At 42.5% G+C, this 72089-nt stretch overlaps 2 protein-coding genes across 3 annotated transcripts in view; both read left to right on the top strand.

Annotated features, from left to right (window-relative positions):
• LOC106582062 (adhesion G protein-coupled receptor E1) overlaps positions 1–23896 on the top strand; it is a 36969-nt gene extending 13073 nt beyond the window's left edge. Inside the window, exons 5-18 of the mRNA XM_045709933.1 lie at positions 1666–1797; positions 13204–13247; positions 14235–14345; positions 14762–14915; positions 15049–15168; positions 15391–15623; positions 16663–16848; positions 17299–17493; positions 18729–18850; positions 19724–19819; positions 20062–20220; positions 21630–21801; positions 21894–21995; positions 22137–23896. Coding sequence (XP_045565889.1) covers positions 1666–1797; positions 13204–13247; positions 14235–14345; positions 14762–14915; positions 15049–15168; positions 15391–15623; positions 16663–16848; positions 17299–17493; positions 18729–18850; positions 19724–19819; positions 20062–20220; positions 21630–21801; positions 21894–21995; positions 22137–22178 — 1868 coding nt within the window. The 3' untranslated portion in view covers positions 22179–23896. The remainder of the gene's footprint in view (positions 1–1665; positions 1798–13203; positions 13248–14234; positions 14346–14761; positions 14916–15048; positions 15169–15390; positions 15624–16662; positions 16849–17298; positions 17494–18728; positions 18851–19723; positions 19820–20061; positions 20221–21629; positions 21802–21893; positions 21996–22136) is intronic.
• A 12114-nt stretch (positions 23897–36010) lies between these two features.
• LOC106592307 (adhesion G protein-coupled receptor E5) lies at positions 36011–70188 on the top strand. 2 transcript variants are annotated; one of them, XM_045709938.1, is made up of 17 exons: positions 36011–36362; positions 50372–50605; positions 50912–51046; positions 51574–51705; positions 54161–54204; positions 54828–54938; positions 55119–55272; positions 55360–55479; positions 55723–55949; positions 57092–57277; positions 57739–57933; positions 59390–59511; positions 60231–60326; positions 61336–61494; positions 68776–68947; positions 69042–69143; positions 69261–70188. In XM_045709938.1, exons 1-17 carry the CDS (start codon positions 36332–36334, stop codon positions 69300–69302), a joined length of 2262 nt encoding a protein of 753 aa, XP_045565894.1. In that variant the 5' UTR covers positions 36011–36331; the 3' UTR covers positions 69303–70188. The 2 variants fall into 2 exon arrangements, with proteins under 2 accessions (XP_045565894.1, XP_045565892.1); XM_045709936.1 differs by lacking the exon at positions 36011–36362 and adding an exon at positions 42899–43208.
• Positions 70189–72089: the final 1901 nt, after the last annotated feature.

Raw genomic sequence — 72089 nt, 5'->3', positions numbered from 1 at the left:
TCCCGGTCGGAATATTATCGCTTTTTTAACAAGAAAAATGTCATAAAAATTGATTTTAAACAGCGGTTGACATGCTTCGAAGTACGGTAATGGAATATTTAGAATTTTTTTGTCACGAAATGCGTCGTGCTCGTCACCCTTCTTTACCCTTTCGGATAGTGTCTTGAACGCACGAACAAAACGCCGCTGTTTGGATATAACTATGGATTATTTGGGACCAAACCAACATTTGTTATTGAAGTAGAAGTCCTGGGAGTGCATTCTGACGAAGAACACCAAAGGTAATCAAACTTTTCTAATAGTAAATCGGAGTTTGGTGAAGGCTAAACTTGCTGGGTGTCTAAATAGCTAGCCCTGTGATGCCGGGCTATCTACTTAGAATATTGCAAAATGTGCTTTCACCGAAAAGCTATTTTAAAATCGGACATATCGAGTGCACAAAGGAGTTCTGTATCTATAATTCTTAAAATAATTGTTATGCTTTTTGTGAACGTTTATCGTGAGTGATTTAGTAAATTTTTAGTAAATTCACCGGAAGTTTGCTATTTCTGAACGTCACATGCTAATGTAAAAAGCTGGTTTTTGATATAAATATGAACTTGATTGAACAAAACATGCATGTATTGTATAACATAATGTCCTAGGGTTGTCATCTGATGAAGATCATCAAAGGTTAGTGCTGCATTTAGCTGTGGTTTGGGTTTTTGTGACATTATATGCTAGCTTGAAAAATGGGTGTCTGATTATTTCTGGCTGGGTACTCTGCTGACATAATCTAATGTTTTGCTTTCGTTGTAAAGCCTTTTTGAAATCGGACAGTGTGGTTAGATTAACGAGAGTCTTGTCTTTAAAATGGTGTAAAGTAGTCATATGTTTGAGAAATTGAAGTAATAGCATTTCTAAGGTATTTGAATAACGCGCCACAGGATTCCACTGGCTGTTAAGTAGGTGGGACGATTTCGTCCCGCCGACCCTAGAGAGGTTAACCTGATTGAAATGCGACCCCCACACTGACTTGCATGCAGCAGAACTGAGACTGTCTGAATGGCTTACTCCCTCTAGATAATCTCGCTCTCTCTCTTTCTCTTTCTCTCACTTTCTTTTCTCTCCCTCTATTTCTCTCTCATTCTGTCTCTTTCCATAATTTTCCTCCTAATTTTCCTCTTCCTCCTCATCATCAGCTATCTGAGCAGCTAAACGATCGCTGCAGCTGTACACAGCCCATCTGTAAATAGCCCATCCAATCTCCCTACCTCATCCCCATATTGTTTTTATTTACTTTTCTACTCTTTTGCACACCAGTATTTCTACTTCCACATCATCTGCACATCTATCACTCCAGTATTAATTTGCTAAATTGTAATTACTTTGCTACTATGGCCTATTTATTGCCATACCTCCTCACTCCATTTGCACGCACTGTATATAGACTTTTCTATTGTGTTATTGACTGTACGTTTGTTTATTCCACGTGTAACTCTGTGTTGTTGTCTGTGTCACACTGCTTTGCTTTATATTGGCCAGGTCGTGGTTGTAAATTAGAACTTGTTCTCAACTGGCCTACCTGATAAAAAAAAGGTGAAATAAATAAAAAATAATAATACAAAAATCATCATTATCCCTTCCCCCTACACTCATGTCTCTTTTTATCTCTCTCTCCCTCAGACATAGATGAGTGTAATGAGACCACTGGTATCTGTGGAGTGGGCGGGGACTGCCAGAACCAGAAAGGAAGCTACAGTTGCCTCTGTCACCCTGGATACAGTAACTACGACAACAAACAGGTTCAGTGCTCAGGTGATTGCAGAATCTGGTACTATGACGCATTGCTTCCCACGACACGATACAATACAATACGATAAATTTGTCTCTTAGAAGAGGCCTGACCTGGATTGGAAATATAACTAGGCTCCTATTTTAACAGTCCTAAATTACAGCTATATCTAACATAACATAACATACACTACATGACAAAAAGTATGTGGACACCTTCTCGTCGAACATCTCTTTCCAAATTCATGGGCATTAATATGCGGTTGGTCCCCCCCTTTGCTGCTATAACAGCCTCCTCCTCTTCTGGGAAAGCTTTTCACTAGATGTTGGAACATTGCTGTGGAGACTTGCTACCATTCAGCCACAAGAGCATTAGTGAGGTTGGGCACTGATGTTGGGCGATTAGGCCTGGCTCACAGTCAGCATTCCAATTTATCCCAAAGGTGTATGATAGGGTTGAGGTCGGGGCTCTGTGCAGGCCAGTCAAGATCTTCCACAGCGATTTCGACAAAACATTTCTGTATGGACCTCGCTTTGCTGTAACAGGAAATGGCCTTCCTCAGACGGTTGCCACAAAGTTGGAAGCACAGAATTGTCTAGAATGTAATTATATGCTGTAGCTTTCAGCTTTCCCTTCACTGGAACTAAGGGACCTAGCCCGAACCATGAAAAACAGCCCCAGATCATTATTCCTCCTCAACCAAACTTTACACTTGGCACTATGCATTCTGGCATGTAGCGGTCATCTGCCAAACACAGATTAGTCCGTCGGACTGCCAGATGGTGAAGCATGATCCATCACTCCAGAGAACGCGCTTCCACTGCTCCAATGGCGGTGAGCTTTACACCACACCAGCCGATGCTTGGTATTGCGCATGGTGATCTTAGGCTTGTGTGCGGCTGCTCGTCCATGGAAACCCATTTCATGAAGTTCCGACGAACAGTTCTTGTGCTGACGTTGCTTCAAGAGCCCGTTTTTAACTCAGTAATGAGTCCTACAACTGAGGACAGACAAATTTTACGCATTATGCACTTCAGCACTCGACGGTCCCATTCTGTGAGTTTGTGTGGCCTACCACTTCGCAGCTTAATTGTTGTTGCTTCTAGATGTTTCCCCTTCACAATAGCAGCACTTACAGTTGACCAGGGCAGCACTCGAATGGCAGACATTTTACGAACTGACTTGGTGGAAAGGTGGCATCCTATAACGGTTCCACGTTGAATGTCAATGAGCTCTTCAGTAAGACCATTCTACTGACAATATTTGGCTATGGAGAATGCATGGCTGTGTGTAATTTGAAGGGGTGTCCACATACTTTTGTATACAGTGGGGGAAATAAGTATTTGATCCCCTGCTGATTTTGTACGTTTGCCCACTTACAAAGAAATGATCAGTCTATAATTTTAATAGTAGGTTTATTTGAACAGTGAGAGACAGAATACAACAAAAAAATCCAGAAAAACCCATGTCAAAAATGTTATAAACTGATTTGCATTTTAATGAGGGAAATAAGTATTTGACCCCTCTGCAAAACATGACTTAGTACTTGGTGGCAAAACACTTGTTGGCAATCACAGAGGTCAGACGTTTCTTGTAGTTGGCCACCAGGTTGGCACACATCTCAGGAGGGATTTTGTCCCACTCCTCTTTGCAGATCTTCTCCAACTCATTAAGGTTTCAAGGCTGACGTTTGGCAACTCGAAACTTCAGCTCCCTCCACAGATTATCTATGGGATTAAGGTCTGGAGACTGGCTAGGCCACTCCAGGACCTTAATGTGCTTCTTCTTGAGCCACTCCTTTGTTGCCTTGGCCGTGTGTTTTGGGTCATTGTCATGCTGGAATACCCATCCATGACCCATTTGCAATGCCCTGGCTGAGGGAAGGAGGTTTTCACCCAAGATTTGACGGTACATGGCCCCGCCCGTCGTCCCTTTGATGCGGTGAAGTTGTCCTGTTCCCTTAGCAGAAAAACACACACAAAGCATAATGTTTCCACCTCCATGTTTGACGGTGGAGATGGTGTTCTTGGGGTCATAGGCAGCATTCCTCCTCCTCCAAACACGGCGAGTTGAGTTGATGTCAAAGAGCTACATTTTGGTCTCATCTGACCACAACACTTTCGCCAGTTGTCCTCTGAGTCATTCAGATGTTCATTGGCAGACTTCAGACGGGCCTGTATATGTATTCTTGAGCAGGGGGACCTTGCGGGCGCTGCAGGATTTCAGTCCTTCACGGCGTAGTGTGTTACCAATTGTTTTCTTGGTGACTATGGTCCCAGCTGCCTTGAGATCATTGACAAGATCCTCCCGTGTAGTTCTGGGCTGATTCCTCACCGTTCTCATGATCATTGCAACTCCACGAGGTGAGATCTTGCATGGAGCCCCAGGCCGAGGGATATTGACAGTTCTTTTGTGTTTCTTCCATTTGCGAATAATCGCACCAAATGTTGTCACCTTTTCACCAAGCTGCTTGGCGATGGTCTTGTAGCTCATTCCAGCCTTGTGTAGGTCTACAATCTTGTCCCTGACATCCTTGGAGAGCTCTTTGGTCTTGGCCATGGTGGAGAGTTTGGTATCTGATTGATTGATTGCTTCTGTGGACAGGTGTCTTTTTTACAGGTAACAAGCTGCAGTTAGGAGCACTCCCTTTAAGAGTGTGCTCCTAATCTCAGCTCGTTACCTGTATAAAAGACACCTGGGAGCCAGAAATCTTTCTGATTGAGAGGGGGTCAAATATTTATTTCCCTCATTAAAATGCAAATCAATTTATAACATTTTTGACATGCGTTTTTCTGGATATTTTTGTTGTTATCCTGTTGGGGATAGGGGGCAGTATTTGCACGGCCGGATAAAAAACGTACACGATTTAATCTGGTTACTACTCCTGCCCAGTAACTAGAATATGCATATAATTGTTTGATTTGGATAGAAAACACCCTAACGTTTCTAAATCTGTTTGAATGGTGTCTGTGAGTATAACAGAACTCATTTGGCAGGCCAAAACCTGAGAAGATTCCAAACAGGAAGCGCTCTCTCTGACCATTTCATGGCCTTCTTGATCATCTCTAACCAAAACAGGGGATCTCTGGCATGACGTGACATTTTCTAACGCTCCCATAGGCTCTCAGAAGGCGCCAGAACGATGAATGGTGGCTTTGCAGGCCATGGCTGAAAAACATTAGCGCATTTGGATAATGGTCGATCTGAGGACAATGAGAGTGGAGGCGTGTGCACGAGCCGACACCATGTTTACTTTCTCTTTTACGAGAAAAATAGGATAAAAATGGATTTTAAACAGCGTTTGACATGCTTCGAAGTACGGTAATGGAATATTTTGAATTTTTTAGTCACGAAACGCGTCGGGCGCATCACCCTTCTTTACCCTTCGGATAGTGTCTTGAACGCACGAACAAAACGTTGCTATTTGGATATAACTATGTTATTTGGAACCAAACAGACATTTGTTATTGAAGTAGAAGTCCTGGGAGTGCATTCTGACGAAGAACAGCAAAGGTAATCAAACTTTTCTAATAGTAAATCGGAGTTTGGTGAGTACCACACTTGGTGGGTGTCAAAATAGCTAGCCTGTGATGGCCAGGCTATCTACTCAGAATATTGCAAAATGTGCTTTCACCGAAAAGCTATTTTAAAATCGGACATAGCGAGTGCATAAAGGAGTTCTGTATCTATAATTCTTAAAATAATTGTTATGTTTTTTGTGAACGTTTATCGTGAGTAATTTAGTAAATTCACCGGAAGTGTTCGGTGGGAATGCTAGTCACATGCTAGTCACATGCTAATGTAAAAAGCTGGTTTTTGATATAAATATGAACTTGATTGAACAAAACATGCATGTATTGTATAACATAATGTCCTAAGATTGTCATCTGATGAAGATCATCAAAGGTTAGTGCTGCATTTAGCTGTGGTTTGGGTTTATGTGACATTATATGCTAGCTTGAAAAATGGGTGTCTGATTATTTCTGGCTGGGTACTCTGCTGACATAATCTAATGTTTTGCTTTCGTTGTAAAGCCTTTTTGAAATCGGACAGTGTGGTTAGATTAACGAGAGTCTTGTCTTTAAAATGGTGTAAAATAGTCATATGTTTGAGAAATTGAAGTAATAGCATTTCTAAGGTATTTGAATATCGCGCCACGGGATTACACTGGCTGTTGAGTAGGTGGGACGCAAGCATCCCACTGACCCAGAGAGGTTATTCTGTCTCTCACTGTTCAAATAAACCTACCATTAAAATTATAGACTGATCCTTTCTTTGTCAGTGGGCAAATGTACAAAATCAGCAGGGGATCAAATACTTTTTTCCCCCACTGTATATAGTGTAGCGTAACATAACATAACATAATATAACCTCTCTGGGCTAGGCGGGACGAATTCGTCCCACCTACGCAACAGCCAGTTGAATCCCGTGGCGCGATTTTCAAATACCTTAGAAATACTATTACTTCAATTTCTCAAAGATATGACTATTTTACAGCATTTTAAAGACACGACTCTCGTTAATCTAACCACACTGTCCGATTTCAAAAGGCTTTACAACGAAAGCAAAACATTAGATTATGTCAGCAGAGTACCCAGCCAGAAATAATCAGACACCCATTTTTCAAGCTAGCATATAATGTCACAAAAACCCAAACCACAGCTAAATGCAGCACTAACCTTTGATGATCTTCATCAGATGAGAACCCTAGGACATTATGTTATACAATACATGCATGTTTTGTTCAATCAAGTTCATATTTATATCAAAAACCAGCTTTTTACATTAGCATGTGACGTTCAGAACTAGCATACCCCCCGCAAACTTCCGGGGAATTTACTAACAATTTACTAAATTACTCACGATAAACGTTCACAAAAAGCATAACAATTATTTTAAGAATTATAGATACAGAACTCCTCTATGCACTCGATATGTCCGATTTTAAAATAGCTTTTTGGTGAAAGCACATTTTGTAATATTCTAAGTACATAGCCCAGCCATCACGGGCTAGCTATTTAGACACCCAGCAAGTTTAGCCTTCACCATAATCAGATTTACTATTACAAAAGTTTGATTACCTTTTGTTGTCTTCGTCAGAATGCACTCCCAGGACTGCTACTTCAATAAAAAATGTTGGTTTGGTCCAAAATAATCCATCGTTATATCCGAATAGCGGCGTTTTGTTTGTGCGTTCCAGACACTATCCGAAATGGTAAATCAGGGTCGCGAGCATGGCGCAATTCGTGACAAAAAAAATCTAAATATTCCATTACCGTACTTCGAAGCATGTCAACCGCTGTTTAAAATCCATTTTTATGCCATTTTTCTCGTAAAAAAGCGATAATATTCCGACCGGGAATCTCCTTTTAGGTAAACAGAGGAAAGAAAACAAGGCTTTCGGTAGACGCGGGCACGAGCCTGAGTCTCACAGTACTGTAACCAGCCACTACCCAAACGCGCTACTTTGTTTCAGCCAGAGCCTGCAAAGCCACGATTCAGCTTTTTGCCACCTTCTGAGAGCCCATGTGAGCCGTAGGAAGTGTCACGTTATAGCAGAGATCCTTTGTAATGGATAGAGATAATCAAGAAGGGGAAGAAATGGTCAGACAGGGTACTTCCTGTACAGAATCTTCTCAGGTTTTGACCTGCCATTTGAGTTCTGTTATACTCACAGACACCATTCAAACAGTTTTAGAAACTTTGGAGTGTTTTCTATCCAAAGCCAATAATTATATGCATATTCTAGTTACTGGGCAGGAGTAGTACCCAGATTAAATCGGGTACGTTTTTTATCCAGCCGTGTCAATACTGCCCCCTAGCCCTAACAGGATAACATAATATAACATATTATAACATAACATAATACAACATATTGCAACATAACATAATATAACATAACATAATTTAACATAATATAACATAACATAATATAACATAACATATTATAACGTAACATAATATAACATAACATAATATAACATAACAAAACATAATATAACATAATATAACGTATTATAACATAACATAATACAACATATTGGAACAAAACATAATATAACGTAATATAACATAACATAGCATAATATAACATAATATAACATAACATAATATAACATACCATAACATACATAGTATAACATAATATAACATAACAAAACATAATATAACTTAACATAATATAACATAATATAACATATTATAACATAACATAATTTAACATAATATAATATAACATAATATAACATAATTTAACATACCATAATATAACATAATATAACAAAACATAATATAATATACCATTTTATAACATATATGACATAACATAATATAACATAACATAATGTAACATACCATAATATAACATAATATGACAACATAATATAACAAAACAAAACATAATATAACATAACAGTAAATAATATAACATATTATAACATAACATAATATAAAATAATATAACATAATATAACATAAAATAATATAAAATAATATAACATAATATAACATAACAAAACATAATATAACAGAATATAACATAACATAGTATAACATAACATAACATACCATTATATAACATAATGTAACATAAGATAATATAACGTAACATAATTTAACATAATATAGCATAATATAGCATAATATAACATAACATGATATAACATAATATAACATAACATAATATAACATACTATAACATATTATAACATACTATAATACAACATATTGCAACATAACATAATTTAACATAATATAACATAACATAATATAACATAACATATTATAACATAATATAACATAACAAAACATAATATAACGTATTATAACATAACATAATACAACATATTGGAACAAAACATAATATAACGTAATATAACATAACATAGCATAATATAACATAATATAACATAACATAATATAACATATCATAACATACATATTATAATATAACATAACAAAACATAATATAACATAACATAATATAACATAATATAACATAACATAATATAATTTAACATACCATAATATAACATAATATAACAAAACATAATATAACATACCATTTTATAACATATGACATAACATAACATAATGTAACATAACATAACATAATATAACATACCATAATATAGCATAATATGACATAACATAACATAATATAACATAACATAATATAACATAACATTAAATAATATAACATATTATAACATAACATAATGTAACATAATATAACATATTATAACATAATATAACATAAAATAATATAATATAACATAATATAAGATAACATTATATAACATAATATAACATAACATTATATAATATAAAATAACATAACATAATGCAGTGCTTCTCAATTATTTTTCTGTTTCGCCCCCCCTAGGAAGAAGTAAACATTTCGCGCCCCCCAACTCTCCGCCGGGACTGTAAATAGTATAATTTGTCTATAAAATTGTTAGAAGTACACCTCTGCAGAACATTGTATCCTTATTAACATTAAAGAAAACAAAATAATAAAAAAGAAAGAAATATAGATCAACTTACAACAAAGAATAACTTTATTAACATTGTTTTCTATTCTGTAACAGAAAAGACTTAAAGTGCATCAATTTGCCTGAAATAAAAAAAAAATTCTAACCTTATTAAAACTGTAAAAAATGTTTGACCATTTGATACTGAAAAATAAAATTAAATATAATCAATAAATAATAATAAATTCAAATTGATCAGCAACATTAACTCAGGAGCACAATATATGAAACACTTTGACCTATAAAACAAAAATGAATATAACAATTTCCGATGATTTGCTTTTTTCAAAATGAGGAAGTCAGGATTAATGGCTACAATGAGCACGTTTTGCAGAGCACAGCTTTTCGAAGCGGGGTTTGAAGCATGATACTGCAACTCTCAGCTCCTGCTCAATGTTTAGCTGGGACCTGTACTTGGTCTTCAGTGTAGCAACAGCAGAGAAGCCAGTCTCACAAAGATAAGATGTTGCAAAAGGAAGAAGAATGCCCATGGCCCTCTGCCCTAAGAGTGGATACTGCCTCTCTACACTCAGCCAGAATTCACTCAGTGTCTGTGATGTGAACCTCAGTCTGAATGTGGAGTCAGACGTCATATCAATGAACTGGTCCTCCTCTGCAGAGCTGAAACCAGTTGGAGCTGTTGCATTGAAAGGATCTCTCACCCAGTCATATTTGGAACTGTTTTCAGGGAAGTACATTTTAAAGAATCCCATCAGTGATGAAATATGCTCCTTAATATATGGAATCACTGAGGTGGCATCATAGTCAGTAGTGTCAACAAATTCATGCAGGTTCTCCAATGAATCAGTATTTCCTTCATCAAGTCGCCTGCCCCACATTGCAAGCTTTTGAGTGAAAGAGCTGATCTTGTCTTTGACCTGAGGGAGGTGTTTATCTTTCCCTTGAAGCCATAGATTTAGTTCATTTAGCTTTCCAAATATGTCACTCAGGTAGGCCAGTTTTGCCTGCGAGGCCAGTTTTTCTGCGAGGTAGTACTCCGAAAGCTCCTGCTCCGAAAACATTCTTATCTGCTCTCTGAGCTCAAAAACTCGGGACAAGACTTTTCCTCGTGACAGCCACCTTGCTTCACTGTGAAACAGCACAGCTTGATGTTCAGCTCCCATCTCCTCACAGATAGCAGAGAAGACTCTTGTTTTTAGTGGTCTGGTCTTTATAAAATTGACTACACCTACAATGTCAGTCATAACCTCACTTAATTCAGAGGAAAGGTGCCTTGATGCCAGTGCTTCTCTGTGTATAACACAGTGTGTCCACTCAGCATTAGGTGAGGCCTTCTTGATGAATGCCCGAAGTCCTTTTCTCATCCCTGCCATGGTCTGTGCACCATCACTGCAAACACCAATGCAGTTCTCCCACTTTAGCCCATTCTCAGTCAGGAAGCAGTCCAGCATTTTGAATAGCTCTTCAGCTGTGGCTCTGTCTCTGACATATTTACAAAAAAGTAAATCCTCACACAGGGAGTTTGTCATGTCAAAACGTACATAAGCGATAAACAAACAGTCTTTGTTGCTGTCAGTTGCTTCATCGAACTGTAAGGCAAAATGTTTGTCTTTGAGTTTATCTACCAGCTGTTCTTTAAGATCGTTAGCAATGTCATTTATACGTCTGGCGACAGTGTCATTGGACAGAGGGATAGTTTTTATTTTTGCAGCACTTGCGTCATCCAGCATGACAGAGACCATGTCTAATGCTGCAGGCAGTATCAGCTCCTCTGCTATGGAGTGTTTTTTTTTGCAGTGAGCAATTTGGTACGCCACCTTATATGATGCTAACAGTGCTCGCTGGTTTACTGAAGTAGAATTCACAAAGCGGGACGATTGTTGGCAATATTCGGCACGTTTTCGCTGAAAAAACTCAAGCGGCTTATCAGCGTGGTAGGGGTGTAATGTCTTTAAGTGACGCCTTAATTTATTTGGCTTCATGCTGTCCACTGCCAACATTTTTAAACACAGTAAACATACCGGTCTTTCCTCGTCTCCCACCGTAGTCACAGTGAAGCCAAGCGCTACATACGCTTCGTCATATTTCCTCGTCTTAGCTTTCGGGAGACTTACGTTTGTCTCATTATCTCCGTCTCTCTCCGCCTTTCTTTTCATCCCTGTTAAATATTTTTCCATGGTGTCTCTTAAGGGTTTGTTATCTGCACTTCATATCTCCTGCTCTGTGTTGTGTGCTCTTGTTCGGTGCAAAAGAAACACTCCCTGCGGCAAAAAAACCCTACTCCCTGCGGCAAAAAAAACCCTACTCCCTGCGGCAAAAAAACCCTACTCCCTGCGGCAAAAAAACCCTACTCCCTGCGGCAAAAAAACCCTACTCCCTGCGGCAAAAAAACCCTACTCCCTGTGGCAAAAAAACCCTACTCCCTGTGGCAAAAAAACCCTACTCCCTGTGGCAAAAAAACCCTACTCCCTGTGGCAAAAAAACCCTACTCCCTGCGGCAAAAAACCCTACTCCCTGTGGCAAAAAACCCTACTCCCTGCTGCCAAAAAACCCTACTCCCTGCTGCAAAAAAACCCTACTCCCTGCGGCAAAAAAACCCTAGTCCCTTCTGCAAAAAAACCCTAGTCCCTTCTGCAAAAAAACCCTACTCCCTGCTGCAAAAAACCCTACTCCCCGGGGTCACACGCTCCCCCCCTGGCATCGCTCCGAGCCCCCCCAGGGGGACGAGCCCCACTATTTGAGAAGGACTGACATAATGTAATATAACAAAACATAACATAATATAACATAATCTAACATAACATAACAATATAATATAATATAATGTAACATAATATGATCAAACATAATATAACATAATATAACATAATATAATATAACATAATATAGCATAATCTTACATAAATTAACATAATCTAACATAATATAACATTATCTAGCATAATATAAAATAATCTAACATAATCTAACATAATATAACATAATCTAACATAATACAACATAACATAATGTAACATATGCTTATCTAGCAGACGCTTTGATTCAAAAAATGATTTACAACAGTGAGTGGATACTTTTTGTTATGGCTGGCTGCATATTACAGTAAGGTCTGTCCTTCTGTTGCTGTAGGTAGTGTTATTACAGAGACTCTATGTTCCACTGGTAGCTTCCTCTTCCTTGCATTGCTTCCCAAATGACACCCTATTCCCTATACTACATTAGACCAGGGCCCATAGTGCACTGTATAATAGGGTGTCAACTGGGATGCTTGCTATGATGGTTACCATGGCAACATTTCAGCACTGATGTGCTGTGGGTTTCTGGGTGTTTTAATCTCCACCTCAACTTCCTCTCTGTCTCATGTCTTCATTTGTATCTTAGTTAGTTGGTATCTGATGATAAACATGGTTACCCATGGCAACAACTTGGATCTACTATGAGCATGATAAGGATGTGACAGTTTTCATTTGTATGTGTTGTGTTTTTGTGTGTATTGTGGTGTGTTGTACTTGTATTTATTAAGGATCCTCATTAGTTCCAGCCAAGGCAGCAGCTACTCTTCCTGGGGTCCAGCAACATTAAAGCAGTTTAAAAACTTTACAAAACATTCCCAATAGATTTCACATATCACTAAGTGGTGTGTTGTGTTGTTGTGTGTGGTGTAGTGGTGTGTAGTAGTGTGTTGTGTTGTTGTGCAGGTGTGATGGTGGTGTGTTGTGTTGTGTTGTTTTGTGTTGTTGTGCAGGTGGGATTGTGTTGTGTTGTTTTGTGTTGTTGTGCAGGTGGGATTGTGTTGTGCAGGTGTGATTGTGTTGTGTTGTGTTGTGTTGTGCTGTGTAGTGTCGATCCAGGTGTGATGGTTGTGTTTTGTAAAATGTACATGTTGTGTTGTGTCGATCCAAATGTGATCCAAATATTGTTTTGTGTTTCCTTCAGTACTGACCTGTGACCAATTTAAAGTGAATGAGACTCCTGGACAGGTGAGTTTTACAGTACCTGGACCTGATGAGTCCTTATACAGCAGCTGAACCCATTGACATAGAATCCGTTCTACTCATAGGCCCGTTCTACTCATTCTAGTTCTTTAACTGAAACATGTTTGAATGGGGAGGCCTGTTCTACTCATTCTAGATCTGTAGCTGAACCATGTTTGAATAGGGAGGCCTGTTCTACTCATTCTAGATCTGTAGCTGAACCATGTTTGAATAGGGAGGCCTGTTCTACTCATTCTAGATCTGTAGCTGAACCATGTTTGAATAGGGAGGCCTGTTCTACTCATTCTAGTTCTGTAGCTGAACCATGTTTGAATAGGGAGGCCTGTTCTACTCATTCTAGATCTGTAGCTGAACCATGTTTGCTTTGAATGACATAGATTATTTATTGACGGGTAAATATTAATTTCTTGCCACATACTTATTCTCTCTCTCTCATTCTCTCTTTCTCTCTCTCTCTCTCTCTCAGTAAAATATCCAGAACATTTACAGAATATGGCAGTGAGCAGTCAGTAAAATATCCAGAACATTTATAGAATATGGCAGTAAGCAGTCAGTAAAATAACCAGAACATTTATAGAATATGGCAGTAAGCAGTCAGTAAAATAACCAGAACATTTATAGAATATGGCAGTGAGCAGTCAGTAAAATAACCAGAACATTTATAGAATATGGCAGTGAGCAGTCAGTAAAATAACCAGTAGATGTGAAGGTATATTATCCAATAGGTCTATGATTTCCAAATACTGCAACTCACTATTGCATTGTTTTACATTCTTGATCTTTCATTCTCTCTCTCTCTCTCTCTCTCTCTCTCTCTGTCTCTCTCTCTCTCTGTCTCTGTCTCTCTAAGACCACTTTAGAAACAAGTGTTTTGATTAATACGTTTAAGTGATATCTTCTGGGACAACAATGTAAGTCTTGCTATAAATGTTTTTACCCATATGAAGTCAATGAACTTCTCCTCTCTCTCAGACTGTCCCAGGTTTAGCTGGTCTCCTGTCCCTAATGAGGAACAGCTGTCTGGTGTTGAGTAACGCTGGGGACGCAGCCGGAGGGAGACTGACTGGAGAGGTGTTACTGGAGGTAACCCCCCCCCCCCCACACACACACACACATACAAACACACATGCAAGGACTCACACAAGCATGCACACATACACATGCACACACATACACACACACGAATGCAAGGACTCACACAAGGCACAATCATGCACACATACACAAACACAAACACATACACACACACACGCAAGGACTCACACAAGCATGCACACTCACACATGGCACAATCATGCACACACACACACACACACATGCAAGGACTCACACAAGTATGCATACTCACACATGGCACAATCATGCACACATACAAACACACACACACACACACACACACACACACACACACACACACACACACACACACACACACACACACACACACACACACACGGTTCACTCACTTCGTCTTTCCTGTTTCTACTTCCTGTGCATAGAATGTCTTCACGGAGATGGACGGCTTCTTGTCTCAAGGTATCCTAAGCAACAGCCGGGAGGTGAGTGAGTTGCTAGGCACCGTGGAAGACGCCATGAGGTTCATCGCGCCGCAGCTCAGAGACAACCACACCACCATGGAGAGAAACCGCACAGGTAACACACACACACACACACACACACACACACACACACACACTCACACACACACACACACACACGCACACTCCTGAACACAATCACACACCCACACATCTTCCTTCGCCTTAATCCTTGTCCTTGTACACAGCGACTAAGCTTGCAGTGAGGAGGGGACAGACTCCGCCCACTGGGCCAATCAGCCTGGCCAATGACAACGCTCGGCTGGACACCAGCTGGGAGACAGCCACCGGCAACGGGACGTACCCAGGTAGGCTACTCTTCATCATCATCATCATCACCACCACCACCACCATCATCATCATCTCTATAACTAAGTACTATATATTTTAGTACCAGTAACTTCAAAAAAAATCCAATCCTGGATTCCGGATTTCCTGCTTATTCCAGGAATCTTCCAACCTGAAAAACCTGGGAATTTTGGGAAAGTTACAAGAAATTCTAGTAACTTGTTTAATTTTGTGCTTCCCAGGTTTCGCTCTGGCTGGGTTGGTGTCTTACAAGACAGTGGAGAAATCTGTCAACAACTCCTTCCAGTACCTCACTGACACAGACACTGACACAGACACAGACACAGACACAGCAACATCCACAGCATCAAAGCCTAGCTACCAGATCAGTTCCAAGGTGGTAACAGCTTTCGTTAGTAACCCAGCAACAGACCACCTCACCCAGCCTGTCATCCTCACCTTCAAACATCTCCAGGTATCATTTAATAATATTATAATAGCTGACGTTAATATATGATGTATGTAAATATTATAGTATATTATAATCGTACATCTACAGTCAGGACTTGTTTCATGTACATTTTCAATCACAAGCTAAATTATACAGTGCTGTGAAAAAGTATTGGCCCGCTTTTTAATTTGGTCTACTTTTGCGTATTTTTGATACTGAATGTTATCAGATCTTCAACCAAAACAAAATCTTAGATATCACTCAATTCCCTGTGTGAAAAAGTAATTGCCCCTTACTCTTTTCAAGTCCTGCCACATCATCTCAATTGGGATTAGGACTGGATATTGACTAGGCCATTCCAAAACTTCAAATTTGTTGCTTTTTAGCCATTTTCATGTAGACTTAATTGTGTGTTTTGAATCATTGTCTTGCTGCACTTCAGCTTCAGCTCACAGACAGATGGCCTGACATTCTCCTGTAGAATTATCTGATACAGAGCAGAATTCATGGTTCCTTCTATTAAGGCAAGTCGTCCAGGTCCTGAAGCAGCAAAGCATCCCCAAACCATCACACTACCACCACCATGCTGACCGTTGGTATGAGGTTCTTACTGTGGAACACAGTGTTTGGTTCCTCTCAAAGGACCACACAACATGCCGTCGCGTGACTCCAAGTTTACTTTGATATGATGGTTATTATATCAATATTTGTGTATAAAAGCGTTTCCACGTAATTAGTTTGGTCAACAGTTGGAAAGTTTACCAACGAATGTTCTGTTTCCATCAGGCCTGTCATGACATTTTATATCCCACATGTACTTTACTCGCCTAAAAAGGTTGGATGGAAACCTGATCACAGACAATGTCCTAACAGATAAAAATGTTGTTTTGCTCTTGCTGCCTCCTGAAATCAAGAAACAGTAAGAGGGACTTAGCCAATGTTTCATCCTCCTGTCTCTCTCTCTCCTCTTTCTCTCTCTCTCCCTCTTTCTCTCTCTCTTGCTCTCTCTCTCTGTCTCTGTCTCCATCGCTGTCTCTCTCTCTCTCTCGCTTTCCCACCCCAGGTGAGGGCGGAGTCATCAGAAATGAACTATACCTGTGTGTTCTGGTCAGAGGGGCGTGTCCATGAAGAGGGAGGGGCGTGGTCAAGGAGTGGCTGTACCAAAGTCACGTCTAACGCTACACACACCGTGTGTTCCTGTACCCACCTTAGCAGCTTCGCTGTTCTCATGGCCCTCTACCCTGTAAAGGTACACACACACACACACACACACACACACACACACACACACACACACACACACACACATAATGAGTTAAAGGCTGTGTTGTTGCAAGTTGACACATGTTATCCAACTGAGGCTTTATTGCCATGGATAGATAATAAATACAAGTGAAATAAACAATACACAATATACAGTAAACATTACACAAAAGTTTAAAATGTCATATTATGTCTAAATACAGTGTTATAACGATGTGCAAATAGTAAAGTACAAAAGGGAAACTAAATAAACAAATAATGTTCTTTACTGGTTGCCCTTTTCTTGTGGCAACAGGTCTTGCTGCTGTGATGGCATACTGTGGTAATAGATATGGGTGAAATTATCAACATTTGATTTGTTCCCTCCCTCCCTCCTCCCTCCCTCCCTCCCTCCCTCCCTCCCTCCCTCCCTCCCTCCCTCCCTCCCTCCCTCCAGCACACCTTTGAGCTGCGTCTGTTGACGTGGCTGGGTCTGTCGGTGTCTGTGGTGTGTCTGTTGCTGTGCATCCTGACCTTCTGGATGTGTCGGTCCATCCAGGGCACACGCACCACCATCCACCTCCACCTCTGTGTCTGCCTCTTCATCGCTGACCTCGTCTTCCTCAGCGGTATCTCACACACACAGAGCAAGGTGGGTGTAGGGATGTGGGGACTGTGTGTGTGTGTGGGAGATGTATGTGTGTGTCTTCCACACAAGCACCTCACACACACAGTGGGTAACGGACAAAGAACAAGGTGGGTAACGGACAAAGATCAAGGTGGGTAAACGGACAAAGAACAAGGTGGGTAAACGGACAAAGAACAATGTGGGTAACGGACAAAGAGCAAGGTGGGTAACGAACAAAGAACAATGTGGGTAACGGACAAAGAGCAAGGTGGGTAACGAACAAAGAACAAGGTGGGTAACGGACAAAGATCAAGGTGGGTAACAGACAAAGAACAAGGTGGGTAACGGACAAAGAACAAGGTGAGTAACGGACAAAGATCAATGTGGGTAACGGACAAAGATCAATGTGGGTAACGGACAAAGAGCAAGGTGGGTAACGAACAAAGAACAATGTGGGTAACGGACAAAGAGCAAGGTGGGTAACGGACAAAGAACAAGGTGGGTAAACGGACAAAGAACAAGGTGGTTAACTGACAAAGAACAAGGTGGTTAACTGACAAAGAGCAAGGTGGGTAACGAACAAAGAACAAGGTGGGTAACGGACAAAGAACAAGGTGGGTAACGGACAAAGAACAAGGTGGGTAACGGACAAAGAACAAGGTGGGTAACGAACAAAGAACAAGGTGGTTAATGGACAAAGAGCAAGGTGAACAAACACATTTAAAGGATGAGTTCAGTGTTTTCGAACTTAATAATGTTAAATGGTTCCTCACCCTGAAAGTCTATGTGCCAGGAGAATCTGGAATCCATGGTTCAGTTTTCTTTACAGCCACTACAAATGTAGCCAGTGTTAACTTTAGCCATCACTCCTCCCATCTCCTCCTCTCCTCCCTCTTGCCCCTCTCCTCCTCTCCTCCTTCCCTCTCTCTTGCTCCTCTCCTCCCCCATCCCCCTCTCCTCTCCCCTCCCCCTCTCCATATCTCCTCTCCCCTCCCCCTCTCCATATCTCCTCTCCCCTTGCCCCTCTCCTCCTCCTCCTCTTCTTCTCCTCTCCCCACTACTCCTCTCCTCCTCCCGTCCTTCTTGCCCCTATCCTCCCCCTCTCCTCTCTTTCTCTCCCCTCTCCTCTCCTCTCCTCTCCTCTCCTCTCCTCTCCTCTCCTCTCCTCTCCTCTCCTCTCCTCTCCTCTCCTCTCCTCTCCTCTCCTCTCCTCTCCTCTCCTCTCCTCTCCTCTCCTCTCCTCTCCTCTCCTCTCTCAGGGAGGATGTAGGGTTGTAGCAGGTCTCCTCCACCTGTTCTTCCTAGGATCCTTCAGTTGGATGTTGTTAGAGGGGGTTCAGCTCTACCGCATGGTGGTCCTGGTCTTCAACACTACCATAAGGTTTTGGATATATTTACTCTATGGTTATAAATTATTATGTCTTAGTATATATTTAGAGTATATTTTTGTGTATATTTTCATTACACATTCATCTTATATTCAGATATTTATATTTATAAATACAGCATAATGTATATTTTATTTTGAATGTGTTTTATATTCCTTATCTATTATATATTCTATTTTATTATATATATTTCTTACAACATTGTTTATTTTGCTATTTTATGCATTCTGTCTATGTGATATATTATTATTATTATTGCTGTTATTATTACAAATAATATTGTTATTATTGTTATTATTATTATTATTATTGTAAACGTATTTTATGAATCTCTGTGATTCATCTTCTTACTGTAGACCTCTGTACCTGTATTTTATGAAGCTCTGTGATTCATCTTCTTACTGTAGATCTCTGTACCTGTATTTTATGAAGCTCTGTGATTCTTCTTCTTACTGTAGACCTCTGTACCTGTATTTTATGAAGCTCTGTGATTCATCTTCTTACTGTAGACCTCTGTACCTGTATTTTATGAAGCTCTGTGATTCATCTTCTTACTGTAGACCTCTGTACCTGTATTTTATGAAGCTCTGTGATTCATCTTCTTACTGTAGACCTCTGTACCTGTATTTTATGAAGCTCTGTGATTCATCTTCTTACTGTAGACCTCTGTACCTGTATTTTATGAAGCTCTGTGATTCATCTTCTTACTGTAGACCTCTGTACCTGTATTTTATGAAGCTCTGTGATTCATCTTCTTACTGTAGACCTCTGTACCTGTATTTTATGAATCTCTGTGATTCTTCTTCTTACTGTAGACCTCTATACCTGTATTTTATAAATCTCTGTGATTCATTTTCTTACTGTAGACCTCTGTACCTGTATGCTGTGGGATATGGACTGCCACTGGCTATAGTCATCATCTCTGCTATCACCTACCCAGATGGATACGGTACCACACAACAGTGAGTGTGTGTCTGAGTCTCTAACTCGTGTGTGTGTGTGTGTGTGTGTGTGAATAAAATAAAACGTAACACAATAAAATAACAATAACGGGCTATATACAGGGGGTACAAGGACCAAGCCAATGTACGGACGTACAGGTTAGTCGAATTAATAAATGTAGGTGGGGGGGGGGTCAACGTAAATAGTCCTAGATATAACATGTACTTAACCTAATGTTATCCTCTCTGTGTGTCTCTGTCAGCTGTTGGTTGTCTCTGGAGAGAGGATTCATCTGGAGTTTCTTCGGCCCAGTGTGCACCATCATCATTCTCAACGTTTTCTTCTTCATCATCACTGTCTGGAGGCTGGCCCAGAAGTTCTCTAGTCTCAACACTAACCTCTCCAACCTACACAAGATCAAGTAAGGAGAGAGCGAGAGAGCGAGAGAGAGAGCGAGAGAGCGAGAGAGAGCGAGAGAGCGAGAGAGCGAGAGAGCGAGAGAGCGAGAGAGAGAGAGAGAGACCTATACACTAGGATTCAGGAAGCAGGTGTGAATAACGACGGGGAACAGATGTGCATAACGATGGGGAGCAGATGTGAAAAATGATGCGGAACAGATGTGCGTAACGATGGGGAGCAGGTGTGCATAACGGTGGGGAGCAGGTGTGCATAACGGTGGGGAGCAGGTGTGCATAATGATGGGGAGCAGGTGTGCATAACGATGGGGAGCAGGTGTGCATAATGATGGGGAGCAGGTGTGCATAACGATGGGGAGCAGGTGTGCACAACGATGAGGTGCAGGTGCTAATAACGATGGGGAGCAGGTGTGCATAACGATGGGGAGCAGATGTGCATAACGATGGGGAGCAGATGTGAAAAATGATGCGGAACAGATGTGCGTAACGATGGGGAGCAGGTGTGCATAACGGTGGGGAGCAGGTGTGCATAACGGTGGGGAGCAGGTGTGCATAACGGTGGGGAGCAGGTGTGCATAACGGTGGGGAGCAGGTGTGCATAACGATGGGGTGCAGGTGTGCATAACGATGGGGAGCAGGTGTGAATAACGATGGGGAGGAGGGGTGCATAACGATGGGGAGGAGGGGTGCATAACGATGGGGAGGAGGGGTGCATAACAATGGGGAGTAGGTGTGAATAACGATGGGGAGGAGGGGTGCATAACGATGGGAGCAGGTGTGAATAATGATGCGGAGGAGGGGTGCAAAACGATGGGGAGGAGGGGTGCATAGCGATGGTTGCCAGGACCTGTAGTTAGTATAATTTTTTTCACTAAAACTGTCCTCCTCCCCATCTCTCTCGCCTCCACCTCCCTCCTCCTCCTCCTCCCTTCCCCTCTTCCCTCCTTCCTTCTCAACTCTCTCCCCTTCTCCTCCTCCTTCCTTCCTTCCCGCAATTCCCTCTTTCCTTCTCAACTCCCCCTCGCCCCCTCCTCCGTCCCCCACTCCTCCACCCTCTCTCCCTCTCTCCCTCCTCCTCCCTCCCCCTCTACCCTCCTTCCTTCTCCTCTCTCCCCTCCACCCCTCTCCTTCCTCCCCCTTCCCCCTCTCCCCTCCTTCATCCTTCCTCCCCCTCTTTCATCCTTCCCCTCCCTCCTTCATCCTCCCTCCTTCTCCCTCCTCCTCCCTCCCTCCTTCCTTCCCCCTCCCCCTCCTCCCTCCCCGACTCCCCTCTTCCCCCTCCCTACTCCCTTCCTCCTCCCCCTCCTTCCTCCCTCCTTCGTCCTCCCTCACCTCCCCTCCTCTTCCCCCTCCTCCCTCCTCCTCCTTCCCCCTCCTCCTCCTCCCCCTCCTCCTCCTCCCTCTCTCTCTCCAGGGTGTTCACAGTGACAGCAGTGGCCCAGCTGTGTGTGTTGGGTACTATGTGGATATTTGGAGTGTTCCAGTTCCAAGAGGAGGGGACAGTGGTCATGACATATCTCTTCACTATCCTCAACTCTCTACAGGGAGCTCTGCTTTTCATCATGCACTGCCTACTGAACAAAACGGTATGGTATGGTATGGTATGGTGTGTGTGTGTGTGTGTGTGTGTGTGTGTTGTGTGTGTGTGTAAATCACTGTGCTCTGCTGCCACCATCAGGTTAGAGAGGAGTATTGCAAGCTCCTGTCCTGTATCTGCACACTACAGAAGAAGAGATACTCGGAGTTCAGCACTACCAACCCTTCCTCCAGCCAATCCCAGGTACACACACACACACACACACACACACACACACACACACACACACACACACACACACACACACACACACACGTACATACACACACACACGAACCACTTTCATTAAGTTAACCTCTGTCCTTTGACCTTTGTCTGTCCTAGGGGTCAAGGAGCGCAGAGAACACGGGGGAGTCACAGATATGACGTCACCAAACCCCCATAATGCACCTCTTTACCCCTCCTCCCATGACAAAGGTTCCCACTAGACGGCCAAACTGTAAAGTCAAAATGTTCGATATCGTAAACATTTATGAAAACAAAGCTTTGCGTTTAGCGGTGTGGCTATGATACACTGTAGAAATGGGCAGGGTTTCTGACATAGCATCTTGGCCAGATAGTGACAACCCAGAAACACTCAGCCCGAGGATAGTACTGTTCAGGCCAGGTTAGTAGAAATGTGTCCAACTAGCCCGCCGGATTGTAAAATTTGTAGTCCACTAGTCCCTGATTAGACACTTCATATCAAACTTGATGTTAAGCAATGTCTTATCAAGCATTAGGTTATCCAATCACAAGTTATATGATCTACATGTCATCCAATAGGAATGCGTAGGATCTTTATGTCATCCAATTAGAAGTTATATGATCTTCATGTCATCCAATAGGAATCCATATCATCATTATGTCGTCCAATAGGAATCCATATGATCTTTATGTCATCCAATCAGAAGTTATATGATCTTTATTTCATCCAACAGGAATGCGTATGATCTTTATGTAATTATCACAACCACAAAAGAAAGGTACTATTTTACACCACTTCGATGAAACCATAAACATGAACAACATAAGCTTTCTTCCTTTACATGAATGTGATAGATTTATAGTAATATTTATTACCAAGAGCACAAGATGGGGTGAATTTCTACACAAATAAATCCAGAGGGATTTAGAAAACATTATGTGAAGATAGTTAGTTGTGACCTGATGGACTGTTATACTGTAAAGGTGTATTGATCTTTAACACTTTATAAATAACTTAAGAACAAGCCTTTATAAATGAATATACATGTTTATCAATTATTATAAATGTTGTACATTTTTTAGGAATGGAAGGCTGGTAATATTTACACATTCTTATTAATGTTTACAAATATAATTGTAAATAGTTTGTAAATCGTTAAAAGGTTTATTCATGATAGTTATTATCAAGTGTTACAATGGACACCTCTTTGTATATAATGAGATAATGTAAGATTTGTTGTCAACACTTGCAGTGCCTCTGTCCAAAAACATTATTTATCAACAGTTTTTTAGAAATCCCAGTGGGAAGATTTCCAGAATCAGGAGGGAATAAACAGGAAATCCAGATTCTCCAACAGGGATTGTCACTCATGGCTGCATCTTAAAACTCTTGGTTCGTTTATTACTGGCCAACAAAATGTAGTGTAGCAATCCTGACCTGGACTTAAACCTGGGTAAATGACCGGTTTGTTGCTTTTTGGATTCCAGACTGCCCCTTTAAGGTTCCAACCTAGACCTTGTTCTCAGAATAACCATGGAGATAAAGTAGAGTTTTAAAATAATCTAAACAAAGTCTACATTCAATGTCGTATGTTTTATATTCTATTCTGTTGCACTTTTACTTTGACAAGTTGTGTATTTTATACTTTTAGAGAACGCACCATTTTCATGTCCTTTTATCAACACCGTTCTGAATGTAAGCAGTTAGTGTTGTACTTGACTGTGTACGTGTGTGTGTGTGTGTGTGTGTGTGTGTGTGTGTGTGTGTGTGTGTGTGTGTGTGTGTGTGTGTGTGTGTGTGTGTGTGTGTGTGTGTGTGTGTGTGTGTGTGAGTGAGAGAGAGGTAGAGTGGGTGCGTTTCGGTAGCTTTAGCCAAAATAAATCGTTGCTTCAAATAACCTACTGCAGATGTCTTCTTACCACGCACGCACACACACACACACACACACACAAAGGCCAATAAGCCTCTGGGACTAGAATTATACACACACAAAAAAAAAGCTTCAATACAACAGAATAATATCTGCATTAGTGTGTGTGTGTGTTGATAACCTTTTGTAAAGACATCCACACAGTGATATGAATCATATAGATCCATGATAGCAGGACGTGCATGTCTAGTTGTGTCTAACCTGAATGTGTTGAGGCCTACTCAGACCATGGTGAGTTTCCACCCTGAGATCCCTTCTCTAATGACTTCTGTCCTACTTCACTTTCTATACAGTAGATCCCTTCTCTAATGACTTCTGTCCTACTTCACTTTCTATACAGTATATCCCTTCTCTAATGACTTCTGTCCTACTTCACTTTCTATACAGTAGATCCCTTCTCTAATGACTTCTGTCCTACTTCACTTTCTATACAGTAGATCCCTTCTCTAATGACTTCTGTTCTACTTCAGTTTCTATACAGTGGATCGCTTCTCTAATGACTTCTGTCCTACTTCACTTTCTATACAGTAGATCCCTTCTCTAATGACTTCTGTCCTACTTCACTTTCTATACAGTATATCCCTTCTCTAATGACTTCTGTCCTACTTCACTTTCTATACAGTGGATCGCTTCTCTAATGACTTCTGTCCTACTTCACTTTCTATACAGTGGATCGCTTCTCTAATGATTTCTGTCCTACTTCACTTTCTATACAGTATATCCCTTCTCTAATGACTTCTGTCCTACTTCACTTTCTTTACAGGTAGATCCCTGTATTGGCAGCAACATTGAGATCAGTAGAATAGTAACAATCCCACATGGTTTTGTTGATAGGTTCCCTCTTGTTGGAATATGTTCCACTGTGACATCAGAAAGAATACATTCTGCACCAATAACAGGCTTAGGATTACTAGTAGTCCTATATCCCATGGCGATCAGTAATTGATATATTGGATGTGTCCCAAATGGCACCCTATTCCCTATAGTGAACATCTTTTGACTAATGGTGCACTATATAGGGAATATGGTGTCATTTGGGATGTACACATTGTCTTAAAAGAGCCTAAGTTTAAGTGGAAGAGAGAGGGGGGGCGTGCTCTGACAGAAAGAGAGAAACTTGTTAAGCACATTTTTACTCCTGAACTTATGTCTCTGTTTGTCTTTACAAAGCTGTATTTGTCATCTTTTATCCCCCACAGGAAATGAAGTTGGTAGATGACAAATTCAGATTTTTAAAGACATACGGAGCCTTCAGAAATTATTCACAACCATTTACTTTCACTTACCTACACACAATATCCCATAATGTCAAAGTGTTTTTTTGTTGTAGAACATACACGTTTTAAATGAAAAGCTGAAATGTCTTGAGGCAATAAGTAGTCGACCCTTTGTTATGTCAAGCCTACATAAGTTCAGGAGTAAAAATGTGCTTAACAAGTCACATAATAAGTTGCATGGACTCACTCTGTGTTCAGTGATATATATATATACATTATCATTATGATGGGGCTGGTGACACTTTTCTTCTTAAAAGTCCAATATCTTGACAACTTTACTGCTGACATGCACAACATAATGAAACAAATACCAAAAGATAGTTTTTTAGTGATATTTCCCTTTACGTTTAGTAACCTAGCTCTCTGGTTACTAAACATAACGTATCTCTGTCTTCTCTACTATACTTCAGTTTAGTAACCTAGCTATAATATCTCTGTCTTCTCTACTATACTTCAGTTTAGTAACCTAGCTATAATATCTCTGTCTTCTCTCCTATACTTCAGTTTAGTAACCTAGCTATAATATCTCTGTCTTCTCTCCTATACTTCAGTTTAGTAACCTAGCTATAATATCTCTGTCTTCTCTACTATACTTCAGTTTAGTAACCTAGCTATAATATCTCTGTCTTCTCTCCTATACTTCAGTTTAGTAACCTAGTTATAATATCTCTGTCTTCTCTCCTATACTTCAGTTTAGTAACCTAGCTATAATATCTCTAGATTGGGAACAGTTTTGAGATCAGTAGAATATTGAGAATCCCACATGTTGATAGGCTCCCCCTTGTTGGGAATAAATGACAGTGTGACATCAGAAATAATACCAGTAACATCCTCCGATATCCTCACACCAGCCTCAATAATACTAATCATCATCACTATCATCATCACTACTATCATCATCATCACTATCATCATCACCATCATCACTACTATCATCATCATCACTATCATCATCACTACTATAATCACCACTATCATCATCACCATCACCCTCATCGTCATTGTCATCCTCATCATCATCATTACTAAATCAAATCAAATGTATTTATATAGCCCTTCTTACATCAACTGATATCTCAAATTGCTGTACAGAAACCCAGCCTGAAACCCCAAACAGCAAGCAATGCAGGTGTAGAAGCACCTATCATAATCATCATCATCACCAGCATCACTACTATCATCATCATCACTATCACCACTACTATCATCATCATCACCATCATCACTACTATCACCATCATCATCACTATCATCATCATCATCATCACAACCATCATCATCACTACTATCACTATCATCATCATCACCATCATTAATACTATCACTACTATCATCATCATCATCACCATCATCATCATCATCACCACTACTATCATCACCATCACCACTACTATCATCACCATTACCACTACTATCATCACCATCACTACTACTATCATCATCATCACTACTATCGTCATCGTCACTACAATTGGCTCATTCATGCCCCCTCCTCTCCCCTGTAACTATTCCCCAGGCCGTTGCTGTAAATGAGAATGTTCTCAGTCAATGTACCTGGTAAAATAAGGGTAAAACAAATAAAAATGTAAATTATCATCATCCACCGCATTTAAACATGGAAAGATGACTGGGAATATGGCCAAATATAAACAGTGTAGTTATTCCCTCTGCAAGGCAATCAAACAAGCTAAATGTTGGTATAGGGACAAAGTGGAGTCGCAATTCAACAGCTCAGACATGAGACGTATGTGGCAGGGTCTACAGGAAATCACAGACTACAAAAAGAAAACCAGCCACGTTTTGCTTCCAGACAAACTTAACACCTTCTTAGCACAATGAAATGTGAAGAAATCAAAGGTGGTGAGCACTTATGAGTATTAACCAGAGAGGTGAAGTTATTTCTCTAAAATTCAGTATCACAATTTGACTCTAATAATTAATGGAATTATATTAATAAATTAATCAGCATAATATGTAAATTAATTAACAGAGCAAAATTCCAATATAATTAACTCAAAATAACACTGAGCTCTTGAATCTTTATTCTCAAAATAACAAATACAGTGAACCTAGTAATTAGCGGAACTTGTAATTACCGCATAATTACCGCATAATTACCGCATAATCCTAGGTGGCAGCACACCTTTAGGTACAGAGTACCGCATAATCCCAGGTGGCAGCACACCTTTAGGTACAGAGTACCGCATAATCCCAGGTGGCAGCACACCTTTAGGTACAGAGTACCGCATAATCCCAGGTGGCAGCACACCTTTAGGTACAGAGTACCGCATAATCCCAGGTGGCAGCACACCTTTAGGTACAGAGTACCGCATAATCCCAGATGATAGTGAACCTTTAGGGACAGATTACCTCGCAATCCCAGATGGCAGCACACATTTAGGGAGATATGGAGTGAATTTGGTAAATTCAGGACAATTAGGCACCACGAAGATAATCAAATATATGCAATGTGGAGAACAAGTATTTTACTGGTGATTATACCCATGGGCCTATAGTACAGTAGCCTATGGAATAGACTGCCATTTGGGATGCACAAATTGTAAAGAAGAAACTTTTTTGCATCCCAACGAGGTCCAGAGTACTGTGGTGTAGACAGGGATGGAAATGAAGCTAGTCCAACGCTAGTACCTTTCAGATCTGGCTAGTAGAAAATTTTCCAAACTAGCCTGTCTGTGACATTGTCATGGGTGTCATAAGGAGAGGACCAAAACGCAGCGGGAATATGTACACTCATCTTCTTTATTATGGAAAAAGAAGGAAAAACCCAAAACAAACACGTATACAAAACACAACGACGAATAACAGGCCGGTAAGGCACAAAGCTATACACAGCACAATCTCCCACAAAATCCCATGACAAACACACCCCTAATTATAGGACCTTCAATCAGAGGCAACGATAGACAGCTGCCTCCAACTGAAGGCCCCAAAACCAATTAACTAAACATAGAACTACAATAGACTAGACAGAATATAGAAATAGACTAACAAACCCCGAACCACATAAACCAAACACCCCTCTACCTAAATACATAGCCCAAACCACATGAAACAAACACCCCCTGCCACGTCCTGACCAAACTATAATAACAAATAACCCCTATTACTGGTCAGGACGTGACAGTACCCCACCCCAAAGGTGCAGACCCCGGATGCACCTCACACAAATAACCAAAAATAACCCCCAAAAAAGAAATCACAAATCTAAAGGGAGGGAAGGGAGGGTGGATGCCGTCACCGACGGCTCCTGTGGTACACCCCCCCTCCCCAAACCTTCTACACTGGAGGTGGCTTAGGCTCAGGCCTTAATCCCCTCCCGGACCAAACCACCCCACTGCATACCTCTGCCTGAGGCCAGTCACTGAAGACCCTGGACTGGGCTCTGGGAGCTCTGGACTGTAGACCGACTCTAGGAGCTCTAGACTGTAGACCGACTCTAGGAGCCGGACTGTAGGCAGACTCACTCGGTGCCGGACTGTAGGCAGACTCACTCGGTGCCGGACTGTAGGCAGACTCACTCGGTGCCGGACTGTAGGCAGACTCACTCGGTGCCGGACTGTAGGCAGACTCACTCGGTGCCAGACTGTAGGCAGACTCACTCTGTTCCGGACTAGACACTGTTGCCGGACACTCTGGACGAGGTACTGTTGCCGGACACTCTGGACGAGGTACTGTTGCCGGACACTCTGGACGAGGTACTGTTGCCGGACACTCTGGACGAGGTACTGTTGCCGGACACTCTGGACGAGGTACTGTTGCCGGACACTCTGGACGAGGTACTGTTGCCGGACACTCTGGACGAGGTACTGTTGCCGGACACTCTGGACGAGGTACTGTTGCCGGACACTCTGGACGAGGTACTGTTGCCGGACACTCTGGACTGGGACTGGGCTGACACACTGGAAGCCTAATGCGTGGGGCTGGTAGTGGAGGTACCAGACTGGGGACACGCACCTCAAGGCTAGTGCGAGGAGCAGGAACAGGCCGAGTTGGACTGGGTTGACGCACTGGAAGCCTGGTGCTGGTACCGGATGTGCCAGACTGAAGACACGCACCTCAGGGCTAGTGCGGGGAGCAGGAACAGGACGAGTTGGACCGGGCTGACGCACTGGAAGCCTGGTGCGTGGTGCTGGTTTAGGAGACGCCAGACTACACACCTCAGGGTCAGCACGAGAAGCAGGAACTGGATATACCGGGCCATGGGTAAGCACTGGAGGTCTGGAGCGCACCTCTTGCACAACCCGTCCTGGCTGGATGGAAATAGCAGCCCTGCACAAGCGGAGTGCTGGTACAGGGCGAACTGGGCTGTGCAGAGGCGTGATGGTTGTGGTGCGTAGAGCAGGCGTAGGGTAGCCTGGGCCTAGGAGGCGCACTGGTGGCCAGATGCATTGTGCAGGCATCCTCCTTCCAGGCTGGATGCCTACTCTAGCACGGCACTTGCGAGTGGCTGGGATCGCTCGCACCGGACTGTGCGTGCGCATAGGCGAGATTGTGGCCACTTCCCGTACTTCGACGCTCTCCTCTCCAGTTGCTTCCCATAATAAGCACGGGGAGTTGGCTTAGGGCTCACCCTTGGCCCAGCCAAACTACCCATGTGCCCCCCCCAAAAAATTATTGGGGGTGCCTCTCGTGCTTCCCCATCGGCGCGCACAAAGCCTCATACCGGCGCCGCTCTGCCTTGGCTGCCTCTATCTCCTCCGGTGGGCGACGATATTCCCCAGCCTGATGCCAAGGTCCAGCCCCGTCCAGAATTTCCTCCCATGTCCAGGTTTCCAGATCGTCCATATAATTCCTCACCTGCTGCTCCTTCCCCCGCTGCTTGGTCCGTGGTTGGTGGGAGATTCTGTCACGGGTGTCGTAAGGAGAGGACCAAAACGCAGCAGGAATATGTACACTCATCTTCTTTATTATGGACAAAGAAGGGAAAAACCCAAAACAAACACGTATATAAAACACAACGACAAATAACAGGCCGGTAAGGCACAAAGCTATACACAGCACAATCTCCCACAAAATCCCATGACAAACACACCCCTAATTATAGGACCTTCAATTAGAGGCAACGATAGACAGCTGCCTCCAACTGAAGGCCCCAAAACCAATTAACTAAACATAGAACTACAATAGACTAGAGAGAATATAGAAATACACTAACATAGAACATAGATTAACAAACCCCGAACCACATAAACCAAACACCCCTCTACCTAACTACATAGCCCAAACCACATGAAACAAACACCCCCTGCCACGTCCTGACCAAACTATAATAACAAATAACCCCTATTACTGGTCAGGACGTGACAGACATTTTGTATTTTTAAATATTTCATGGCACATATTTTGGACCCGGGCTAGTAATAATCTACCAGCCCGGCTGACAAGTGTCCGAAATCCGGAAATTCCATCCCTGGTTGTAGGACTGTTCATTCAGATGAAGACCGTAGCAAACAGTTGTAAACAGTTGCAAAACGTTTAGCAACAGAAACGTTTTACTCCAAACGAAATTCACTTTGCAATGAAAATGAGGGTTCCTAAATCAGTCCCTGAATGGGGAAGAATAAAAATAAATAGTGGAACTGGCATCGAAGTCCAGAGATCAATCTGCGGGCTTTAATTACAGTTCTTTACAATCGATAGGACCAATTTCTCAATACGTAGGTCACTTTTTCAAAACTCTTCACACAGTTCTCCTATCCAACTTTCAGCTTGGCACAGCAGTTAATTTCACACCGAAAATGCACTAAAGCTAACAAATCACTTCATACATGTCTCAAATCAACTCATTCCGCCATAACACTAGCAAAGGTTGTCACCCAACAAGCACACTTTGTTACTCATAAAACAATGAAATAAAAACACTAACAACAGGTAGCATTGCACAATGTTTTATTTTGTAAAATGTCTTTACAGAACAATAATGGCACCTCTCTACTGTTTAGAATTCACTGCAGTATATGTTACAGGAATGAATCAGACATGATGCAATATGCTTCAATATGTTTTATGTCATTGTTTCTGATGACCATATCAACGATTGCAGTTTCCTGCACAGCAGTGAAAATCCTGTAACACCATAGTACCCTCCAAACTCGTCATTAAGCTCGAGACCCTGGGTCTCGACCCCGCCCTGTGCAACTGGGTCCTGGACTTTCTGACGGGCCGCCCCCAGGTGGTGAAGGTAGGAAACAACATCTCCACACCGCTGATCCTCAACACTGGGGCCCCACAAGGGTGTGTTCTCAGCCCTCTCCTGTACTCCCTGTTCACCCATGACTACGTGGCCATTCACGCCTTCAAGCGCCTCTTCAACCTCAGGAGGCTGAAGAAATTTGGCTTGTCACCAAAAACACTCGCAAACTTTTACAGATTCACAATCGAGAGAATCCTGTCGGGCTATATCACCACCTGGTATGGCAACTGCTCCGCCCACAACCGCAGGGCTCTCCAGAGGGTAGTGAGGTCTGCTCAACACATCACCAGAGGCAAACTACCTGCCCTCCTTCCTGTGACACCAACACCACACAGGAAGGCTAAAAAGATCATCAAGGACAACAACCACCCGAGCCACTGCCTGTTCACCCCGCTACCACCCAGAAGGCGAGGTCAGTACAGGTGCATCAAAGCTGGGACCGAGAGACTGAAAAACAGCTTCTATCTCAAGGCCATCAGACTGTTAAACAGCCATCACTAACATTGACTGGCTGCTGCCAATATACTGACTCAATCTCTAGCCACTTTAATAATAAAAAATTGGATGTAATAAATGTATCACTAGTCACTTTAAACAATGCCCCTTTATATAATGTTTACATACTCTACACTACTCATCTCATATGTATATACTGTAATCTATACCATCTACTGCGTCTTGCCTATTCCGTTTGGCCATTGCTCATCATATTCTTATTCATTCCTTTACACTTGTGTGTGGTAGTTGATGTGAAATTGTTGGATTACTTTTTAGATATTACTGCACGGTCAGAACTAGAAGCACAAGCATTTTGCTACACTCGCATTAACATCTGCTAACCATGTGTATGTGACTAATACAATTTGGTTAGATTAACGGCCAGTCACCTCTCATTACTCATTACTGTGTGTGTTTCATCTCTAAACAAAGTGTGATGACATACAGACCTCTAGACGATATTGTGGTGTGGGGGCTGTACTTTGGCAAAGTTGGTGGGGTTATATCCTGCCTGTTTGGCCCTGTCCGGGGGTATCATCGGATGGGGCCACAGTGTCTTCTGATCCCTCCTGTCTCAGCCTCCAGTATTTATGCTGCAGTAGTTTATGTGTCGGGGGGCTAGGGTCAGTCTGTTACATCTGGAGTATTCTCTTGTCTTATCCGGTGTCCTGTGTGAATTTAAATATGCTCTCTCTAATTCTCTCTTTCTCTCTTTCTTTCTTTCTCTCGGAGGACCTGAGCCCTAGGACCATGCCTTGGGACTACCTGGCATGATGACTCCTGCTCCAGTTTCAACTGTTCTGCCTGCGGCTACGGAACCCTGACCTGTTCACCGGACGTGCTTGTTGCACCCTCGACAACTACTATGATTATTATTATTTGACCATGCTGGTCATTTATGAACATTTTAACATCTTGACCATGTTCTGTTATAATATCCACCCGGCACAGCCAGAAGAGGACTGGCCACCCCTCATAGCCTGGTTCCTCTCTAGGTTTCTTCCTAGGTATTTGGCCTTTCTAGGGAGTTTTTCCTAGGGAGTTTTTCCTAGCCACCGTGCTTCTTTCACCTGCATTGCTTGCTGTTTGGGGTTTTAGGCTGGGTTTCTGTACAGCACTTTGAGATTTCAGCTGATATACGAAGGGCTATATAAATAAATTTGATTTTGATTTGATTTTGATATGATGTCATCAGAACGCGTCCTGGAGCCACCTGGAATATTCTGTTGTCTCTGTGTGTGTGTGTGTGTGTGTGTGTGTGTGTGTGTGTGTGTGTGTGTGTGTGTGTGTGTGTGTGTGTTTGCATGTGTGTGTGCCCTTGTGTGTGTGTGCATGCCAGTGTGTGTGTGTTTGTGAGAGAGGTAGAGAGGTGGAGAGAGCTGGAGGTGGAGGTGAGGATTGTGATGTGTGTGTATTTGTGATGTGTGTTTCATCTCTAAACACAGTGTGATGAAATACAGACCTCTAGAGGATGTGATGTCATCAGAATGCGTCCTTGAGCCAGCTGGAGACATCTGTTGTCTCTGGGTGTGAGTGTGTGTGTGTGCGTGTGTGTGTGTGTGTGTGTGTGTGTGTGTGTGTGTGTGTGTGTGTGTGTGTGTGTGTGTGTGTGTGTGTGTGTGTGTGTGTGTGTGTGTGTGTGTGTGTGTGTGTACTCTGACATCATAGTGTAGATCACCTGTATCTACTTTCATCAGGAACTCTTTCAGAAACTTTAAGCGTTTGCTTTAGCTTGCCTGAAGTGCTGGATGAGCTGGGCTTTCTCTCATTCTGACTATTCTATTGGTCCATTGCGCCTGGCAAACTCAATCAAACCAACCTACATAATTTTAAATGATTTCAAATAGTCTTTGAACCCTTTAGTACTGGTTCTATACTTCTGTTGAGTCAGATGATCAAATCCACCTGGAGAAAATCACAGAGATCTGTCATCACACAGTGTCTTGTTCTTCAGCTGGCCGTGCACTATACGATTTTGGCCCCGATTTAGCTTCCGTTTTTTTAGAGATCGGAGACTAAATCCCCATGTCGTTGCTTACTTGTGTGAACGGGCCAGAGATGCAATCTGAGGTCTCCTGATCCCGTCTTTGAGCCTTCCCAGACGTGCCGATATTTTCAAACATATCGGATTTTATCAGCATTAGATCTGTAGTGTTCTTGTAGTGTGAGATGTGCAACGACAAGTTTTGAGAACGGTGATCAGCTATAGCCAATGAGAGCTCAGCAGAGAAGAAGCCAGTGGGTTGACGACGTTCCATAGCATCACCCAGAATGTGTAAACTCTCAAAGTGTCAAATGAGTTTTGTGTTTAGCCACAGCTCGTAGCCACGTTAACAATCAAATCACATCATTGTTTTTAGAGAGAACAGAGTGGTATGGAGAATCCTCTGGACCAAGTGAAGAGTCTTGTGTGGGTGACCCCTGTCTGTGCACATGTTTTAGTGTGCTCACCACTATGTCGGCAGGACAAAAAAACAACATTATGCTGCCAACATCAATTCACTACCCTAGTACTTTGTTTGTGAAACCATAACGCAAAATATTGCTGATTTTCACCAGACACTTCATTCACAACTAATCTATCTCCCTCAGATCATACTCAGACAGGCCTCGCCTGTCTTGCCTCATGAATGATGTCATCACTGATTAAAGAGATAGCACACACATTTATAAAAGCAGCTACTTCTGTGCAAATGTTGTTGAAATAAGTGCCACATGGAAACAGATTGTTTTTCAGGAAAATCAGTCAAAACAAGCTCAATGACTCAATGTCACACACACTCCAATTGAATGATATTCATTCACCTGTACTGTGAACAGGCCAAGGCTACATCTTGATTTACCCAGTTCATCAATAGAAATGTAACGTTCAAATAAATGACTACTATTATGTTGTTATGTAGTTATATTGGTAAAAACAAAGTCAAATTGATTTTATAATTGGTTAAAAATACTCTGAAAAATGTCGATGTAAAAAAAAATATTCTTATGTAATGATGCCCAACGAATGAACAGATGCGAAGGTGAGCTTGTCTGTCTGGATCAAGTGCCATTCTGTGACTTTGGCTGATATGCCTTTTTTTTTTTTGCCGTGGTATCTTTTTGGTATCAAGTATCGAAGTCAAAATTCAGAGGGAGGGAGGGAGAGAGAGAGAGAGACAGAGAGAGAGTGTCACGATTCCCACCGACGGTGGCGCCCCCTCCTGCGCGGGTGGCGCTCGGCGGTCGTCGTCACCGGCCTATTAGCTGCCACCGATTCCCTTTTGCTTTTCCCTTTTTTTATTTTATACACCTGTGGTCAATTAGCCATTAGAGGGGCTATTTAGTTTAGCTGGCCCGCTCCTTGTCGTGCGGGATTAATTGTTGTAATCGACTGTCTAGTTCGTGTTGGCTTGGCATTGTCGTACCATATATTTATTCCCCTGTGTTTGGGAACTTTGTTTTTCTCTCAAAGTGTTATTAAAAAACAACACTCCCTGTGCTTGTTGCTTCCTGTGCCTCATTCCTCACACCACGACTACCAACGCCGTTACAGAGAGACTTAGATTGGATTACTTACTGGCAAAGACTCCAGAACCGCAGCTGTTTAGATGAACCATTACTCAGCTCTCTCTCTGTCTCTCCTTCCTCTCTCTCTCTCTCTCTCTCTCTCTCTCTCTCTCTCTCTCCTCCCCCCTCTCTAAATTCAATTCAAGGGGCTTTATTGGCATGGGAAACATATGTTTACATTGCCAAAGCAAGTCAAGTAGATAATGAACAAAAGTGAAATAAATAATAACAAGTGAACATTACACTCACAGAAGATCCAAAAGAATAAAGACACTTATCTCTCTCTCCCACCCTTGTATCTCGCTCCTTCTCGCTCTCTCTCTCTCCTGCCAGTGTATCTCGCTCCTTCTCACTCTCTCTCTCTCTCACTATCCTATCCCTCTCTCAGCACTATGTTCCACTGGGCTTGGTTTCAGAAGCTATTCAGAGAAGTCAACCCCCTAGAGAGAGAGAGAGAGAGAGAGAGCGAGAGAGCGAGAGAGAGAGCGAGAGAGAGAGCGAGAGAGCGAGAGAGAGAGAGAGAAGTGAAAGAGAACCAAAGCGGCGGGCATTAAGTCTGAGACTAAACTTCAGAAAGAGAAAGGGAGCGGACAGAGGAGAGCAAAATAGTTGTTTTTCTAAGCCCACGCGGCTCAGACAAAGACGTGTCTCACGAAAAGAGAGGGAATATATATTTTTTTATTCTTCTGTTCATTTTCTCACTACGGATCATACGGAATAAAAACCTTGTTAAACTGGGATTTTCTTCAATCTGAATTCAACAGTAAAACAGATTTAACCTGAGACTGATTCTTCTTGTGGGACTAGTTTTATTAGGATCCTACTAGTTGTCTGGTGTGGATATAATACCAGTCTGTATTTGAGATGGGGTCCAGAACTCTTCTACTTATTCTGGGTGAGTCTAACCTTGTATATCTTTGTAACTTGACTATCTGTGTGTTTGTGCGTATGTGTGTGTGTTTTGTGTTTGTGTGTGTGTGTGTGTGTGTGTGTGTGTGTGTGTGTGTGTGGGTGTCTGTGTGAGTGTGTGTTTGTGCGTATGTGTGTGTGTTTGTGTGTGTGTGTGTTTGTGCGTATGTGTGTGTGTTTGTGTGTGAGAGAGTAACAAAATGAGAGAGGTGTTATTTCATAATTCACAGTCAGTTATAGTGGAATAGCGGAACGCCTAGCCAACATCCAACGGAACAGCAGGGCGCGAAATAAAAAAACATAAAAAATTGAATAATTTCAATTTCTCAAACATATGACTATTTTACACCATTTTAAAGATACACTTCTCCTTAATGTAACCACATTGTCCGATTTCAAAAAAAGGCTTTACAGCGAAAGCAAAACTTTAGATTATGTTAGGAGAGAACATAGACAAAAATAACCACACAGCCATTTTCCAAGCAAGGAGATGTGTCACAAAAACCCAAAACACAGCTAAATGAAGCACTAACCTTTGACGATCTTCATCAGATGACACTCCTAGGACATCATGTTACACAATACATGTATGTTTTGTTCGATAAAGTTCATATTTATATCCAAAAACAGCATTTTACATTGGCGCGTGATGTTCAGAAAATTTACATCAATTTACAAAAATACTCATCATAAACGTTGACAAAATACATAACAATTATTTTAAGAATTATAGATACAGTACTCCTTGATGCAACCACTGTGTCAGATTTTAAAATAGCTTTTCGGCGAAAGCACATTTTTCAATATTCTGAGTACATAGCTCGCCATCAAAGCAAGCTATACAGACACCCGCCAAGTTCTGGGGTCACCTAAACTCAGAATTAGTATTATAAATATTCTCTTACCTTTGCTGATCTTCGTCAGAATGCACTCCCAGCACTGCTACTTCCACAAGAAATGTTGTTTTTGTTCGAAATAATCCATATTTATGTCCAAATACCTCCGTTTTGTTCGTGCGTTCAGGTCACTATCCAAAGGCATAATGCACGAGCGTAATTTGAGACACAAAAAGTCAAAATGTTCCATTACCGTTCGTAGAAACATGTCAAACGTTGTTTACAATCAATCTTTATGGTATTTTTAACGTAAAAATGCAATAATATTCCAACCTGACAATAGCGTATTCATTCCAGAAGAAAAAGAAGGAAGGCGCGCTTGCGGGATTGCGCATCACCAAGCCCTTTGTCCTCAGGCAGTCCACTCATTGACTGAGCTACTATTCTCTGCCCGGTATCAGGAGAATGATGAAAAAACTTTCTGAAGGCTTTTGACAGCCAATGGAAGCCTTAGGAAGTGCAACGTGACCCCACAGACACTGTAGTTTCGATAGGGATTCAAAAGAAGAACTACAACTCTCAGATCTCCCACTTCCTGGTTGGATTTTTCTCTGGTTTTGGCCTGCCATATGAGTTCTGTTATACTCACAGACATCATTCAAACAGTTTTAGAAACTTCAGAGTGTTTTCTATCCAAATCTACTAATAATATGCATATTCTAGTTTCTGGGCCCGAGAAGTAACCAGTTTAATTTAGGTACATTTTTGATCCGTCCGTGAAAATACTGCCCCCTACACCTTAACCTGTTGGGGATAGGGGGCAGTATTTGCACGGCCGGATAAAAAACGTACCCGATTTAATCTGGTTACTACTCCTGCCCAGTAACTAGAATATGCATATAATTGTTTGATTTGGATAGAAAACACCCTAAAGTTTCTAAAACTGTTTGAATGGTGTCTGTGAGTATAACAGAACTCATTTGGCAGGCCAAAACCTGAGAAGATTCCAAACAGGAAGCGCTCTCTCTGACTTTTTCTTGGCCTTCTTGATCATCTCTAACCAAAACAAGGGATCTCTGGCATGACGTGACATTTTCTAACGCTCCCATAGGCTCTCAGAAGGCGCCAGAACAATGAATGGTGGCTTTGCAGGCCCTGGCTGAAAAACAGTTGCGCATTTTGTAAGTGGTCGATCTGAGGACAATGAGACTGGAGGCGCGTGCACGAGCCGACACCATGTTTACTTTCTCTCTCTTTGATCGAAAACAACGACTCCCGGTCGGAATATTATCGCTTTTTTATGAGAAAAATCGCATAAAAATTGATTTTAAACAGCGTTTGACATGCTTCGAAGTACGGTAATGGAATATTTAGAATTTTTTTGTCACGAAACGCGTCTTTACCCTTCGGATAGTGTCTTGAACGCACGAACAAAACGCCGCTATTTGGATATAACTATGGATTATTTGGAACCAAACCAACATTTGTTATTGAACTAGAAGTCCTGGGAGTGCATTCTGACGAAGAACAGCAAAGGTAATCAAACTTTTCTAATAGTAAATCGGAGTTTGGTGAGTACCACACTTGGTGGGTGTCAAAATAGCTGGCCTGTGATGGCCAGGCTATCTACTCAGAATATTGCAAAATGTGCTTTCACCAAAAAGCTATTTTAAAATCGGACATAGCGAGTGCATAAAGGAGTTCTGTATCTATAATTCTTAAAATAATTGTTATGTTTTTTTGTGAACGTTTATCGTGAGTAATTTTGTAAATTCACCGGAAGTGTTCGGTGGGAATGCTAGTCACATGCTAGTCACATGCTAATGTAAAAAGCTGGTTTTTGATATAAATATGAACTTGATTGAACAAAACATGCATGTATTGTATAACATAATGTCCTAGGATTGTCATCTGATGAAGATCATCAAAGGTTAGTGCTGCATTTAGCTGTGGTTTGGGTTTATGTGACATTATATGCTAGCTTGAAAAATGGGTGTCTGATTATTTCTGGCTGGGTACTCTGCTGACATAATCTAATGTTTTGCTTTCGTTGTAAAGCCTTTTTGAAATTGGACAGTGTGGTTAGATTAACGAGAGTCTTGTCTTTAAAATGGTGTAAAATAGTCATATGTTTGAGAAATTGAAGTAATAGCATTTCTAAGGTATTTGAATATCGCGCCACGGGATTACACTGGCTGTTGAGACGCAAGCGTCCCACCTAGCCCATAGAGGTTAACAGATTAACCCACCCCCTACGAATCAGAGAGGTGCAGGGAGCTGCCTTAATCTACATCCACGTCTCGGGGAGAGACAGAGAGGGTGGGAGAGAGAGAGAGAGGGAGAGAGAGAGGAGGTCAAGAGAGATGAAAAAGGAGAGAAAGACAGACAGAAAAACTTTTAGAATGAGAGAAAGAGAAAGAGAGAAGAAAGAGGGATGAAGAGAGGGATGTACTCTGACACGGTGTCTATTTTTGAAGGGAGGTAGTCTATATAGTTCTTCATAAAGACCCTCTGTGTGTGTGAGGACTGCTGTCTAACCACAGTCTTTCAGTTATGATCACACCCTCAGACGCACACACACACACACACTTACACACACACGCAAGCAAAAACACACACGCACACATAAACACACACAAACAAACATACACACACACACATGCAAGCAAAAAACACACACACACACACACACACACATGCAAGCAAAAAAACACACACACACACACACAGAAACACACACAAACAAACATACACACACACACACACATGCACACAGCAAGCACACACACACACACACACACACACACACACACACACACACACACACACACACACACACACACACACACACACACACACACACACACACACACACACACACACACACACAGCGTCCCGGATTCTGCAAAACTAGAACTATACACACTCAACAACACATTAGTACAACCAACTAATATCAGCATTATTGTGTTTTGGTGTTTGTGTGTGTGGATGTCTCTCTCTCTCTGTCTCGCTGTCTCTCTCGCTCTCTCTCTCTCTCTATCTCTCCCTCTCTCCCAATTCAATTAAAAGGGCTTTATTGGCATGGGAAACATATGTTTACATTGCCAAAGCAAATGGAATAGACAATAAACAAAGGGGAAAGTCTGCAGCATCCGCCCTCACCCTACTTGAATCTGAAGTCAAATGTCTACTGTAAGCTGATGATCTGGTGCTTCTGTCCCCAACCAAGGAGGGCCTTCAGTAGCACCTAGATCTTCTGCACAGATTCTGTCAGACCTGGGCCCCTAGAGTAAATCTCAGTAAGACTAAAATAAAGGTGTTCACAAATACAAATTCTATTTAGACACCGTTGCCCTAGAGCACACAGAAAAGAGCTGGGGTCCAATCAACAACCATGAATTCACAAAATTGGAACAACAACATATTGAGACTCTGAATGCAGAATTCAGCAAAAACATCATTCGTGTACAACATAAAACACCAAATAATGCATGCAGAGCAGAATTAGGACGATTATCAAAATCCAGAAAATAGATGTTTCCTACAGAGAGATTAACCTGGAGAAGAGCCCCCTAAGCAAGCTGTTCCTGGGGCTCTGTTCACAAACACAAACAGACCACACAGAGCCCCAGGACAGCAACACAATTAGACCCAACCAAATCATGAGAAAACAAAAACATAGACTATATATGCAAAAGTATGTGGACACCCCTTGAAATTAGTGGATTCGGATATTTCAGCCACACACGTTGCTGACAGGTGTATAAAATCGAGCACACCGCCATGCAATCTCAGTAGACAAACATTGGTAGTAGAATGGCCTTACTGAAGAGCTCAGTGACTTTCAACGTGGCACCATCATAGGATGCCACCTTTCCAACAAGTCAACTCGTAAAATTTCTGCCCTGCTAGAGTTTTCCTGGTCAAATGTAAGTGCTGTTATTGTGAAGTGGAAACATCTAGGAGCAACAACGGCTCAGTCGCAAAGTGGTAGGCCACACAAGCTCGCAGAACAGGACCGCCGAGTGCTGAAGTGCGTCAAAATCATCTGTCCTCGGTTGCAACACTCACTACCGAGTTCCAAACTGCCTCTAGAAGCAACGTTAGCACAAGAACTGTTCGTCAGGAGCTTCATGAAATTAGTTTCTATGGCCGAGCAGCCGCACACAAGCGTGAGATCACCATGCACAATGCCAAGCAACGGCTGCAGTGGTGTGAAGCTCGCCGTCATTGGACTCTGGAGCAGTGGAAACACATTCTCTTGAGTGTTGAATCACGCATCACTATTTGGCCGTCCGACGGACTAATCTGGGTTTCGCGGATGCCAGGAGAACGCAACCTCCTCCAATGCATAGTTCCAACTGTAAAGTTTGGTGAAGGAGGAATAATGGTCTGGGGCTGTTTATCATGGGTCGGACTTGGCCCCTTAGTTCCAGTGAAGAGAAATCTTAACGCTACAGCATACAATTTCATTCTAGACGATTCTGTGTTTCCAACTTTGTGGCAACAATTTGGGGAAGCCCTTTTTCCTGTTTCAGCATGACAATGCCCCCATGCACAAAGTGAGGTCCATACAGAAATGGTTTGTCAATCAGTGTGGAAGAACTTGACTGGCCTGCACAGAGCTCTGACCTCAACCAGATCAAACACTTTTGGGATGAATTGGAACGCCGACTGAGAGCCAGGGCTAATCGCCCAACATCAGTGCCCAACCTCACTAATGCTCTTGTGGCTGAATGGAAGCAAGTCTCCACAGCAATGTTCCATCATCTAGTGGAAAGCCTTCCCAGAAGAGGAGGAGGCTGTTATAGCAGCAAAGGGGAACCAACTCCATATTAACGCCCATGATTTTGGAATGAAATGAGATGTTCGACAAGCAGCTGTCCACACACTTTTGGTCATGTAGTGTCACTACTTGACACAATAGAAATAATGAATTAACCAAAATTCCAGCAAACTGGAATGCTATTTGTCCTTAAACAGAGAGTACACAGTGGCCGAATACCTGACCACTGTGACTGACCCAAAATTAAGGAAATCTTTGCCTCTGTAGAGACTCAGTGAGCATAGCCTTACTGTTGCCGTGAGAAGACAGGCTACTGCCCACAAAATGAGGTGGAAACTGAGCTGCACTTCCTAACCTCCTGCCAAATGTATGACCATATTAAAAACACATATTTCCCTCAGATTAAACAGACCCACAAAGAGTTTGAAAACAAATCCAATTTTGCTAAACTCCCATATCTAGTGGGTGAAATACCACAGTGTGCCATCACAGCAGCAAGATGTGTGACCTGTTGCTACAAGAAAAGGGCAACCAGTGAAGAACAAACACCATTGTAAATACAACCCATATTTATGTTTATTTATTTTCCCTTTTGTACTTCAACTATTTGCATATTGTTACAGCACTGTATATAGACATAATATGACATTTAAAATGTCTTTATTATTTTGTAACTTTTGTGAGTGTAGTGCTTCATGTTAATTTCTGATTGTTTATTTCACTTATGTTTATTATCTATTTAATTAGCTTTGGCAATGTTAACATATGTTTTCCATGACAATAAAACCCTTAAATTGAATTGAAAAATACGAGTGAAACAGAAAGGGCAAGAGAGAGATAAGGGTGAAAAAGAAGGGGAGTGTGAATCAGAGAGAAAGGGGTGGGCTCTAACAGAAAGAGAAAGGGAGAGAGGAGAACAAAATAGTAGTTTTTCCAACCACGAGGCTCACACAGAGAGTCGCGCCAAAGGAGAGGGAAAATGTCATTGTCTTTTTCTTCTGTTCATGTTATCACCACGGATCATACGGAATAAAAACCTTGTTAAACTGGGATATTCTTCAATCTGAATTCAACTGTAAAACAGATTTAATCTGAGACTGATTCTTCTTGTGGGACTAGTTTTATTAGGATCCTACTAGTTGTCTGGTGTGGATATAATACCACTCTGTCTTTGAGATGGGGTCCAGAACTCTTCTACTTATTCTGGGTGAGTCTAACGTTCTATATCTTTGGAATTTGACTAGCTGTGTGTTTGTGTGTGTGTGTGTTTGTGTGTGTGTGTGTGTGTGTGTGTGTGTATGTACGGTATGTGGGCGAGAGATTGACAAATAGAGAGAGAGGTGGTATTTCATAATTCATTGTCAGTTATTGTTAAATGGCTACCGAATTTTCCAACCATTTACCAACCATGGAAATAGTGTGAATGTTACAACCCTATCTTAGACTTGTATAAATAACATTATAGACAGTTTTAGTGTGTATAGACAGTTTTAGTGTGTATAGACAGTTGTAGTGTGCATATACACTGTTTTACTGTGTATATAGACAGTTTTAGTGTGTATATAGACATTTTTTGTGTTTATAGGCAGTTTTAGTGTGTATAGACAGATTGGCAAAGCTCAGGGGACAGCATGTGTTATACTAAGCTTTGTTGTGTGTTCAGGTTAAGATAATATCTTAATATACGTTAGCTACTATGTTGTGTTGTGCTATAAGTTAGTATATGTAATGTTATGTGTTACTGTATGTATGGTACGTTCAGGTAGTTATGTTATGGATGTTGTACTATGTTGAGGGTATGTTCTGTTATTTATTGTTGTCAGAATGTCTCTGTTTCCAGGAAGCAACACAGTGGCAGCATTGACACTAGTCGGCTATTTGGAGAGTCTCTGAATGAGTCACATCTGGGTTCAAATCCTACTCGATATCATTGCATATCGTTAATCTGGACCCATAGAATTGTGGCCTCTGCCCATATGGCACTTCAGACAGGCTCGAAATGGAAGGATCTGAAATGTTTTAAATAATATTTGAACCCAGGTCTGATATGAGTACAGATTTAGCTACTTCTACTGTCTACTTCTTAGTCTAGAGACTGGGAGGGAGAGAGGCAGGAAGAGAGAGATGGAGAATGAGAGAGACATAGAGAGAGAGAGAAGAGAGAGAGAGAGAGAGAGAAGGAGGGAGGAAGAGAGAGATAAACTCTAACACTGTGCCTATAGTTGAAGGGAGGTAGTCTATATATCCAGCCAGACCTCCTGTGATACAAGTCAATATTCGATGTCTATCCATGTCTCAGGACGTCGGGAAATGATGTGGAAACCGGCTACTAGGGGCAACAGTGAGCACTGTTACCTTCAAGTAGGGGGGGTTCTACTAAGCTAATATCATGGAATTGTTTTAAGATGGTCATACCAAGGTGATTTAGCTATTTGTTAGGACCCCTTTATTTAAAAACATATACAGAAATGATTTGATGAAATGAAAGGAAATGTGGCCTTAATGCCATTAGCCCATAGAAACGCAGTGAATAATAGATTCATACATGGAACAACAAATAGCCCCCCCCCAAAAAAAACCTAGAGGAAGTTTGTTCTGAAGTGTCTGTCCTATATTTCAGAGATATAATCTGTCCTATATCTGAGAGATATAAGAAAGATCAGGACACTATTTAACCCTTTACTGTAGGCCCTAAACTACATCCATATAGACTGAGTGAATAAACATTAAGAACACCTTTCTAATATTGAGTTGCCCCCCGCCCTTTGACCTCAGAATGGCCTCAATTTATCGGGGCAAAGACTCTTCAAGGTTTCGAAAGCGTTCCATAGGGATGCTGGCCAATATTGACTCCAATGCTACCCACAGTTGTGTCTGGATGTCCTTTGGGTGGTGGATCGTTCTTTATACACATGGAAAACTGTTGAGCGTGAAAAGCCCAGCAGCGTTGCAGTTTTTGACAGATATCAGTGTGCCTGGGACCAACTACCACACCACATTCAAAGACACCTATATCTTTTGTCCTGCCCATTCACCCTCTGAGTGGCAAACATTCACAATCCATGTTTCAATTGTCTCAAGGCTTAAAAATGCTTGGAAAGATCACATTTATTTTTTTATTTGTACTGGGACTACCTTCAGACGAGTCTTGTGAGGCTTGTGGTTGTCCTAGCGCTAATCAATCAACCAACATGTACGTGTTTGTGAGAGTCTCATCTTTCCATAGTGGGGTCATATTAGTTTGTAGCCCAAACTGTTCAGATGCTACATACGGAAGTTGGCAGATTGGTGGTACCGGCTTCAGACGAGTCCCGTGGTGCTTGTGGTGGCCGTAGAGCTAAATAGAGAAGAGCCTAGTAGTTTGTAGGTCAAACCGTTTTAAAGACTGATTTTCAGAATGTGCCATGGTCTGAAAGACACCACTGTAGCTCTGCCATCTTCCACCGCAGATGCAAAAGGGTGACATCGGCTTAAACAGACATATTTTGATGGGGATTTTTTTAAATTGGACATCGACTCTAGGGGGTTAATGCCTAAACTTTATCTTAATCACTTTGACATTTTACGTTTGGAACATATTCGAAATGTGACATTTGAGAAACATGGATAAACGTCTAATTCTGACGTGAAAATGTGAGACCTTGTTGATATATTACTTCATAAAGACCCTTTGAGAGTGTGTGTGTGTGTGTATCATAAAAACCCTCTGTGTGTGAGCCCTGCTGTCTAACCACAATATTTCTATCATGATATGACACACACACACACACACACACACACACACACACACACACACACACACACACACACACACACACACACACACACACACACACACACACACACACACACACACACACACACACACACAGGAGAGGAGTAAGTTGGAACATGACAAAAGATCCCTGTATTGGGAACAACATTGAGATCAGTAGAATATTAAATCCCACATAGGCTTGTTGATAGGCTCCCCCATTGTGGGAAATAAATGACAGTGTGACTTCAGACAGAATACATCCCTGGAGGGTTGGTCCTTATTCCTGAAGGGTTGGTCCTTATTCCTGGGGCGTTGGTCCTTATTCCTGGAGGGTTGGTCCTTATTCCCGGGGAGTTGGTCCTTATTCCTGGAGAGTTGGTCCTTATTCCCGGAGGGTTGGTCCTTATTCCTGGAGGGTTGGTCCTTATTCCCGGGGAGTTGGTCCTTATTCCTGGAGGGTTGGTCCATATTCCCGGGGAGTTGGTCCTTATTCCCGGGGAGTTGGTCCATATTCCCGGGGAGTTGGTCCTTATTCCCGGGGAGTTGGTCCTTATTCCCGGAGGGTTGGTCCTTATTCCTGGAGGGTTGGTCCTTATTCCCGGGGAGTTGGTCCTTGTTCCTGGAGGGTTGGTCCTTATTCCTGGAGGGTTGGTCCTTATTCCCGGGGAGTTGGTCCTTATTCTTTGAGGGTTGGTCCTTATTCCTGGAGGGTTGGTCCTTATTCCCGGGGAGTTGGTCCTTGTTCCTGGAGGGTTGGACCTTATTCCCGGGGAGTTGGTCCTTGTTCCTGGAGGGTTGGTCCTTATTCCCGGGGAGTTGGTAATTGTTCCTGGAGGGTTGGTCCTTATTCCTGGGGAGTTGGTCCTTATTCCTGGAGGGTTGGTCCTTATTCCCGGGGAGTTCTTCCTTGTTCTTGGAGGGTTGGTCCTTATTCCTGGAGGGTTGGTCCTTATTCCTGGGGAGTTGGTCCTTGTTCTTGGAGGGTTGGTCCGGTTGGTCCTTGTTCCCGGAGGGTTGGTCCTTATTCCTGGAGGGTTGGTCCTTATTCCTGGAGGGTTGGTCCTTATTCCTGGAGGGCTGGTCCTTATTCCTGGAGGGCTGGTCCTCATTCCTGGAGGGTTGGTCCTTATTCCCGGGGAGTTGGTCCTCATTCCTGGAGGGTTGGTCCTTATTCTGGGAGGGTTGGTCCTTATTCCTGGAGGGTTGGTCCTTGTTCCTGGAGGGCTGGTCCTTATTCCTGGGGAGTTGGTCCTTATTCCTGGAGGGTTGGTCCTTATTCCTGGAGGGCTGGTCCTTATTCCTGGAGGGTTGGTCCTTATTCCTGGAGGGCTGGTCCTTATTCCTGGAGGGCTGGTCCTTATTCCTGGAGGGTTGGTCCTTATTCCTGGAGGGTTGGTCCTTATGCAATTTCAGACAAGATATCCAGATGTATTTTAACCCTCAAGCTACCAACATATTTTACATACACCACGTGACTAAAAGTATGTGGACACGTGATCGTCGAACATCTCATTCCAAAATCATGGGCATTTATATGGAGTTCGTCCCCCCCAGTTTCTGATATAATAGGTTATCTGGGAAGGCTTTCCAACAGATGTTGGAACATTGCTGTAGGGACTTTCTTCCATTCAGCCACAAGAGCATTAGTGAGGTCGGGCACTAACTATCATTAGTTGCGCATATATAACATGTAAGGGATATACGCCAACATTCTGTACATTACTTTGTAAATAATGGAAGACGCAGTGCGGAGTTCATTTTGCCAAGGTAATGTACAGAACTGAGGCATTTATCTCGCTTATACCACAGTTGCCAAAGAAAACAATACTAAAGCACACATTTACCGGTGGCAACGCCCTTGCTTGCTAGCTAGCCAACTAAATTCGGCTAACGGTCACCATCTCTGTAGAGAGAATAACAGCAAAGTAGCTGTATTTGCGTTTCATTAAGCTGTTTTCTATTGAGATTATTTTGGATACATCCATAACAATGAGCTGATGATGCCCAATGTTGCCTGGTTGGCATAGCTAAAAAATGTTGCCTTCATGTCAGGACATTTGACAAGGAGTTCGCATTGCATATCAAACACTAAGCTAGAAGCTAGCTAAATAGTTTGTTGTCAGAAAACCTGCCAAAAATATCAGTTGCTGAAAACAGCTGGTCAAACTACAAACATTTTGGAGGATTTGACAGCATAACGCCACTTGCTTCATGACTGCAACAGTAAGGACCATTGAAATTCATGGACATCAGATGTTACAAAAAAAACAAGTCTCTGCAAAAACAAATCAGTGCTAGCTATCTACGTGTATCTTCATTGGACCTGCGTTTACAATGTATCCAATTTCTGTTTGTATGGTTGTTGGTTTAGCTTTCGGTAACTTTGTAGCAAGTAAGGTCTGCAGGTGTAGGTGTATATTGCGGCATGATTGCTAGGTGGACCGATATCTTTTCCAAATGTCCCGATATCTTTTCCAACTGTCGCAATATCTTTTCCAACTGTCCCAATATAATTTCCAACTGTCCCGATATCTTTTTTTCCAACTGTCCCGATATCTTTTCCAACTGTACTGATATCTTTTCTAACTGTCCCGTTATCTGGTTTTAATGTCCATTATAGAACATTCCCTTCTAGCTAATCAGAAATGAGTATTCAACAGTGCTGTGGTATAATGGAAGATATTATAGGAATTCGGGTGTTTATATAACATTTTTGATAGAATAACTTTTTTTGACAATACACACCAATACAGCACTACAATATGTGTACATTAGTAGTAGTTATCCCCAAAGGGCTGCTGGCGAGGCAGCGACTACTCTTCCTGGGTTCCAAACAGGAATCAAACACAACAAATAAAATACATGCTATACATAGAACTACATTTACAATGTAGTCATTCAGCAGACGCTCCCGTTCAGACAGACCACCCAATGTAGTCATTCAGCAGATGCTCCCGTTCAGACAGACCACCCAATGTAGTCATTCAGCAGACGCTCCCGTTCAGACAGACCACCCAATGTAGTCATTCAGCAGACGCTCCCGTTCAGACAGACCACCCAATGTAGTCATTCAGCAGACGCTCCCGTTCAGACAGACCACCCAATGTAGTCATTCAGCAGACGCTCCCGTTCAGACAGACCAGCCAATGTAGTCATTCAGCAGACGCTCCCGTTCAGACAGACCACCCAACGTAGTCATTCAGCAGACGCTCCCGTTCAGACAGACCACCCAATGTTGTCATTCAGCAGATGCTCCCTTTCAGACAGACCACCCAATGTAGTCATTCAGCAGACGCTCCCGTTCAGACAGACCACCCAATGTAGTCATTCAGCAGACGCTCCCGTTCAGACAGACCACCCAATGTAGTCATTCAGCAGACGCTCCCGTTCAGACAGACCACCCAATGTAGTCATTCAGCAGACGCTCCCTTTCAGACAGACCACCCAATGTAGTCATTCAGCAGACGCTCCCGTTCAGACAGACCACCCAACGTAGTCATTCAGCAGACGCTCCCGTTCAGACAGACCAGCCAATGTAGTCATTCAGCAGACGCTCCCGTTCAGACAGACCCACAGCAAGTGCATTCATCTGAAGATAGACAGGTGAGACAATCACATACTGTATCACAGTTGTATCCCAACCACGTATCACATAATACAATACATAATATATAAACATGTCTGTGTGTCTCTTCACAGTCCCCGTCGTGCCATTACGTGTTTCTTTTATCAGATTTTTTTAAATCTGGTTTTATTGCTAGCTTGAGTTACCTGGGGTGGCAGAGAGTTCCATGAAGTCATTGCTCTATTTAAGGGATTAACTCTAGGAGATATTTGGGCATTACTACACACTATTGTGAAGCTTTATCGCTTGGATGTCACTGCCCCCAGCGCCATAACAACTTGCCACATGTTTTCTGTCAGGTTGAACATTGGGTGGTCTGCCGTGGGTCAGTACATTCGGTGTCCACTGGGGTCAGCTTAGGACATAATTTCATATCCCCATAGCAGTGTTTTATCGAGTTTCCTGATTGAAAGTGAACCCACAGTTATGACTGCAACTATTGTTCCCTGCAGGAGGGAAACGAGGTACAACAACTGTTTGGCCCCGTACTGCCCAGTTCTTGGCCTGGCGAAGAGCGTTACTGAATTGAAGAAATGACTCTGGGCTTCCTTGTCAGGCGTTATTCTAAAGTTCTTCAGAGGGATCAAACCATAGCTGTGTTTTACCTTGTTTTCCTCCTTCAGGGAACTGTAGTTATAGTCAACAGTGTATGTTTTCTGTTCTACCTGTTCATGATTAATTAGAGCCACCTGGTGTCCCAGGTCTAAATCTGTCTATAAATAGAGGGAATGTATTACATGTAAAGCAGTGGAACTCGAACTGGATGGCTTGAAGGTCCAGATTTGAATATGAGGGGCCATACTGTAGCTGGAAATGGTTGTGTGGTCGAGTAACATCTCTGTTCCTCCTCCCTCCTTCCCATCTCTCTCTCTCTCTCTCTCTCTCACACTCCTCTCTCTCATCTCTTTATCTCATTCTGTCCTCTCCCCCGCTCTCTCTCTCACTCCTCTCTCTCTCTCTCTCTCTCTCTCTCTCTCCTCCCCCACAGGTCTTCATTTCACTCTGCTAGGGAACGTAGAGGCCATAGTATGTAGTCAGGGTCTCATATCCCATCAGAATAAATGTATAGATGCAGATGAATGTACAGATCTGGAGCATGGCCCACCGCCCTGTGGAAGCTACTCAACGTGTTACAACACACAGGGGAGCTTCTACTGTCAGTGTCTACCTGGGTTCATATCCACAACAACTGTCAACTTTACCTTTCCTGGACAGTGTACTGGTGAGTATTTTATTGTGCATGTTACAGTGTGTGTGTGTAAATGTTACATGTGGAGGGAAAACATTACTTTGTCAACGTCTCCTTATCTTTGATGTTCTGCGTCGTATTGTGAGTTTGTAAAGCATGTGAATGATGACTGGGGGATGGGTGCATTTAATAGGAACCAAACGGAAGCACACAGGGAGGGACCTACCTGAAATTGTCCAATAGAAACTCACATTTTCGTTGCTAAACACTCTCCGTTGCAAAACATTCTGCTACCGTGTTCCACTAATTAATACACCCCATATTTCCTTTTCTCTTCAGATCTCAATGAGTGCCTGGAGAAACCACAGGCTTGTGGCAGCAACACCATTTGCGTCAACACCATTGGGAGCTTCAACTGCCGGTGTCAACCTGGGTTCAGATCTAATATAACCAACGTCACTAGACACTGTGCGGGTGAGTTCATCAACAGGTTATCATTGGTGTGTGTGTGTTCTTAAAACTGCTGGTTTGTTTACACACTATTACTGTGATGTTGCCATGTCGGCGTGTCAACGATTGTTGTGGAGACCCTGTTTGGTTTGCGCCAGTGTGATTAACAGGTGAGACAGGTGTGTGTGCGTGTCTATGTGTCTCTCTCTTTTCTCTCTCTCTCTCTCTCTCTCTCTCTCCCTCTCTTATTATCTCTCTCTCACTCCCTCCCTCTCTTATTATCTCTCTCTCACTCCCTCTCTTATTATCTCTCTCTCTCTCTCTCCTCCTCTCAATTCAATTCAAGGGGCTTTATTTGCATGGGAAACATGTTAACATTGCCAAAGCAAGTGAAGTCTCTCTCTCTCCCTCTCTCTTATTCTCGCTCTCATTTTCTCTCTCTCTCTTTCTCGCTCTATGATCATCCTTCCCCATCTCCTCCTCCTCCTCCTCCACATTATCGTTATCATCATCATCATCAATCCCGCACCCCCACCCCCCCTCTCCCTCAGACATGGATGAGTGTAATGTAACTGCTGGTATCTGTGGAGTGGGTGGGACCTGCGATAACCTGGAAGGAAGCTACGCCTGTCTCTGTAACCCTGGACACAGTAACTATGGCAACAAAAAGGCTCAGTGCTCAGGTGAGGGCAGAATCTGCCATGTAAATGTAATTATGTAATTTGGTACTATGATGCACTGCTTCACACGACACAGCACCATAACTTTGTCTCTTAGAAAAGAAAGGCCTGGATTTTATTTGTTACAGCTATATTTAACGTAACATTTGCCATCTAGCAGACATCTTTATTCAAAATCGACCTCCAACTTACAAGTGAGTGGATATATTTTCGTATGGGTGGCCCCAACGGGAATCGAACCTAAAACCCTTGCAGCAATGGCCATGCTCTACTAACTGAGCCACACAGGACCACATGACTACGCATTGTGTTAAAGAGGTCACTACCCTCACTAATCCCAATGCTACTTCCCCAAACAGAGGTTACTGCCGTGCTACTGCAAACCAACCCAATAAGGACAGGCCTGGGTTCAGTTTTACTGTATAAAGCACAGATAGTGATGATCAGTAGGTTCATGTCACGGGTTCCTTTTACTCCAAATTGACAGTAGAAAATGCAGGGGACCCCACTTGGAAACATGATATTCCCTAGGTAACGCTGTGCTTTCATATTCACTCTAGTTCCACTGCTTTAGCTCCTGCAGGCTGTGCAGAGTAATAATGACATGAAAGAACATTCTAAGAGTGTAAGAGGTCATTAGTTTACCTCATTTCAATTGCAGGAGACTCCACATGGAGTCCGGAGCCCACGTTTGGGAACCACTGGTCTATGTAAAACAGATCTGAGTGCATAGAGTAGGTGCTTTTTGTTGGAAACTGACCAATTACTGGTTGATGCTGGAAATGATGATCATTAAAGGGCTATGCACTCTTAGAAAAATGGGTTCCAAAATGGTTATTCGCCTGTCTCCATAGGATAACCTTTTTTGGTTCCAGTCAGAACCGTTTTGAGTTCCATGTGAGGTTCTACCTGGAACCAAAAAGGGGTTCTTCAAAGGGTTGTCTAATGGGGACAGCCGATTAACCCTTTTAGGTTCCAGATAGATTTGTTTTCTAAGATTGTGATTATATTACAGTAGAGGCTGTACTCGGTTGGAAACTGCCCCATTACTGGGTGAGTCTGAATATTGATGTTCATTCGGGGCCTGGTCTATGTAAAACTGATCTGAGTCCAGTGCTAATATACCAGTATAGGGGATGTCCTCTGTTGCTGTAGATTACAGGCTCTATGTTCCACTGGCAGCTTCCTATTTCTAGTGCTGTGGCCCAAATGGCACCCTATTCCCTATATAGTGCACTACTTTTGACCAGAGCCCTAGTCCCTATATAGTGCACTACTTAAGACCAGAGCCCTGTTCCCTATATAGTGCACTACATTAGACCAGGGCCCGATTCCCTATACAGTGCACTACTTTAGACTAGAACCCTATTCCCTATATAGCGCACAACTTTAGACTAGACCCCTATTCCCTATATAGTGCACTACATTACATTTACATTTAAGTCATTTAGCAGACGCTCTTATCCAGAGCGACTTACAAATTGCTTCTGAAGGCACTGTACAAGGACAAACCATGACAGTCAACATTTTTATAAAACAGTTTTATGAGTGTGCCCAGTTATGCCATTCTAGGCAAGATCAACACATGCCATCCGTGTCATGTATAGTATGGCAGATAAAGATTTCAAATGGGTGAATAGACTAGAATAAGGATGTGTATCATGCAGAGCTGGTGCATTTTAGCTGAACTTGCTAATTCAGTAAGACCTGGAAACGAAACATCATTGGCAACTATTCACATCGGCAAGTTTAATGTTGCAATCACTAGGCAGCCAACTGCCTATAGTAGGAAACAGATTTCTAACTTATAATAAGTCACGTATCTAACACATCGCAACACCACAATTTCTTAAAATTTGATTTTAAACCTAACCGCACTGCTAACTTTATGCCTAAACTTAAATGAAGACCAAAAGCACATTTGTTTAACATAATTTTTAAGACAGACAATTTTGATTGTGGCTGTGCCATCTAGTGGAAACCTATCAGTATTCAACGAACGCCTACTACATTAGACCAGGACCCATAGTGTACTATATAACAGGGTGTCATTTGGGATGCATACTAGGATGGTTACCACGGTAACATTTCAGCACTCGTGTGCTGTGGGTTTCTGGGTGTTTTAATCTCCACCTCAACTTCCTCTCTGTCTCATGTCTTCATTTGTATCTTAGTTAGTTGGTATCTGATGGTAAACATGGTTACCCATGGCAACAACTTGGATCTACTTTGAGCATGATAAGGATGTGACAGTTTTCATTTGTATGTGTTGTGTTGTTGTGCAGGTGGTGTGTTGTGTTTTGGTGATGTGTTGTTGTGCTGGTATGTCGTGTTGTGGTGTGTTATGGTGTTGTGTTGTGCTGTGTTGTTGTGCCGGTGTGATGGGTGTGTTTTGTAATATGTTTGTGTTGTGCTGTGTCGATCCCGGTGTGACAGTAGTGTTTTGTGTTTCCTTTAGTACTGACCTGTGACCAGTTCAAAGCAGATGAGACTCCTGGACAGGTGAGTTTTACAGTACCTGGACCTGATGAGTCTTTATACAGCAGCTGAACCCATATACATAGAATCTCTAATTATGGCATCATTGACTTGAATGTGGAGGCCCATTCCACTTATTCTAGTTCTGTAACTGAACCATCTTTGAATGGGGAGGCCCGTTCTACTTATTCTAGATCTTTAGTTGAACCATGTTTGAATGGGGAGGCCCGTTCTACTTATTCTAGATCTTTAGTTGAACCATCTTTGAATGGGGAGGCCCGTTCTACTTATTCTAGATCTTTAGTTGAACCATCTTTGAATGGGGAGGCCCGTTCTACTTATTCTAGATCTTTAGTTGAACCATCTTTGAATGGGGAGGCCCGTTCTACTTATTCTAGATCTTTAGTTGAACCATGTTTGAATGGGGAGGCCCGTAGACCCATAGAATCTCCATTATGGCATCATTAACTTGAATGGGGAGGCCCGTTCTCTCTCTCTCTCTCTCTCTCTCTCTCTCTCTCTCTCAAGGACCACTTTGGAAAGAAGTGTTTTAATTAATACTTTTAAGTGCTATCTTCTGGGAAAACAATATATGTCTTAAAATATACGTTTTTACCCACAATAAGTCAATTAAATTCTCCTCTCAGACTGTCCCAGGTTTAGCTGGTCTCCTGTCTCTGATGAGGAACAGCTGTCTGGCGTTAAGTAACTCTGGGGACGCAGCCGGAGGGAGACTGACTGGAGAGATCCTACTGAAGGTTAAACACATACACACACACACACATACACACACACACACACACACACACACACACACACACACACACACACACACACACACACACACACACACACACACACACACACACACACACACACACACACACACACACACACACACACAATACCTGTTTCCTGTTTCTACTTCCTGTGTGTAGAATGTCTATACAGAGATGGATAGCTTCCTGTCTCAAGGTATCCTAAATAACAGCCGGGAGGTGAGTGAGTTGCTAGGCACCGTGGAAGACGCCATGAGGTTCATCGGGCCACAGCTGAGAGACAACCACACCACCATGGAGACAGACCACACAGGTAACACACACACACACACACATACACACACACACACACACACACACACACATTCTCCTTTTTCTTACTCCTTGTCCTTGTACATAGCGACTGAGCTTGCAGTGAGGAGGGGACAGACTCCGCCCACTGGGCCAATCAGCCTGGCCAATGACAACGCTCGACTGGACACCAGCTGGGAGACAGCAACCGGCAATGGGACATACCCAGGTAGGCTACTCTTCATCATCAGCATCATCATCATCATCACCATCATCTCTATAACTAAGTACTCTAACATTTAGTACCATTAACTTTCCAAAACGTCCCATGTTGCCCAGAAATGCTGGATTCCGGATTTCATGTTCATTCCCTCTTTATTCCAGGAATCTACCAACCAGGAAACCTGAAAACCTGGGAATTTTGGGAAGTTACAAGAAATTCTAGTGACTTGTTTCTTTCTGTGCTTCCCAGGTTTCGCTCTGGCTGGGTTGGTGTGTTACAAGACAGTGGAGAGATCTGTCAACAACTCCTTCCAGTACCTCACTGACACAGACACAGACACAGACACAGACACAGGAACCGCCACAGCATCAAAGCCTAGCTACCAGATCAGTTCCAAGGTGGTAACAGCTCTCGTCAGTAACCCAGCAACAGACCACCTCACCCAGCCTGTCATCCTCACCTTCAAACATCTCCAGGTATCATTTAATAATATTATAATAGCTGACGTTAGATATGATGTATGTAATTATTATAGCATATATTAATCGTACATCTACAGCCAGGACTGGTTTCATATACATTTTCAATTACTAGCTAGATTATACAGTGCTGTGAAAAAGTATTGGCCCCATTTTTAATTTTGTCTACTTTTGCGTATTTTTTATACTGAATGTTATCAGATCTTCAACCAAAACCAAATATTAGATATCACTCAATTCCCTGTGTGAAAAAGTAATTGCCCCTTACACTCAATAACTGGTTGTGCCACATTTAGCTGCAATGACTGCAACCAAATGCTTCCTGTAGTTGTTGATCGGTCTCTCACATCGCTGTGGAGGAACTCTGGACCACTCTTACCTGCAGAATTGCTTTAACTCAGTGACATTTGTGGGTTTTCAAGCATTAACTTCTCTTTTCAAGTCCTGCCACAACATCTCAATTGGGATTAGGACTGGACATTGACTAGGCCATTCCAAAACTTCAAATTTGTTGCTTTTTAGCCATTTTCATGTAGATTTAATTGTGTGATTTGAATCATTGTCTTGCTGCATGACCCAGCTGCACTTCAGCTTCAGCTCACAGACAGATGGCCTGACATTCTCCTGTGGATTTCTCTGATACAGAGCAGAATTCATGGTTCCTTCTATTAAGGCAAGTCGTCCAGGTCCTGAGGCAGCAAACCATCAAAATACCACCACCATGCTTGACCGTTGGTATGAGGTTTTTACTGTAAAACGCAGTGTTTAGTTCCTCTCAAAGGACCACACAACACGCCGTCGCGTGACTCCAAGTTTACTTTGATATGATGGTTATTATATCAATATTTGTGTATAAAAGCATTTCCTTGTAATTAGTTTGGTCAACAGTTGGAAAGTTTACCAACGAATGTTCTGTTTCCATCAGGCCTGTCATGACATTTTATATCCCACATGTACTTTACTCGCCTAAAAAGGTTGGACCTGATCACAGACGATGTCCTAACAGATAAAAATGTTGTTTTGCTCTTGCTGCCTCCTGAAATCAAGAAACAGTTGTCTAAGAAGTACTTAGCCAATGTTTCATCCTCCTGTCTAACGCTCTCCTCTTTTTCTCTCTCTCTCTCTCTTTCCCACCCCAGGTGAGGGTGGAGTCATCAGAAATGAACTATACCTGTGTGTTCTGGTCGGAGGGGCGTGTCCATGAAGAGGGAGGGGCGTGGTCAAGGAGTGGCTGTACCAAAGTCACGTCTAACGCTACACACACCGTGTGTTCCTGTACCCACCTTAGCAGCTTTGCTGTTCTCATGGCCCTCTACCCTGTAAAGGTACACACACACACACACACACACACACACACACACACACACACACACACACACACACACACACACACACACACACACACACAATGAGTTAAAGGCTGTGTTGTTGCAAGTTGACACATGTTATCCAACTGAGGCTTTATTCGCATGGATAGATAATAAATACAAGTGAAATAAACAATAAAAAATATACAGTAAACATTACACAAAAGTTAAACATTTCATATTATGTCTAAGTACAGTGTTATAAGGATGTTCAAATAGTAAAGTACAAAAGGTAAACTAAATAAACATAAATATGGGTTGTAATTACAATGGTGTTTGTTCGTCACTGGTTGCCCTTTTCTTGTTGCAACAGGTCACACATCTTGCTGCTGTGATGGCACATTGTGGCATTTCACCCAATAGATATTGGTGAAATTATCAAAATTTGATTTGTTCCCTCCCTCCCTCCCTCCCTCCAGCACACCTTTGAGCTGTGTCTGTTGACGTGGCTGGGTCTGTCGGTGTCTGTGGTGTGTCTGTTGCTGTGCATCCTGACCTTCTGGATGTGTCGGTCCATCCAGGGGACACGCACCACCATCCACCTCCACCTCTGTGTCTGCCTCTTCATCGCTGACCTCGTCTTCCTCAGCGGTATCTCTCACACACAGAGCAAGGTGGGTGTAGGGATGTGGGGACTGTGTGTGTGTGGGAGATGTATGTGTGTGTCTTCCACACAAGCACCTCACACACACAGTGGGTAACGGACAAAGATCAAGGTGGGTAACGGACAAAGATCAAGGTGGGTAAACGGACAAAGAACAAGGTGGGTAAACGGACAAAGAACAATGTGGGTAACGGACAAAGAACAAGGTGGGTAACGGACAAAGAACAAGGTGGGTAACGGACAAAGAACAATGTGGGTAACGGACAAAGAACAATGTGGGTAACGGACAAAGAACAAGGTGGGTAACGGACAAAGAGCAAGGTGGGTAACGGACAAAGAGCAAGGTGGGTAACGGACAAAGAACAAGGTGGGTAACGGACAAAGAACAAGGTGGGTATCGGACAAAGAGCAAGGTGGGTAACGGACAAAGAACAAGGTGGGTAACGGACAAAGAACAAGGTGGGTAATGGACAAAGAACAAGGTGGGTAACGGACAAAGAACAATGTGGGTAACGGACAAAGAACAAGGTGGGTAACGGACAAAGAACAAGGTGGGTAACGGACAAAGAACAAGGTGGTTAACGGACAAAGAACAAGGTGGGTATCGGACAAAGAGCAATGTCGGTAATGGACAAAGAGCAAGGTGGGTAACGAACAAAGAACAAGGTGGGTAACGGACAAAGAACAAGGTGGGTAACGGACAAAGAACAAGGTGGGTATCGGACAAAGAGCAAGGTGGGTAACGGACAAAGAACAAGGTGGGTAACGGACAAAGAACAAGGTGGGTAATGGACAAAGAACAAGGTGGGTAACGGACAAAGAACAATGTGGGTAACGGACAAAGAACAAGGTGGGTAACGGACAAAGAACAAGGTGGGTAACGGACAAAGAACAAGGTGGTTAACGGACAAAGAACAAGGTGGGTATCGGACAAAGAGCAATGTCGGTAATGGACAAAGAGCAAGGTGGGTAACGAACAAAGAACAAGGTGGTTAATGGACAAAGAGCAAGGTGAACAAACACATTTAAAGGATGAGTTCAGTGTTTTCTAACTTAATAATGTTAAATGGTTCCTCACCCTGAAAGTCTATTGGCCAGGAGAATCTGGAATCCATGGTTCAGTTTTCTTTACAGCAACTACAAATGTAGCCAGTGTTAACTTTAGCCATCACTCCTCCCATCTCCTCCTCTCCTCCCTCTTGCCCCTCTCCTCCTCTCCTCCTTCCTTCTCTCTTGCCCCTCTCCTCCCCCTGTCTTCCTCTCCTCTCGCCCCTCTCCTCTCCTCCCCCTGTCTTCCTCTCCTCTCGCCCCTCTCCTCCCCCTGTCCTCCTCTCCTCTCCTCTCCTCTCCTCTCCTCTCCTCTCCTCTCCTCTCCTCTCCTCTCCTCTCCTCTCCTCTCCTCTCCTCTCCTCTCCTCCTCTCCTCTCCTCTCCTCTCCTCTCCTCTCCTCTCCTCTCCTCTCTCAGGATGGATGTAGGGTTGTAGCAGGTCTCCTCCACCTGTTCTTCCTAGGATCCTTCAGTTGGATGTTGTTAGAGGGGGTTCAGCTCTACCGCATGGTGGTCCTGGTCTTCAACACTACCATAAGGTTATTATTTTATTTTATATATTTATCAATAAATATGTGTTATTATATTTTTATAGTATATATTTGTCTATTTTCATTACACATTCATCTTATATTCATATATATATATATATACAGTATAATGTATATTTTATGTATTTCATTATACATGTGTTTTATATTTCTTATCTATTATATATTATATTTTATTACATATATTTCTTACAACTTAGTTTTTTTATTTTGCTATTTTATGAAGAGCTTGAGCTGCATTTTGTCTGTGATATGATATACAAATAAATAAATAATTATTATTATTATTGCTGTTATTATTACAAATAATGCTGTTATTATTGTTATTATTATTATTATTATTAACGTAAACTTCTGTACCTGTATTTTATGAATCTCTGTGATTCTTCTTCTTACTGTAGATCTCTGTACCTGTATTTTATGAATCTCTGTGATTCTTCTTCTTACTGTAGACCTCTGTACCTGTATTTTATGAATCTCTGTGATTCTTCTTCTTACTGTAAACCTCTGTACCTGTATTTTATGAATCTCTGTGATTCATCTTCTTACTGTAGACCTCTGTACCTGTATTTTATGAATCTCTGTGATTCTTCTTCTTACTGTAGACCTCTGTACCTGTATTTTATGAATCTCTGTGATTCATCTTCTTACTGTAAACCTCTATACCTGTATTTTATGAATCTCTGTGATTCTTCTTCTTACTGTAGACCTCTGTACCTGTATGCTGTGGGATATGGACTGCCACTGGCTATAGTCATCATCTCTGCTATCACCTACCCAGATGGATATGGTACCACACAACAGTGAGTCTGAGTCTCTAACTGTGTGTGTGTGTGTGTGTGTGTGTGTGTGTGTGTGTGTGTGTGTGTGTGTGTGTGTGTGTGTGTGTGTGTGTGTGAGTGAGTGAGTGAGTGAGTGAGTGAGTGAGTGAGTGAGTGAGTGAGTGAGTGAGTGAGTGAGTGAGTGAGTGAGTGAGTGAGAGAGAGAGCCTGAGAGCAAAGCAAGGGATAATTCAACCAAAGTACAAATGTACATATTTGTGTCTTTACCCTGTAAGCAGTCTATGGACAAGATATAACAGTAATCAGTTTGGTTTAGTTTCTTGGCACTGTTTCCACATGCTAATGCTTCAGCGTTTGTGGCATAAATCCCATTTAAGACAAATGTTAGCATTTTTTTGCCCATCATGTTGTCCATATACTTCTTACAGTGTAAGGACATTAATGTGTCATTTTGTAATTTGGGTGAACTGTCCCTTTAAGACATCAGTGTGTGTGTGTCAGCTGCTGGTTGATTCTCGGGAGAGAGGTTTTATCTAACATAAATATAACATGTAAATAACACCAGATAACCTAATTCTAGCTTTAATCAAACCTTATTCCAATGTTATCCTCTCTGTTTGTCAGCTGCTGGTTGTCTCTGGAGAAAGACCCTTCTTTTAACCTAATTTAGAATTACAATCAAATCAATATTTAATTGTCACATGCTCCGAATACAACAGGTGTAGACCTTACCGTGAAATGCTTACTTACGAGCCCTTAACCAACAATGCAGTTCAAGAAATAGAGTTAAGAAAATATTTACTAAATAAAGTAAATATTAAAACAAAACGTAACACAATAAAATAACAATAACAAGGCTATATACAGGGGGTACCAGTACTGAGTCAATGTGCGGGGTTACAGGTTAGTCGAGGTCATTTGTAAATGTAGGTAGGGGTAAACGGGAGGAGGGAGGTCAACGTAAATAGTCATAGATATAACATGTATATAACCCAAATCTAATGTTATCCTCTCTGTGTGTCTCTGTCAGCTGTTGGTTGTCTCTGGAGAGAGGATTCATCTGGAGTTTCTTCGGCCCAGTGTGCACCATCATCATTCTCAACGCTTTCTTCTTCATCATCACTGTCTGGAGGCTGGCCCAGAAGTTCTCTAGTCTCAACCCTGACCTCTCCAACCTACACAAGATCAAGTAAGGAGAGAGAGAGAGAGAGAGAGAGAGAGAAATGAAGGGAATGTGAGCGTGAAACTGAGAGATGGATGGATGGATGGACGGATGGATGGATGGAGGGATGGATGGATGGAGAGACAGAGAGAGAGAGAGAGAGAGAGAGAGAGAGAGAGAGAGAGAGAGAGAGAGAGAGAGAGAGAGAGAGAGAGAGAGAGAGAGAGAGAGAGAGAGAGAGAGAGAGTAACCTATACACTCGGAGTCTGGAAGGAGAGTTTAATGATGGAGGGTGGGAGAAAGAGAGAGAGTGTAACCTATACACTAGGATTCAGGAAGCAGGTACAGAAGGAGAGTTTAACCTGTCTGGGGTATGTGGGACGCTAGCATCCCACCTGCGGGACACACTCGCCAACAGCCAGTGAAATAGAAGGGCGCCAAATTCAAAACAACAAAAATCTCATAATTCAAATTTCTCAAACATACAACTATTATATACCATTTTAAAAATACACTTCTCGTTAATCCAACCACAGTGTACAATTTCAAAAAGGCTTTACGGCGAAAGCATAACATTAGATTATGTTAGGACAGTGCCTAGACAAGAAAAACCACAGAGCCATTTTCCAAGCAAGGAGAGGCGTCACAAAAAACAGAAATACAGCTAAAATGAATTACTAACCTTTGATGATCTTCATCAGATGGCACTCATAGGACTTCATGTTACACAATACATGTATGCTTTGCTCAATAAAGTTCATATTTATATCCAAAACCCCCATTTTACATTGGCGTGTAATGTTCAGAAATGTTTTGCCTCCCAAAACTTCTGGTGAATGAGCACATCAATTTACAGAAATACTCATCATAAACGTTGATAAAATATACAACAGTTATTTAAAGAATTATAGATACACTCCTCCTTAATGCAACCGCTGTGTCAGATTTCAAAAAGGCTTTATGGCAAAAGCAAACTTTGCAATAATCTGAGTACAGCGCTCAGACATCAAAACGAGCCATACAGATACCCGCCATTTTGGAGTCAACAGAAGTCACAAATAACATTATAAATATTCACTTACCTTTGATGATCTTCATTGGAATGCACTCCCAGGAATCCCAGTTCACCAAAAAAAATGTGTTTGTTTCGATAAAGTCCATATATATGTCCAAATACCTCCTTTTTGTTTGCGCGCTCGGCCGAGTAATCCAAATCCACTGTGCTCGTGCAGTATGTTCAGAGGAAAAGTCACAAAAGTTATATTACAGTTCATAGAAACATGTCAAACGTTATATTACAGTTCGTAGAAACATGTCAAACAAGTCCCTTGTCTTCAAAAAAGAAAAGGAACACAGCTAACTCTCACGGGAGTGCGCACCACTGAGCTCATGTCATTTTCTCAGTCATCTGACTCCAGGACCTCTTATTCTCTCCCCATTCACAGTAGAAGCATGAAACAACGTTCTAAAGACTGTTGACATCTAGTGGAAGCCTTAGGAAGTGCAAAATGACCCGATAGACACTGTATACAGGATAGGCAATCACTTGAAAAACCTCAGATTTCCACACTTCCTGGTTGGATTTTTCTCAGGTTTTTGCCTGCCATATGAGTTCTGTTATACTCACAGACATCATTCAAACAGTTTTAGAAACTTCAGAGTGTTTTCTATCCAAATCTACTAATAATATGCATATCCTACCTTCTGGGCCCGAGTAGCAGGCAGTTTAATTTGGGCACGCTTTTCATCCAAAATTCCGAATGCTGCCCCCTACCCTAGTGAAGTTAATAATGAGAACAAGCAGAAAAACACAACAGGAGCAGCGTACCGAACGTGAATGAAACCAATACTGCCTGAAGACAGGCTACTGAGGGCTAAATAAACGGGAAGAAATCAAGGTAATGATGAAGTCCAGGTGTGCGTATCGATGGGGATCAAGTGGGCATAACGATGGGGAGCAGGTATGAATAACGACTGGGAACAGGTGTGCGTAACGATGGGGAACAGGTGTGCATAACGACGGGGAGAAGGTGTGCATAACGATTGGGAGCAGGTGTGCATAATGATGGGGAGTATGTGTACATAACGATGGGGAGCAGTGGTGCATAGCGATGGGGTGCAGGTTTGCATAATGATGGGGAGCAGGTGCTAATAACAATGGGGAACAGGTGTGCACAACGATGGGGAGCATGTGTGCATAACGATGGGGAGCAGTGGTGCATAATGATGGGGAGCAGTGGTGCATAATGATGGGGAGCAGTGGTGCATAATGATGGGGTGCAGGTGTGCATAGCGAAGGGGAGCAGGTGTGCATAACGATGGGGAGCAGGGGTGCATAACAATGAGTAGCAGGTTTGCATAACGACAGGAAGAAGGTGCTAATAACGATGGGGAGCAGATGTGCCTAAAGATGGGGAGCAGATTTGTGTTATTAATAATGGGGAGTAGGTGTGCATAACGATGGGGAGCAGGTGCTAATAACGATGGGGAGAAGATGTGCATAACGATGGGGAGCAGATTTGCATAACGATGGGGAGTAGGTATGAATAACGACTGGGAACAGGTGTGCGTAACGATGGGGAACAGGTGTGCATAACGACGGGGAGAAGGTGTGCATAACGATTGGGAGCAGGTGTGCATAATGATGGGGAGTATGTGTACATAACGATGGGGAGCAGTGGTGCATAGCGATGGGGTGCAGGTTTGCATAATGATGGGGAGCAGGTGCTAATAACAATGGGGAACAGGTGTGCACAACGATGGGGAGCATGTGTGCATAACGATGGGGAGCAGTGGTGCATAATGATGGGGAGCAGTGGTGCATAATGATGGGGAGCAGTGGTGCATAATGATGGGGTGCAGGTGTGCATAGCGAAGGGGAGCAGGTGTGCATAACGATGGGGAGCAGGGGTGCATAACAATGAGTAGCAGGTTTGCATAACGACAGGAAGAAGGTGCTAATAACGATGGGGAGCAGATGTGCCTAAAGATGGGGAGCAGATTTGTGTTATTAATAATGGGGAGTAGGTGTGCATAACGATGGGGAGCAGGTGCTAATAACGATGGGGAGAAGATGTGCATAACGATGGGGAGCAGATTTGCATAACGATGGGGAGTAGGTGCTAATATTGATGGGGAGCAGATGTGCATAACGATGGGGAGCAGATTTGCATAACGATTGGGAGCAGTTGCTAATAACGATGGGGAGCAGATGTGCATAATGATGGGGAGTAGGTATTATTAATGATGGGGAGTAGGTGTGAATATCAATGGGGAGCAGGGCTGCATAATGATGGGGAGCAGATGTTATTAACGATGGGTGAGCAGGTGTTATTACTGATGGGGAGCAGGTGTGCATAACGATGGGGAGCAGTTGTGAATAACGATGGGGAGGAGAATGAAAAATTATGGGGAGCAGGTGTGAATAACGACGGGGAACAGGTGTGCGTAACGATGGGGAGCAGGTGTGCGTAATGATGAAGTCCAGGTGTACATAATGATGGGGAGAAGGTGTGCATAATGATGGAGAACAGGTGTGCGTAACGATGGGGAGCATGTTTGCATAACGATGGGGAGTAGTGGTGCATAACGATGGGGTGCAGGTGTGCATAACGATGTGGTGCAGGTGTGCATAACGATGGGGAACAGGTGTGCGTAACGATGGGGAGTATGTGTGTGTAACCGATGTGAAATGGCTAGTTAGCGGTGGTGCGCGCTAATAGCGTTTCAATCGGTAACGTCACTCTCTCTGAGACTTGAAGTAGGGTTTCCCCTTGCGTCGCAAGGGCCGTGGCTCTTGTGGCGCGATGGGTAACGATGCTTCGGTGGGTGTCAGTTGTTGATGTGTGCAAGGGTCCCTGGTTCGAGCCTGGGTTGGGGCGAAGAGAGGGACGGAACCTACACTGTTACATGTGCATAACGATGGGGAGTAGTAGTGCCTAACGATGGGGTGCAGGTGTGCATAATGATGTGGTGCAGGTGTGCATAACGATGGGGAGCAGTGGCGCATAACGATGGGGTGCAGGTGTGCATAACAATGGGGAGGAGGTGCTAATAGCGATAGGGAGCAGATGTGCATAAAGATGGGGAGCAGTTATTAATGATGGGGAGTAGGTGTGCATAAAGACGGGGAGCAGATATGCATAAAGATGGGGAGCAGGTGCTAATAACGATGGGGAGCAGATGTGCATAACGATGGGGTTCAGGTTTTATTAGTGATGGTGAGTAGGTGTGAATAACAATGGGGAGAAGGAGTGTATAATGGTGGGGAGCAGATGTTACGAACAATGGGGAGCAGGTGTTATTACTGATGGGGAGCAGGTGTTATTACCGATGGGGAACAGGTGTTATTACCGATGGGGGGCAGGTGTGAATAACGATGGGGAACAGGTGTGTGTAAAGATGGGGAGCAGGTGTGCATAACGATGTGGAGGAGGTGTGCATAATGATTGGGAGCAGGTGTGCGTAATGATGAAGTCCAGGTGTGCGTAACAATGGGGAACAGGTGTGCTTAACGATGGGAAGCAGTGGTGCATAATGATGGGGTGCAGGTGTGCATAACGATGGGGGGCAGGTGTGCATAACGATGGGGAGCAGGTGCTAATAACGTTCAGGAGCAGATGTGCATTAACCTCTCTAGGGTCGGCGGGACGAAATCGTCCCACCTACTCAACAGCCAGTTGAATCCCGTGGCGCGTTATTCAAATACCTTAGAAATGCTATTACTTCAATTTCTCAAACATATGACTATTTTACACCATTTTAAAGACAAGACTCTCGTTAATCTAACCACACTGTCCGATTTCAAAAAGGCTTTACAGCGAAAGCAAAACATTAGATTATGTTAGGAGAGTACCCAGCCAGAGTTCTGTTATACTCACAGACACCATTCAAACAGTTTTTGAAACTTTAGGGTGTTTTCTATCCAAAGCCAATAATTATATGCATATTCTAGTTTCTGGGCAGTAGTAATAACCAGATTAACCTCTCTAGGGTAGGTGCACCAAATCGTCCCACCTACGTAACAGCCAGTGTAATCCTGTGGCGCGATATTCAAATACCTTAGAAATGCTATTACTTCAATTTCTCAAACATATGACTATTTTACAGCATTTTAAAGATAAGACTCTTGTTAATCTAACCACACTGTCCGATTTCAAAAAGGCTTTACAACGAAAACAAGCCATTAGATTATGTCAGCAGAGTACCCAGCCAGAAATAATCAGACACCCATTTTTCAAGTTAGCATATAATGTCACAAAAACCCAGAAGACAGCTAAATGCAGCACTAACCTTTGATGATCTTAATCAGATGACAACCCTAGGACATTATGTTATACAATACATGCATGTTTTGTTCAATCAAGTTCATATTTATATCAAAAACCAGCTTTTTACATTAGCATGTGATGTTCAGAACTAGCATACCCCCCGCAAACTTCCGGTGAATTTACTAACAATTTACTAAATTACTCACGATAAACGTTCACAAAAAGCATAACAATTATTTTAAGAATTATAGATACAGAACTCCTCTATGCACTCGATATGTCCGATTTTAAAATAGCTTTTCGGTGAAAGCACATTTTGCAATATTCTAAGTAGATAGCCCGGCATCACAGGGCTAGCTATTTAGACACCCAGCAAGTTTAGCCTTCACCAAACTCCGATTTACTATTAGAAAAGTTTGATTACCTTTGGTGTTCTTCGTCAGAATGCACTCCCAGGACTTCTACTTCAATAACAAATGTTGGTTTGGTCCCAAATAATCCATAGTTATGTTCCAACGGCGGCGTTTTGTTCGTGCGTTCAAGACACTATCCAAATGGTAAATAAGGGTCACGCGCACGGCGCATTTCGTGACAAAGGATTTCTAAATATTTCATTACCGTACTTCGAAGCATCTCAACCGCTGTTTAAAATCAATTTTTATGCCATTTTTCTCGTAAAAAAGCGATAATATTCCGACCGGGAATCTGCAATTAGGTAAACAGACGAAAGAAAATAAAGCATGGGGTCGACTCGAGCACGCGCCTAAGCCCTTTGTCCTCTGATCGGCCACTTGCCAAAGGCGATAATGTGTTTCAGCCAGAGGCTGCCTCGATATCGTTCAGCTTTTTCCCGGGCTCTGAGAGCCTATGGGAGCCGTAGGAAGTGTCACGTTACAGCTAAGATCCTCAGTCTTCAATAAACAGAGGCAAGAACAACACCACCTTGTCAGACAGGCCACTTCCTGCATGAAATCTTCTCAGGTTTTTGCCTGCCATATGAGTTCTGTTATACTCACAGACACCATTCAAACAGTTTTAGAAACTTTAGGGTGTTTTCTATCCAAAGCCAATAATTATATGCATATTCTAGTTACTGGGCAGGAGTAGTAACCAGATTAAATCGGGTACGTTTTTTATCCGGCCGTGTAAATACTGCCCCCTAGCCCTAACAGGTTAAATCGGGTACGTTTTTTATCCGGCCGTGTAAATACTGCCCCCTTCCCCCAACAGGTAAAGATGGGAAGCAGGTGTTATTAATGATGGGGAGTGAGTGTGCATAACGATGGGGAGCAGGTTTGCATAATGATGGGGAGCAGTTGCTAATAACGATGGGGAGCAGATGTGCATAATGATGGGGAGCAGATTTGCATAACAATGGGGAGCAGTTGCTAATAACGATGGGGAGCAGATGTGCATAACGATGGGGAGCAGATGCTAATAACGATGGGGAGTAGGTGTGCATAACAATGGGGAGCAGGTGTTCTTAATGATGGGGAGTAGGTTTGAATAGCAATGGTGAGCAGGGCTGTATAATGATGGGGAGCAGATGTTATTAACGAAATACAATATTCCCTCTCTTTAGGAGAGACACCTCTGAGTGTGAGCCACATGGAGTTAGAAAACAACTATTTAGCTCTCCACTTCTCCTCCCTCTCTTCCTCCTCCTCCCCCTCCTTCCTCTTTCCTTCCCCTCCCTCCTCCTTCTTTCCCCCTCCTCCTCCCTCTCTCTCCTTGTCCTCCCCCTCCCTCCCCCTGTTCTCCCACCTCCTTCTGCCTCTACCCTCCTTCCTTCTCCTCTCTCCACCCCTCTCCTTCCTTCACCTCATTCTCCTCCCTCCACCCTCTTCCTCCCTCCCTCCTTCCTTCCTCCCTCATCCTCCCTCCTCCCCACTTCCCTCCTCCCTCCTCCTCCCTCCTCCTCCCTCCCTCCTCCCCCTCCTTCCTCCCTCCTTCTTCCTCCCTCACCCCTCCCTCCTCCTTCCCGTCCTCCCTTCTTCCTCCACCCTCCTCCTCCTTCCTCCTCCCTCTCTCTCTCCAGGGTGTTCACAGTGACAGCAGTGGCCCAGCTGTGTGTGTTGGGTACTATGTGGATATTTGGAGTGTTCCAGTTCCAAGAGGAGGGGACAGTGGTCATGACATATCTCTTCACTATCCTCAACTCTCTACAGGGAGCACTGCTGTTCATCATGCACTGCCTACTGAACAAAACGGTATGGTATGGATTGGTATGGGGTGTGTGTGTGTGTGTGTTGTGTGTGTGTGTGTGTGTGTGTGTGTGACACTGTGCTCTGCTGCCCCCATCAGGTGAGAGAGGAGTATTGCAAGCTGCTGTCCTGTATCTGCACACCACAGAAGAAGAGATACTCAGAGGGCAGCACTACCAACCCTTCCTCCAGCCAATCCCAGGTACACACACACACACACACACACACACACACACACACACACACACACACACACACACACACACACAAACCACTTTCATTAAGTTAACCTCTGTCCTTTGACCTTTTTCTGTCCTAGGGGTCAAGGAGCGCAGAGAACACATCGGAGTCGCAGAAATGACGTCACCAAACCCCCATAATGCACCTCTTTACTCCTCCCATAACAAAGGTTCCCACTACATGGCCAAACTGTGAAGTCAAAATGTTCGATATCGTAAACATTTATGAAAACAAATATTTGCGTTTCTGATATAGCATCTTGGCCAGATAGTGACAACCCAGAAACACTCAGACCGAGGATAGTACTGTTCAGGCCAGGTTAGTAGAAAATGTGTCAAACTAGCCCGCCGGATAGTAAAATATGTAGTCCACTAGCCAGGTTGGCCAGTGACCAAAATCCTTCAGTTCCATCCCTGATTAGACACTTCATATCAAACTTGATGTTAAGCAATGTCTTATCAAGCATTAGGTTATCCAATCACAAGTTATATGATCTTCATGTCATCCAATAGGAATCCATATCATCATTATGTCGTCCAATAGGAATCCATATGATCTTTATGTCATCCAATCAGAAGTTATATGATCTTCATGTCATCCAATAGGAATCCATATCATCTTTGTCATCCAATCAAAGTTATGATATTTATGTCATCCAATAGAAATGAATATCCTCTTTATGTAATTATCACAACCACAAAAGAAAGGTACTATTTTACACCACTTCGATGAAACCATAAACATGAACAACATAAGCTTTCTTCCTTTACATGAATGTGATAGATTTATAGTAATATTTATTACCAAGAGCACAAGATGGGGTGAATTTCTACACAAATAAATCCAGAGGGATTTAGAAAACCATTATGTGAAGAAATGTGTTAGTTGTGACCTAATGGACTGTTATACTGTAAAGGTGTCTTTAACACTTTATTAATCACTTTTAAGAATAAGCCTTTATAAATGAATATACATGTTTATAAATTATTATAAATGTTGTACATTTTTACGGATTGGAAGGCTGGTAATATTTACACATTCTTATAAATGTTTACAAATTTAATTGTAAATAGTTTATAAATTGTTAACCTGTCTGCGCTAGGTGGGACGTCAGCGTCCCACTCTATTCAACAGCCAGTGGTTTTCTGTGGTGCGAAATACAAAAACCTTACAAATGCTTTAACCTCTATGGTCCACCTACGTAACAGCCACTTGCAGCCTGTGGCGCGATTTTCAAAACCTTAAAAATCCTATTACTTCAATTTCTCAAACATATGACTATTTTACAGCTATTTAAAGACAAGACTCTCGTTAATCTAACCACACTGTCCGATTTCAAAAAGGCTTTACAACGAAAGCAAAACATTAGATTATGTCAGCAGAGTACCCGGCCAAAAATAATCACACAGCCATTTTCAAAGCAAGCATATATGTGACAAAAACCCAAACCACAGCTAAATGCAGCACTAACCTTTGATGATCTTCATCAGATGACTCTCCTAGGACATTATGTTATACAATACATGCATGTTTTGTTCAATCAAGTTCATATTTATATTAAAAAAAAGTTTTTTGCATTAGCATGTGCTGTTCAGAACTAGCATACACACCGAAAATTTCTGGTGAATTTACTAAATTACTCATGATAAACGTTGACAAAATACATAACTATTATTTTAAGAATTATAGATACAGAACTCCTTTATGCAATCGCTATGTCAGATTTTAAAATAGCTTTTCGGCGAAAGCACATTTTGTAATATTCTGAGTACATAGCTCGGCCATCACGGCTAGCTATTCAGACACCCGCCAACGTCGGGGCTCACAAATCTCAGAATTACTATTACAAAAATTGGATTACCTTTGCTGTTCTTCGTCAGAATGCACTCCCAGGACTTCTACTTCAACAACAAATGTTGTTTTGGTTCCAAGTAATCCATAGATATGTCCAAATACCTCCGTTTTGTTGGTGCGTTCAGGTCACTATCCAAAGGGTAACGTGCGAGCGCATTTCGTGACAAAAAGTTTCAAAATGTGCCTTTACCATACTTAGAAGCATGTAAAACGCTGTTTAAAATCTATTTTTATGCAATTTTTTGCATAAAATAGCGATAATATTCCAACCAGACAACGTTGCATTCATTCAAATAGGGAAAGTAAAAATGGCCAAGTCTCGTGGCAATGCATCTCCAGGCTATGAGTCCTCAGGCAGTCCACTGACATACAGGGCTCCTATACTTTGCCCAGAGACAGGAGACGCCCCAATCCACTTTCTGGCGGCTTTAGAGAGTCAATGGAAGCCTTAAAATGTGTCAGGTAACAGCACAGATACTGTAATTTCGATAGAGATGCAACAGAAGGACCACAAATTGTCAGACAGGCCACTTCCTGCTTGTAATCTTCTCAGGTTTTTGGCTGCCATATGAGTTCTGTTATACTCACAGACACCATTCAAACAGTTTTAGAAACTTTAGAGTGTTTTCTATCCAAATCTACTAATACTATGCATATTCTATTCTATTTAAATTGGGTACGTTTTTTATCTGGCCGTGAAAATACGGCCCCCTATCCCAGACAGGTTAACCTAACAAATTAGCCATTATGCCAAGAGATCCGAACAGCTTGACGAGGTTGCTAGATGTTGGGTTAAAGTTGTTTCAATAGTTGTATAGGTTTAAGAATAAGTAGTAGCAATGTACTGTACAGTTCAGCCATGTTAGAGGTCCTTACGCACCGATCTAGGATCAGAATACAGTAAATGACTGTACAGTTCAGCCATGTTAGTGGTCCTTAAGCACAGATCTAGGACCATAATACAGTAAATGTACTGTACAGTTCTGCTATTGTAGAGGTCCATAGGCACAGATCTAGGATCAGAATACAGTAAATTACTGATAAATCAGTCATT

This window comes from Salmo salar, chromosome ssa02, assembly GCF_905237065.1.
Source record: "Salmo salar chromosome ssa02, Ssal_v3.1, whole genome shotgun sequence".
NCBI lineage: Eukaryota > Metazoa > Chordata > Actinopteri > Salmoniformes > Salmonidae > Salmo > Salmo salar.
This window is presented reverse-complemented; position numbering and strand designations above follow the sequence as displayed.

Bases quoted from the DNA above. Each gene is read 5' to 3' on its own strand.
- LOC106592307 (XM_045709938.1), top strand. From the start codon at position 36,332: ATGGGGTCCAGAACTCTTCTACTTATTCTGG. The intron at 36,363-50,371 runs GTGAGTCTAACC...CCTCCCCCACAG, and splicing joins AACTCTTCTACTTATTCTGG to GTCTTCATTTCACTCTGCTA. The intron at 55,950-57,091 runs GTATCATTTAAT...TTCCCACCCCAG, and splicing joins TCACCTTCAAACATCTCCAG to GTGAGGGTGGAGTCATCAGA.